The following is a 72,089-nucleotide window of genomic DNA, read 5'->3' on the forward strand; positions in this document are numbered from 1 at the left end:
GGCTTGAAATGTGGTGAGGAAGTACATATTAATATATCCATGTTCATCTTCTTAGGCAAGTCAAATTTGTAGCTAATTTCATTTAGTCAACACTGAAGGGTGCATCTATGTATATAAGTGTTTAAAGAGGGTGACAGAAAGGGAATGGAGTCAGGCTGTTCTCAGAGGCGCTGAGCAACAGGACAGGAGGCAATGGGTGGAAACTGTAACACAGGAATTTCCATTTGGACGTGAAAACTTCACTGTGCACTGGAACAGGCTGCACAAAGAAGTTGTGGAGCCGCCCTTATTGGAGAGATCCAAGACCTGTCTGGACACAATCCCACACTATGGGATGGCTCAGCTTGAACAGGGAGGTTGGACCAGATGACCGGCTGTGGTCCCTTCCAATGTGACCGATTCTGAGAGCTAGTGATTCTCTGATGCAGCCTCGCTCCCTGACGAAGCTCTCCACAGGACACAGCAGGCTGGAGCGGTGTGGGGGCAATATCCCGCGGCCCGGGACGCGCAGGGGAAGGCCGCGCACGGAGCCCACAGGCGCCGCTCCCCTGAGGGCAGCGGGGGCCGCGCCGCCCGCAAGGGGGCGCTCTGCGCCGCGCCGGGCTCGCCCCGGCGTGCGTGGGCGGAGAGGCGGAAGCGGCGGCGCGGCCATGGCGGCGGCGGGCGTGGGGCAGCAGTGGGTGCTGGTGGAGATGGTCCAGGCTTTTTACGAGGTGCGGCCGGGCAGGCGCCCCGAGCGGGGCGGCCTGAGGATGGCTTGGGGCGCAGGGAGCGGGGGGGTGCCGCCGGAGCTGCCCCGGGAACGGCGGCGGTGGGCGGGAGCTGGGTGCGGGTCGGTGCTGCGGGGTCGGGCTGCGCTCGCTGAATCGTGGGTATGTGTGAGTGCGCCACGGCTGTATATTGGAAATATACACGCACGTCTTGTTTCTAGTTTCTAGTTTTATAAAACGACATTTAGGGCGTGTAGCAGAGCATGAAGCCTTAAGGTTCGCAGGATTTTACTGGGGTCAAGGTTTGTAACTTAGAAATGTCGTTTGCAAAGGAAGAAAGGGCGTTTAAGTGTTTGGGCTTGAGTTCCCTCCTGGAAAACATCAGCTGTGCGTGTTTGTACCCAGGCTTTGTTTCGTGATGTTAAAAAGGATGTCCTGATGATAGGCGGTGTTTTTGTGTCCCTTCCTTTTTTCAAAGGGTGGTAACTTTTAAAGAATGTATGCAAGATTTGCAGTCCAAATATAGAAGTGCTTGGCTAATGGAGCAGGTAGCATGCTCTAGTGCACTGAATCTAGGATAATTGTAGGCACTGAAAAGCACAGAGACTTCAGTGGGAGTATAATGTGGGTTCTTTAGATGTCCTGTCATGCGTGTTATGTACGTATTCTTAATATGTTTAGTAAACAGAAACGTACTCTGCAATAGGTAGCATTTGTTATTTGCTGTTTAATATGCCATAGGACTCTTTACTGGATTGAAAAGCTTGCATCCAACTTGCTTTAGTTTCTGGATGTCTGGTGAGTTCTGCTTTGTTGGCAGGTCAGATACCTCCAAAAATGTTGATGTGTGGGAGCAATTCCCCTGACTTGAAGAAGGAGTGTGCTCGTTTGTATGCACTTTTAGTGTCTTAAAAATAATAGACAGGAGCCTTTCTGAAATGGAATAACTAAACTCATCATTAATCTTCACATCTACTTCAAACTAGCTGTGCTGCTAGAGCACACTGGTTTTTGTCCCCCAAGCACTGAAAGAGGATAACTTTAGCTTGCATCAACTCTGGTTTGCTTTGTGTGTTCCCAGACTTTGTGTCCACACAAGAGAGTAAAGGACATAAGGACAAAACTGTTTGAGCTCAGTTGTTTTAAACCTGATCAAAGTGCCTGGAAAACTGACTGAAGCTGCCTATAAGAACAGAATTGTCTTTCCTTGTAAATACTGGCTGTCCCTGCTGGTGGACTGTAGGTTACAGAAATGGAGATTTGTAGTGGCTTTGTATGGATCACACAGACTTTCAGGCTCTCAGGATACTTCAGCTTGTTTTGCAGGCTGCCTGTCTTCACAGGTGCTGGCTGGTGCAACCTGTATGATGTAATGGCCTTGAACAACAGACTAAATCCATTCAAACTTGAATTAATAGCTACAAGTAATAGCTGAAAAACATTCCACTTTCATATAGTTAAAATTTTTACTGATTTAGAAATATATCAGCTGATGATCAGCTTTGGGTTTTATCTGGGTCTGCTAGTAGGGACAAAATGGTTGTATTGTGTCTGCTTCAAATAGAATTCTCTCTAGACTAATTTTTGTACTTTTGTTTTCAGGCGCCAGCTTACCATCTCATTTTAGAAGGCATTCTAATACTATGGATAATCAGACTTCTTTTCTCCAAGACATATAAACTTCAAGAGCGATCTGATCTAACACTTAAGGTATGATGAAAAAGTATTTCTCTTTAGAGAAACAGTTTGTAGCAATTGATGTATTAGGTGTTGAACCAATGCTGCATTATAAATGGTCCTGCTTTTTTTTCTTAACTTCCAAGGGTAAGCTTACTTTGGACTTGGGAACTGCTTGTTGCTTAAACGTGTCAGTTTGTGCTTTTAAAGTAGCACTGTGTTTGAGAGTCGGAGAAATAAGAAAACTGATATGACAATGACTGTTAAGCTGTGAAAAGCTGTCATTAGCTCTACTCAATGGAGGGCTTTATTTTAAAAATGAAAGAGCTATGTTAAAAATGCCCACCAAGCAAAATGAACTGTAAAATTGTAGATGGTAGGAAAATGCTCAAGTTGTACATGTGGTGTCTATGAGTAATAACTCTGAGAGTTTACAGTGGGTTCCACAAAATTTGTAGTTTAGCAGCAGTTTTCTTCTTTTGCAATGTCATCCTGAGAAAATAAAAAGGCCATACTTGTGAAGACTGGAATTTCTTCTTGACTTCTGCCTGTAGACTATCACAAATGAATAAAGTTTGTTTTGAAGACGTCTCTGGACTAGTTTCAGAGTAGTGATATCCCTTATAAATAGGATAAAATACTGAAATTTCTTTATGATCCTACAGAAAGTTTGTGAAAGATGTTTATGGATATATGCAATTCCTATCTATATCATGTGTTTGCATGCTTTTTGATCTTATTCTCACTAATGATGCACATTAAGGATTTGCACTTAGTGTAATTCATCAATGAACAGGATGATGCAAGGACTGTAGGCACAAGTCTATAACTGTGAGCAAAACTGCAGGCAGTGTCCTCATTTGGAGAGCACTTATTAAATGAGCTTAGAGTGTTCTGAAGAACACTTCACCAGGTATTTATTGAGACAGCCGGCATGGCTTCACCAAGGGCAAGTCCTGCCTGACCAACCTAGTAGCCTTTCTGTGATGGAGTGAGTCCATTGGTGAACAACGGAAGGTGGACAGGTGTCATTTACCTGGATTTGTGTAAAGCCTTTGACGTGGTCCCCCTTGACATCCTTCTCTCTAAATTGGAGAGAAATGGATGTGACGGCAGGTGGATATGAGAGCGGTTCAACCGTCTCACCCAAAGGGTAGCGGCCGTTGTCTCTGAGTCACAATGGACATCAGTGACAGGTGGTGTCCCTCAGGAATCTGTACTGGCATCACTGTTATTTAATATCTCAATTAATATCTTAATTAATTTAAGATCTTAATTAATGGCTTAGATGATGGGATCAAGTGCACTCTCAGCAATTTTGCTCATGACACCAAGCTGAGTGCTGTGGCTGACACACTCGAGGGAACAAGACAAAAAGTGGGTCCATGGGAGTTTCATGAGGTTTAATAAGGCAAAGTGAAAGGTGCTGCACCTGGGTCAGAGCAACCTCTGGTATCAGCACAGGCTGGGGATGAACACAAGGGGAGCAGCCCTGTGAGAAGGGCTTGGGGGTGCTGGGGGGTGAGAGGCTGGACATGACCCAGCCATGGGCACTCCCAGCCCACAGAGCCAAACGTGTCCTGGGCTGCATCCAGAGCAGCGTGGGCAGCAGGGGAGGGAGGGGATTCTGCCCCTCTGCTCTGCTCTGCTCTGGGGAGAGCCCACCTGGAACCTGCATCCAGCTCTGGGCTCCCAGCACAGGAAGGGCATGGAACTGTTGGAGTTGGTCCAGAGGGGGCCACCAAGATGATGAGAGGGATGAAGCACCTCTATTATGAGAAAATGCTGAGAGAATTATTTGGGATTGATAGCCTGCAAAAGAGAAGGCTTAGGGATGACCTAAGTGCAGCCTTCCAGCTCCTGAAGGGACCTACAGGAAAGACAGAGGGACACTATTTACAGGAGTATGTAGTGACAGTACAAGGGGGAATGACTTCAAAGTGGCAGGTTTAGATTAGATACTAGGAAGGAATTCTTTACTGTGGGCATGGTGAGGCACTGGCACAGATTGCCCAAATAAGTGTTGGGTGCCCCCTATCCTTGGAAGATGCTTAAAGCTGAATTGCATGGGGCTCTGAGCAACCTGGTCTAATGGAAATTGTCCCTACCAATGGCAAGGATATTGGAATTAGATGGGCTTTATGACCTTTCCAACCCAAATGCTTCTACGACTGGAGGCAGGAAATGAACTAAGCAGGAATCAACAATGGCTGGTTCAGTTTTGTGCATGGAAGAGTTTGAATTGATCATGGGATACTTGAAGTTTGCCATCTGTGATAAGAATACAGAGGAGGAATGAATGCAAAGGGAGCTCCAGTGTGGTGAAACACTGAGTGCTCATATCATCTAGGAAGACATGCTGCTGCCTTAATGTAGGCCCAGATTGTCCATCCAGAAACTAGTATAGTTCATCTACTAGAGTTTTTGTGCATCAGATAGTACTAATTTCTAGTATTTTGGAGGATACTTTTTTTTGGTTTTAAGAGTCATTCTCTCTGCAGTAGAAGGCAGGAAAAGGCTCTTTGCAACTCTAGGATAATTGGTGACCCCAAAAAGATGAAACCTGTCTTTTCCTTACAAAGTAAGAAATTGGCTCATATATCTCTATATGCTTCTTGGATTTTATCGTGCAGTTGCCGGTCATCATCTTAATTCATGACTGACCATTTTGCTGAAGATGAGGAAAGAACGCAGACAAATCTCTAATAGTGCTGTGTGGGGAAGAAAATTTTTCTGTGTCTGTTTAACTGAGGGCAGTAAACAACTGGGAGACTGCACATGTAGCCAGTCTGCTACAGTGGAAGAAAGGGTTTAGAAAGGTGTCAGGAGGAAAAATGTGGAAATGGCTTAAGCTTAAATAACCTTACTTTTGCAGGATGACATTTATCCATAGTATTAGTATTAAAATTCTCTGTAAGGACAGCTGTTAACAGGCTTTGTGAAAAAAATAGAAGCATGCAAATATGTTACTGTTGTTATCATTTTGTTGAGATTTATAAAAACTTTTCTGAGGTTAAAGGGTGAAAAGGAATGTGAATACTAGTAAAATGCAACCGGGCATCAAGAATTACCTTGTATATAGTCTAGATACATTGATTCACACTGCAGATTACAGACGCAAAAAGTTACAGAGTGCTGTGACCCGTATTGGAGTGAAGGGTTTGACTGTTAGACACCACTGGCTCGTTACCTTTATCTTGATGGCAAAAAAAAAAAAATAGCATGGGTGAAATGCTCTTTGTTCTGATCCTGTGTTCAAGTTGGCTAGCCCTGAAGACAGTGCAAGTTAGAGTAGCAGACTCTATCACTGATCTTTGAAGATGGAAGTAGTGGTTGCTTTAGGAAGAACTGTATTTGGAAGGGAAAGTCTACAGGTTCAGTGAAAGTAAGCATAAATGCAGTAGTGTGAATAGTGTGAATACATCTTCTACAGTTGAAGGAATTAAGCAAACTGATATATCAGAGTCACAGAATGATTCCATTTCTTCATCTACAGTGTTTGTGAAGAGAGCTCATGTATTTTGTGTAGGGGAATAGCTGTGAACACAGAGAGAGACATGCCTTCTCCTTAAATGTAATGAAAAATCTGCACCTAATTGGTGCTAAATCTGTACTAGTCTGTGTTGTGGATTAACCCCAGTGGGCTTGAACACTGCTCACAAAGCGAAGGAAGAGTAAAAGCAAGAAAATTTGTGAGTGAATGTAGAATTATTTAATAAGCAAAGGAAAGTGTAAGAAGACAGAAAACAAGACAAGTAATGTCGCACTCACCACCTCCAGTGAGTGGACCAATATCGGACAGTACCCAAACAAAAGGTGACTAAATTCCTTAAAGCCTCTCTTCTCCTTTTTATTGCTGTGTGACATCATACAGTATGAAATCTATTTTTTATTAGTACAAACCTGATTTTGTTCTTTCACAATCTCTCAGGCATGCACCACTCTGTTCACTGTGGGAAGAGAGTGTGGACTGTGCAAAGGCTGTTCAGCAAGAAATAGAACTTTAGTCTTTTACCAACATTGTTTTGGTAAAAGACATACCAACATAGCAGCATTGTGTGAGCTGCTATGAAGGAAATTCCCACCATCACAGCCAGACCCAGTCCAGTCTGGTTCATACAATACAGGATCCCATACAGCCAGACTTCTGTGTGTGTGTGTTCATCTATGTGTAGAAGCATGCCAGCTGTTCAGCAAGGACACTGCTACTGGTTTGCTTTCTGTCTCCTTCTAGTTTGAGTCATGCTGTGGTGTCCAGTCTTTACCACACTGGAAAGAAATACCAGCTTACTCAGGTATAGCCACTGGAGACAGGCCTGCTCAGGTGGTAGAGCACACACTACTTTTGTGCTAGCCACTCATGTAATGGTACTGGAGGTTTCTTTGTGAGTTATTGTTGGGAATGCTGCCAGAGCAGAGCTGGCTCCACATAATAAATATTAAAGAATACAATTACTGCACAGCCGTCTTAGTGGTCTGTTAGGACAAGTCAGTCCTGGGGAGCAAGAAGGAAATTATATATTGTGCAACCTAGTGCACTTAGGAGTCATGCTTCTAAAATCATGAAGAAATCCACCCTGATGGTGGATTCTAGGCTCAGTTAAATATGTAGCAAGAGTACTGTGAAATCCAGTGCAGAAATCACCTTTCAACTGGCCAACTCTTATGCTTTGGTAATAGAGTTTGTAAGTATTCCTACTGCTTCTTTTAGAAAACATTATCTCCCAAATCTTTAACTAAAAAGGTGGAGTGTTTCTTTGATACTGTAAGTTCCTGATAGTTCAGTGTTTTAGGAAACATAAATAAGTCTATGGCTATACAGGGTGCTAGACATAGATTCTTATGGGCTTTCACACAAAGTAAAATATGTAGAAAGTGACAAAATGACAATGAGGACTGGAGTGGGCTGTAGAAGTTTGCATGGCAGCATTTAGCTATGTGTGAAAGGAAGGTTGCCCTACAGGTCTGTTTGTCTTTCACTCTGCAATAAATGGTGATGTTACTGAGCTTTTCTCTCAAAATCTCTGAAGTACTAACTAAGAGTCACATCTTCCCATTTGCAAATGGGAGGAATAGTTTTTTTCTTTGGTTTTAGAATTTCCACTAATAATTGCAGTAGTAGTGTGGGATGCATTTTATTTGAGTGATACTAGTGAGGAGGCTGGAAAATTGGAGACAAATGTTTAATGTGTGGCTGAGAAATACATTGACCTTGAGAGCTGTTTTGCAGGTACAGCATAGACTAATCAGATGTTGTTCTATAGGGAATAGCAGAAGTAGTCTGCTTTTGTTAAGGTTTTCAGTAATTCTGAGCTGAGACTCCCTAAGTAGGTACAATTTCTCTTATGTATGGGCATACATAAATACTTTGAAAGAAAGAAATTTCTAACTGGCACGCCCATTATTTGTGCCAGTTTATCCCATTAGGTAACATGAGTCTAGAAATACTGTGAAATTAAAGACTTATTTGAGGACCAGTAAATAAAAAGTTTTATTAATATTTTGATATTAATGTAGATTATGTATGTGTGATATCGTTTCAGAACACTAATGCTAGCTAAGAACTGTTTTCATAAACAGAATTGCTACCTTTTCTTAAGAACGTGGGTAAACAAGGCAACTTTTTTTAATAATTTGGGTTGAATGTGTTTACACCCTAATATTTTTCTTACCCAATATATATGGCAATTAAAAAGTAAAATCCACAGTAGAATGCAACCACCCAAAACCACTGTATATGTATGGGTGCATATCTGCGTGTATTTAGAAAAGCAGATTCTAGATATTTTTATGTGTAAATGTGCACAAATGAATTCAGGATTCTACTACATGTAGGATTAGGCTTCAGAGAGCCAGAAAGTTCAGAGTCCAAGGGATACTGGGGGTGGAAAAGCCATGCCTAGGAGATCACAGCAAGGTACCAACATTGTTGCCTCCACACGATTCTAATATGGGACACCCATGGAGGTGGGGACTTCAGCTTCTGCACCAAGCTTCCATTATGGTTAGGGTTCAGAGAGCCAGAAAGCCTAAAGCTAAATGTATAAAAAGGTATGTATATTGTAATTTATAAGATATAGTTATAAGCATTTTAGAGATTATATTTTCATGTTTGTTATGTATTAGCTATAAAATAAAATATATACAATTTATAATGTTATGTATATTTTATTTATTGCTTATACAAATTAAAAGTAATTATAAAAGGGCAAGAGGAAAAGTTGGGGGATGAGTTCACGTACACTGCAGTCCAAGAAAGTGGAAACAAAGTTTTGAGTTCATTCTCTTCATCAGGTGAATGTTTTCAGTGCAACAAACTAAGGAGAAATATGCAAATCAAATACATATTGAGGACATTACAATGTGAATTTAAAAGATAGTTTCACTCTATGTTTGAAAAGTTAACTTTTATTTATGATATTGGTGTGAAATTTTCTCTGTTTAGGAGGTAAAAGATAAAAGTACTCTGATGTTAGGTTGCTACATGAAAGTCTGCTTCTGCCCTGTCTTTTTGTTGAGAGGAAGATGGTTGTGTTTATCGTGAACAGTGAGAAGGGCAGGCCAGTGTAGTGAGGTATTTGGTGAATGGAAGGAGGAAAGGGTTTTCAGCGGCTAGTCAGCAGTGGTAGGTGGCTTGTTTAGATTGAGAGCAATGCTTATTTTAATCATCAATGTCTCCAGTCCCCATCTCTGCTAAGAGCTAGTGGAAACAGATGACATAAGATGTGAGTATGCAAATGTTTGTCTATGTCCATGAAAAAGCAAAATGCTGTGTAATGGATGAGGAGAACGAATGTGAGCTAGAATTAATGAAATGGTGTTGTTTGAAAGGACAATTACATTTCTCCTGTATATTCTAAGAGAATATACAGTAGAAGAGAAAAATTAGGATGTTGCTATATCTCATCTGTGGCTTGTAACCTGTGCTGTTCAGTTTGTGTGCAGCAAAGATTTTAAAGGGAAGAGTAGAAACTTCTTAAAAATGAATGTGAGTGGGGGATAGAAATACTAATTAGGAATTGCTTATTATCTTTATGTTCATAGATCTTAACTGTAATTGGAATGTGCTAATTTATTGTAGTTGCAGTGTCCATCTGTACATACTTTTTTTCTTTCTGCTAAACTCCTTGACAGAAGTATTTTAATTGAGCTTGTGTCCTCAACAGCTAAGCTGTTTGATTATATTTTGCACACTTAGCTCAAAAATTTGACTTTAATGAAAAAAGCTAAGTACATGTCTACACACTTTTAATCCTGCTTTCTTTGAAGAAAATTAATTTTATGTTGCCTGCTCTGCCTTAAAGCTGTTAAAATGTTCTGTGTTCAGGTCCCAAACAGAAGAAATACCACATAGTCCTGAAAGACCTGAAGTCTTTCTCTCTAAGGCATTTGATGTCAAATAAAGCTCTTATTTATTCTTCCGTAACTGACAGGCAGACTGCACCCACTTCTCACCTGATTTATTCTGCTGCCTAATAAAAAAAAACCCAATAAATCTCCCCTGCTAAAACCCCAAACCAAAATGAAACACAACACCAGCCAACAACCCTGTGCTCCAAAATGAATGCAAAACTCTTGATTCTACAGACACTATACATTAGGGATTTGGGGCCTTTTGACAGCTACTGCAGGAGCAGAGTGAAGGCTGCATGAACATACGTCCTGCTTTTTGATTGTCAGAGGTATTTTTGAGCTCTTTTGGAAAGGTATAAGATAATGCTGGGCAACTGCAACACAGGGTGTGTTTTCCCAATAGCATCCCAATAGTCCAGGTTGGGATTGAGACTCTTGTGGGTTCTAGTTTAGATATATATCCCGTCCTGCTTTTGCTGACTTAGTTTTCATCTGGATCTGAATGAGGCTTTTGTCTGCTTTTTTTAACTGCTTCTGCTAGCACAAGAAACAGGAAGGTTTGGATGGGAGAGGACTGCACAGTAGCAGCTGCTGGCTTGCAATGTGGTGGATTAGCACCCTTGGTGTAAAATTATGTCTTTGATTTTTTATTTTCCACCCAGACAGTGATATGGTACAGAGATGCCCACTAATGTTGCGAAGATGTAATTTTCTTTCTTGGGCTATGGTTATGGTTCCACTCTAAGATTAACCTGAATTTAGGTACTACTTTGAAAATTAATGCGACCTCAGTATTCCTCCATGGTTAGGTGTAGAATATGTGATTTAGTAGTTGTTGTTACCTTTTCTTGAGCATTTGACAGTTTTTCTCCAGTGTATCCTTCTCACATATTTGTTACTTTGCTAAATATTTTTATGCCATTATTCTTGAAACAGCACTGTTGAAGACTTGAGAATGTAAATTGAGGCAATCTATATAAAATTTTTATGTAATTCATATTCAGTTGCATAAACTGTAGAGGAGAATTTTCATATTTAACAGGTTGAATAGAACAGTATTGATTAAAATTTGGCAGGGATGTCATGTTAGTATCTCATCTCTTGGTTATAGTGTAAGATCTTTAATACACAGACACATCTAGTCTGTGTTTCTTTATATCTTATGCCCTGTCTGTTTTCATAATTGTGGGCCTCGCGTTTAAAGATTCTGAGATAATACCAATTTTAAGTGTCTCAGAAAGATGGCATGTACTAGTATACATTACTTTGAATTGTTATCAACTGCTTATTAATGCATAATATATTTTCTAGGGGAATCCCTTCTCAAACAGTATTTCTTGTCTCCTGATCAGGAAAAAGAAGAGTTGATTGAGGAATGGCAGCCAGAGCCTCTTGTACCTCCTGTGCCAAAAGATCACCCAGCTCTCAATTACAACATTGTTTCAGGGTAAATATAACCAAAATAAATTCTCTTTACTTATTTCGACTCAAATACTTGATATCTGTATTCAGCAGCATATTGCTCATTAAGCATCTCCATATCCTTAAAACCTTTAATAAATGAATTGGACTTTGAGAGAGCAGGACTGAATTTGTCTCTGAAGATGTCTTGGGTTTGTAACATTATCAAGAGTATTTACTAAGAAAATCTTTCTTAGTTTAAATGTTGTCTTTGGTTTGGTTTTTTTTTTTCCAGTATTGGGGGTGAGAAAAGGAATGTTGTATCTTTGCCTTCATTGTGGTTCTCTATTGTTTTGTATTAATTTGTTTCATATTTCCTGAAAACATAGACTTAGACCTGCAAAGGTGGATACTACTTTTTTACATAATCACTAATCACTTTAAAGAACTTAGTGTGTAGCCACTTGGCACTTTTCTTTGGTTTAACCCCAGCTAACAGCCAAACCCCATGCAGCCACTCACTTCCCCATCAGTGGGACTGGGTAGAGAATTTGAAGGGTCATGAATTGAGATGAAGAGTTTTACAGGGAAAGCAAAAGCCATGCAAACAAGCAAAGCTAAACAAGGAATTCATCCAGTGCTTCCCACGGGCAGGCAGGTGTTCATCTCCAGGACAGCAGGGAGGCCCCATCACGTATAACAGTTACTTGGGAACACAAGTGACATCACTCCAAACGTGCCCTCCTTCCTTCTTCTTTCCCCCACTTTATATACTGAGCATGTCGTGTGGATGGACCCTTTGGTCACTTTGTCCTGGCTGTGTCTCCTCCCACACTCCCATACACCTCTAACTTCCTTGCTAGCATGGCTGTATGAAAAGCAGAATAGGCCTTGGCTCTGTGTGTAAGCCCCTACTCAGCAATAACAAAGTCATCTCTATATTATCAACCCTGTGTTCAGCACAAATCCAAAACACAGCCCCATACCAGCAGTCATTGTTAAGAAAATTGACTCTACCCCAAGCCCTGCACACACTTAATGAAAAGCTGTTTTTCTTTGGACAATCAGAATAGGAAATGCTGTCTGGTAAAGCTGTTTTCTGAGGAAATTTATGGCTCAGTGTTGCTTTCATGTGTTACAAGGCTTTTAAAATGTCTGATGACTTAAACAAGAGTCACATTATTTCAGAAATTGCTTTGAAGCTTCTTTTTACAATCTTCAGATTTGCTCATCACTAGCTTTTACTTTGTAAGAATTCGTAATATCCTTCTATTTACACTAATGATTTGAAATAATTTAGTGTCATAGTGAGGTCCATTTTGATGATTTCACTACCACAGAGAAGTGCCATGGAAAAGTGATGCCTGTTTTAATTAACTGTGATGTGAACAATTCTTCTGTTATTTTTCAGAATTTTGAAACAAGCTGTACCGTAGAGCTAAAGGAAGTGTTGACTGTTTAAAAAAATAGAACAAATATATCTTTTAGAGTGATTCAGGAAATGTTTAAATTATTAGAACTTTCTAGTGCTTATAGCTAGGAAATATATTGTGACAGAATGTTAATGTGTTGTGGCTATTAAACTCAACAGTGGCTATGGGGAAAACTTGACATTTGTCTTGTAGTATTTAAGCTGCCAACTGACTACTTCCCCACAAGTTGCTCAACAGCTGTAGACTGTAGCTTTGACTGTAAAGTTAAAACATGTTCCAGAGTTAATACAGGAAGAAAAATAATTCAGATTTCATCTCAAGATGATCAAGAGCATTTCTCCTTTTTTTTACTAGTATTTTAGGGAGACTCTATCTATTGAGGTAGTCTTCTTTCAATTCTTTTCATGTCTTAATGTCTATAATGAATGATGATATACAAAAATCCTAATCATAACCCAGTTTATATTTGAAGGAGCCTTTAAAGGTTATCTCATTTCTACTGTTGCCATTTGGACATCTTCCACTAAACCAGGTTGCTCCAAGCCCCAACCGGTCTGGTCTTGAACACTTTCAGGGATGGAGCATCCACAGCCTCTCTGGGCAGCGTGTTCTACTGCCTCACAGCTCTCATTTTTCTTTAAAATACTGTGTGTTTACGGTAATATTTGGCGATTATAAAAGCTCATAAGCACTACAAAAAAATGAAGTATTTCAGTAAAAATCTTGACTTGCTGTGTGTGTAAGGCAGATTTTCTCCTCCCTCAGCAGGCTGTGCATTTTGTACCCTGCATACATATTCTCCTTTTGCATAGTCAAGTAATGTTGCCAAATGAAGAGGAAAGCCAAAACCTCAGACATGTCCTAATCATAAAAGTGATCCATCTTGAACCAGTGCTGAAGAAGGCACCCACAACAGCTTTCAGCAGTTCGGAAATTACTTACTCCTTGTGGTAGCCTTTCTCAGAACTAATCCATGCAAAATAGCTTAGTTGTATGAGATCTCACTCAGAAAATGTAAATCTGTTTTGTAGAACAATACATCTGAAAAATTTTCATGCTAATTCTTCTGCTTTAAAGTAGAAGTCACATCATCAATACCTTCATAACTTTGTTTTCTTCTGTGACTGATTTTTTCAATATATGAAACACTTAAGTGACAGGCCCAAGAATAGTGGACATGCTCTCAGTCCTTAAAAGATTTCTGAAGGAGTAGCTTGCATATTCTTTGAATATAGCTTGAAATGATATTTTAATTTACTGTTTAAGCTGGATCATTCAGTATCTCATAACTGTTGTTCCTAACTATGATACCTAATGTGCTGTTACACTAGGGGAAGGGAAATACATGCAAAGATAAAAAAAGAAATTATTCAGGGTTTTCCTTTTCCAAAGACTTACTTTTGTTGTAAGACAGGGTTTATGATGCGGTCAATATCAATGCTTTATATATCATTATATATTATATAAATTATTCACTGAAATACCCTTTTCCATTTATATTTTTGTTATTGTTTCTTTAGAAGTTGGGGTAAAATTCTGATAGAAAGGGGTGGCCAAGTTTTCATGAGGGCTCTGGCTTTATAACAGCCAAGTTATTGGTGAATATTGGTGTGTTTTCTAGGTTTGAGAGATGGAGCTGTGAGGGAAATTGTTGTAAATTTACCAAATTTGATAGTATGCTGGGAATATACTGAATCTCGGGTTAGTGACGAAATGTATATATATGTACAGGTCTGCTCTGGTGAACATCTGTGAAACGATTTCACTCATTAGGACATCCAGACTTTGGTACGGCTCATTGATGAGCTAGACAGAGGAACAGATCCAGGTATATTTTTAATGGCAGTCAGTTCCCCAAGACAGTTTGCTGCACATTTCTATCATGCTACTACTGTGCAGAAGATGCACTGCTGTAATGCAGGACAGCTCCTTTGTGGGGACACGTTCAGCATTCAAAAGATGAACGTGCACTGTGTTAGCAGAAAGCTTTGTAAAGCTGTGTAGTAAACTTTTGCAACTGTTTAGTTGAAGCAACATGTGCTGAATTTTGTCAAGTGAACAGATATAACACAAGATCATGGAGTTTTTAAAGTGAAGTTCAGGCAGTTCAGAGTTTTTCTTAACTTGCAGTGAATAGCTTGGACTTAAAAGTTATTTGCTCTGCACACCAAATCTACCCATTGAAATATTGTCAGCCACCAGATTTGGAACAGCTGTGCACAGACATTTGAAATTAGAGTGGCCCTGTTTAATTTTGATGAAGAAAATTGCCCAATGCTAGTTTTCGACACGGGAAAAGCTTGTGGAAATTACTGTGTCTGAGGAATAGCATGGAATCTCATCTGTAATATTTGACAGAAGATATAGAAGTGGGCAGACATAGGAGTTTGTATTTGGCTTAGATTTGAGACTTCTTAACGCTCCAAGTGGTTAATGGAAATTTTTTAACTTATTGTATTGATGTGTATAATTGCCAAGACAGGTTTGCTTATAGAACACAGTACACAGATATGATGCTTGTATTTAAAGGGATTAATATTTTACTTATTCCAATTTTTTTGTTTGTTTTTGTTTACGTAAATCACAATTTTTTTAGGGCAGAAATTTTTTGCCCTTTGCTTCATGTATGTTATACTCTTGTTCATTTTCTAGTAGTGTGTGTTTTCAGACTTTCTCTGTTTCCCGATTACATGATAGATAAAACCGAATTTGAAACTTGAGATGACAGCTAATACAATAGTTTCACCTGCTTACAGCTACTGCCTATATTTCAATAGCCATATCAGTAGAAGATAGGTATTCTGGGGTTGCTTTATGACAAAACCACTGATTTTGAATTAATTTTTCATTGGGAAGTAAGAGCAATGAGATATCCTTTTCATTTTTAGTACTTCTTGAATATAGATATCACTTTGCTTTTAGAAGAGAAGTTTTATGTATCTCTTCAGGGGTCATCTTTCTATGAATTAAGTTTTCAACAAGGAATCATTAAATATCTCAAGAAACTATTTACAGTTTCTTTATTAAATTACAGGAATATAGGTTTTGTTGAGTATATTTGTGTCTGGACATTGAACTTAAATACTGTTTGGCATCTGCAACAGAAGTTGTAGAAAGAGGGAATCTTGAAAAACCTGTGTGCCTTCTATTGTTGAAAACAGAACTCCTGTATTAACTGTTTGTGAAAATGACTACTCTTCATTCATAACAATAGGTCTGTAATTTTTTTTCAGTCCTCCCACCCACATAATCACTGTTAATGGCAAGGAATGCATAAACTTTGCATCATTTAACTTCCTTGGACTTTTGAATAATGAAAAAGTTAAGGTGAGTTCTTCCTTCCAGTTATTCTATTTGTGTGATTATTCCTCTTTTACTTCGTATATTATTTCTGGATAAAGAATACTGAAAGCTTGAACTTCATCAATAACATATACTGCTAAAGCAGGAAGTAAGATTATAAGTCTCCTAATGTTGTGCTAGTCAAGTTTTGTTTTTACTGAAGTTTAATCTGGTGTACTTACTGCTCACCTAGTTGATTATCAAGTTAGATTAGTATTTAATGTCCTTAAATATTAGAATGAGTGGTGCTTAAACAGTCATCTAAAGTAGTTTTGAGGTGAAATTAGTTACAGAATTCAGTACATTATTATACTTTCTGTGAAGCGGGTCATCTTACATGATACAAAAAGTCATCTCTGTACATTAGTGTCAAATTGTCAGTGTAAAGTGTATAGGAAAACTAATGTAGAAACATTTCATGTAATTTTTTCCTATCAAAGAGTGCAGCCCAGGCTTCTCTGAAGAAATATGGTGTTGGCACTTGTGGACCCAGAGGATTCTATGGTACTTTTGGTGAGTAACTTTCTTTGATCTGCCTTTAAAGATGTTCAGACTAGTTTGGTAAACCAGCCAGAATAGTCCAATATATAAGCAAAAAGTTATTCCTGTTGCTCTAAAGAACAGTTGTTCTCTAACACATATTTTACTGTAGTTGAGGATTAGCAGTGTTTATTCTTTCTGGCTTTGTTTCTTATTATTTTATCTCTTTTTTTACTCTTTCTAATGCTGGTCTTTGAAAAGAATTGCAAAGTTTATAATCTGTTCTAGTTCTGGTAACCATAGTAGAAAGAGAAAATAAACCTGTTAGAATTTGTTAATTCACAGTGACTGGAAGTGTAAATGTAAGCGCGAATTTAACTTCCTACGGGCACCACAAGGGGGCAGTCTGATTTCTGCGATAACTACTGTGACCGCTTCTCTGTAGCCAGGATGAAGTTTTCCTCTGCTGATAACCTGTGCAGGTGTTACTAAGGAAAGGGTTTTTTTGGTTCTTTTTAAGAAGTTGCAAGTTCTTAAGTAATGGGTTCTGGACATAGTTCTTCACTGGCACTTATATTTTTAAATATTGCAGGTAAAGCAAAGAGTTATACATTAATTGCTGCACAGTTACGAGCTTAAACCATCGGTGCATTTTGTGAACTTTGTAGTCTCTCCCCAGAGATGATGGAATTCAGAGGGGGTCTATACTCAAATTATTTCATAGAGTTACCTTCCTGTAGCCTTGATTTGAATTCAAGACAAGCTTGAGCTTTTCTTGGTTAGTCAGACTAGTTCCATAAGTGATCAATTAGTTGCTATGCCTAATTTGATATGGTATAAGTCTATCTATCAGAACAGGGTTGAATCTTGATATCAATCTAAGAAATTGTTCATTAGCTTAGAACCACTATTTGTTTCTAATTAGCATACTGGTGGCCCACTGATTAGTACAGAAAGAGCTTATAGGAAACTAGATTCCCTCAGTGATCACTGTTCAGCAGTGGTCTGTTGGAATTCACATAGGCCTTTCCCTTCCCTCCAAAACAGTGAAGTGCTCAAAAAACCTTGTGGAATAATAATCACCTTTTGAATCCAAGCTGATTTTAAATTTTATGAAGTCTTTTGGTTAGTTTGTTTCTATTAATTGTTTGAAGCAGATAGGTTAAATTCGATTTTTTTTCTGATAAGTGAGAGATTCTTCGGGTTGTTTCCTGCCTTTTTTGGAGGGCTAATCGTAAAACGTTAACTATAGCTTTTGCTATTCATTGGCTCCTGAATTTTTTCAGTAAGTGCTCCATTTCACAAAGCAAGGAATCTAATCTATGGCATTACTACTTCACATCAGTAGAGAAGAAGTGATATTATACTCGTCCATTTGAGGTATCATCTTTTACATAAGAAATCATGGAGGCTCCATTTTAAATGGTAGACAGACTCTTGCTCTGCTTGTTCAATCTGAAATTGTCTTCCTGTTTTCACCTAACTTTAAACATTTAGTGTGGCAGGATTATGAATCTATGAGAAGAAACATCATTGCGTCATTTTTTGTATCATTGTGTGCCTTAAACATTTCACACATTTTTTCATGTACTGGGACTTCGGTAAATGGGTCGTGTTCTGTGCAAAACTATACATAGTTTCCTCTTACATCCCTATATGGAAATTAACTGATGGTTGTTTGTTGTTACTGCTCAGATTTATCCCCTCTTTGGAGCTGATATTTCATGCAAATATTAGAGTTCTGTATTTGAAATGTAGATACTGTGTTGTAATTTATTTTGAATGGAGATTTGGTTCTTCATATCTATGCCACTTTGAAGGTAATAAACAGATTTAGTGAGTCCCTTGTAAGACATTTTTATTTTGTCTTGTATCCCTGAAATATGTGTCTGTGCCTTTATCCTGTAACGAGCATGAAATATTTGTATGTTTACATACACCTGCATATTTGTGGGTATTATCTCCCTAATTCTCATTTCTTTTCTTTTTGACTTCCATGTAAGCATACACTAAACAGGCATTAAACAGGCATTTCATAACAGTTATTAACAATATTAGCTTTATTAACATTTCATAATTGCACAGAAAGCTGTTTCAGTGTTGTCTCCCTCTGTGCAAATGTACTTCATGTGGTGTTTGCAGTTTCATTTAGGCTAAGCCTATCAAAGCGGAGTAATCAGACTAAAGCAAATCATTGCAATAAAGGACAGTCAGATAGTATTTGTATTTTATCATGATGAAACCTTAATATTGTTTTAGCACTTTTCAACCTCATGGTTAAACAAAGCATTCATACCCTTATGTAATGATAGGCCAAGTGCATGTCATTTTGAACTCATGTATTCTTGCCCTTGGCAAAATTTACTTAGGTTTGCAAAACTCTTTTCTGTAGCACAAACCTGAATATATTCGTTAACTGCCCTTCCTGACAATACTTGTTTTGCCCACTGTTTTTTGCCTAGACCTTGCTTAGGGTAATGGTGATTGTTCCTGAGTAAGGCTCAGTGAAAAGGATGCAAGTTCTGATTTTGAGCAGTGGTTGTCTTGTCGTCTTTTTCACTTAAATTGTGTAAGTGGTCCCTCAAAATATTTTTCTTCATTAGGTATCAATAGCTGACCACTCAAAAATAGTAGTTCAGTTCTTATTTCCCCTAATTTTTTATTCTCTACTGATGAGGCTTCAAAAAGAAACACTTTGGATTGAATGTTGTTTATATTCCGTATTTTAAATGCTTTGTGGCCGATGTGTTTTTTTCAAAATTTTGTTATTGGTGATCTTTGTTGGACTTTTCTTTCAATAAATCAAAAGTCATCCCACCTGTTTGGAAGCCTGATTGAAGATTGTTTATTGATTCTGAAATCCATGTAGAAATGACACAAGAAAAAGACGCAAATATTCTGGAAATGGACTATTTGCAATTTCAGTCAGAAAGAAGATGAGAATTCCAGTCAGTATCCTCCCTTCTGAAGTCTTTGGAGAGGAAAGGCTATTCTAGATATCCCTGAACATTTGGTATATCTAGTGTATCAAAATAATAGAGTGCATAAGAAAAGTTCAAAATAATGAGTGGTTAACTGTTTTCATTTAAAAGCAGTGGGAAAAACAATTTCTTTCTGGTCCATTTTTTAATGCCCAGGTAAACATTAGGAAAGGATTGCTGAGGATCTATATTTTGCGTGCTATGGATAAAATTGTTTTTGCTGTGATTGGAGGCTGTTGTTTTTGAATAAATACCCTTTCCTTTAATTAATAAATGCGTCAGACGGCTGTGTCCTTTTGGGGAAAGATTATGCTAGATATGTTTAGTGTGGCAAAATTTGGATTTATACAATATCCTTCCTTTCTGTACCCCTTTCTGTTGGTGTCTGCTCAGAAAGAGCCAACACTGATAACTATGCCCCACAGTCTATTGGAAGAATCTGTACATATAACTGATGTTGCTTTATTTGATTTTAGTTTCAGTAAACTTCCAGTAATTGCAAAAAGGAAACACTTGCCCACGAGGGGTCTTTCAAATCACACAGTAATGATCTCTGTTTGCCTTTGATCTTATTTATTTCCAGTTGACAAAAGGCATAATCATCTGTCTATTGCTAGCAGAAGCAGATAGTAGCAATAGTGTTAGAAAATGATAATAACAGTTTGTCTGATACAGGTTATTTTGCTTAGGCAGAATACTTAATGTTGTGGTTAACTTTCTGCTGCAATCCAATCACCATGTGGTATTACAATTTTTAATATTTTCATTTTTGATATGCGTCACTTTGACCAAATTGGTTTGGGAAGTGGTGTGTGTTTGATTGGGTCAATGTATCTTAAGGCTGAATAATCTCTGGTTTGGAGGTGTGACCTTTTCAATGGGCTAGAGTGTGTTCGGGAAATTGTTTATGACCTGTAGTCTGACAAGAGCAGTATTCTGTTATAATGATAGCTGTGTTTATATAGGGGAAGCATCAGCTTGGAAGGACTGATGGTTTGCCAACAGGACCTCATCAATTGCTATAAATTACATAATTTGTTTCCTGACTGTACTAACTGCACTCTCTAGTCGCAGTCTAAGAACGCTGCATCATTTTTGATGTAGTCACAATTTTAACATCTTTGGTGTAAGAACATTAGAGAAACATGTTGCATAAATATTTTCAGATCTGTCAAAACCTGTGATTAATAAGAAGTGACTTGTCAGTTTAAGTGAAGCTGGAATGGTTGCAACCAGGATTTGGGAAGTTACTTGTTTTAATACTATTCCTGCACATAAATGTTCTGTTTGCTTCAATTAGATGATCTCTAAAAGTAATGACAGATTTTTTTATGTGAAAACAAGCTAGCTATCTAATAGATTTTTGATTTTTCTCTCAAATAGATGTGCACTTAGAATTAGAAGAACGGCTAGCAAAATTCATGAGGACAGAGGAAGCTATTATATACTCATACGGATTTGCAACAATTGCCAGTGCTATCCCTGCATATTCAAAGAGAGGGGACATTGTGTTTGTGTAAGTATTGTTTTCTAATTGTTTTCTTCTTATTTTAATGATTGCTAAACATATTGTTGAAAAATATAAAATATTGCTGGTTTTGATCAAGTAGTACATTTTGTCGTACGAAGTTCAAATATTTTTTCTGTGCCAAATATTACAAATGAGTTAGTGCATTCATTGTGAAAGCTCAGATGTGGGCACTCAGCTGCAAAAGAAGCAAAATAACTTGTACATTCAAATACTAATGTAATTCTAGTAATTATTTTTCTTCTTAAATTATACAGTTACACTTGCTTTTCTCCTGTCTACTGCTGGCTTTTTACCTTTCTTCCAGAAGAGCTGGAGGTGAAAAGCCTCTCATGTCTATTTGCAACGGAGTAGTTGGATAAATATTGTTGCATAATAAAATAACAGAAGAATAGCTATGGAGAAGCAAATAAATGATTTGGCAGGTCCAGTATCTGGTACCTAAGAATAGCTAGTCATGATTTGTCTAGGGAAGCTTCAATAGCTGAGAGAAACAATGTAACAACACTCAATTTACTGCACCGAAGAGGGTTTGGATTTAGTAAGAGTTGATGGATTTTTTGTGTCCTCTAATTCTTTCAGTGCCTTAGGTCTTTAATAGCCTTCTATGACTTGCAAATGGTTAGCTTGAACATTTATCAAAAATATGAAGAAATACCAGTTTCAAATATACTAATTTCTATCAATGCATTTGGTTTTTAGACAGAGATTTTCCCCATGCATTTTTTCCCCTGGAAGCAGGGAGTAAGTGTCAATGTGGGGCTCAGCTGCCTGCTGTGGTTAAATTACAGCACAATGGTACTTTTGTACTTGCTAAAATCTCTCTTTGGTGCTCTCTTTTCTAGGTGCAAGGCTTGAAGCCTATTTGACCTCTTTACAGAAGTTCTTTCATAATTCAATAATGTTTTTGATTGTCTTTTATTATCTTCTGGATCAGTGTTTTTGAGACAAATGCCCAGATTGTGCACACACTACTCAAGGATGCCACTGTATCCTGGATTTAGTTTTCTCATACTGTTTCAGCTTCTCGTTGACAAAAGATCTAACTGTATTTGAAAGCAGTTGAAATTACTGCATTTACAGGTTTGGTTTAGTTGCCACTTATACAAGATTAATTCACCTAAGCAGCTGTGAAATTGCATACCCCAGCATAGCTGGAAATTTGCTGTTCGAGCACTTAAAAAAGTTCTTTGGATACGGAGATATTATTTCTCAAAGGACATTAAAATGGACATTTTGAGTATTTGGAGGACTATAGTAAATGTTACAGGCACATCTTTGCACTTTTTTCCTAAGACCCAGAGCAAAGAAGTGAGAGATTTCTGGGATGATTACTGGGATATTCTACGTGGTCCATGGAATGCCATGCTTAAACTGCTGTCTCATACAAGCAAAAGGATGAATGTAGATTTAAAAAAAAAACCCAAAAAACCTGCTGGCTTGATTTTAGTGTCTGTAATTGATATAAAATTGAGAAACTTTGAAATGAGTTTTCAAAATGGCAATAAAATTACAGTGCTTTAAAACGTCTAGTTTTGTCTACACCTAAGTACAAATATCTGCTGAAAAGAAAGACAAGTCCTAATAACCAGCTTTCTTTGAATAATTGCACTGTGTTTAACAAACTTAGAAGGGTTTGCTATATTTACAGAGATGAAGCTGCCTGCTTTGCTATTCAGAAGGGATTACAAGCATCTCGTAGTAACATCAAGTTATTTAAGCATAATGATATGGCTGACCTTGAACGACTGTTGAAAGAACAAGAGACTGAAGATCAAAAGGTACCATTCCTTTGAAGAAATATTTGTAGTCTTTTGTGCCACCTCCCCCACATTTTTTACTGAGTCGTGTAATTGAATGGATGTAGTGCTTAAAGGCAGTTACTTGGTTTTCCTAAGTTCTATTGAGCAGTTAATGTTGCTTATTTAATTCAGATAATTTTTTAAGAAAAGTATTTATTTATTTGCATTTGTCTTCTTAACTCTTTGAACTGAGCTCACAGGCATTAGTAGCAGAGAAATATGTTTACAGGCAGATGACTGATGTGAGATAATGTTTTTCTTTTCTTTAAAAACTATTGAAGAGGTTTTTTTTGTATCTCTGAGAAATTTATATAACTGTATTTACCTAGTAGGTCATGCAAGTTAACTATCACTTTGAATGCCACACTATAAGATCAGCACAAAAATGGCTAATCCTTTATAGAATCAATATGCTTCATTGTTTTCTCAGTCCTCCCCTATAATGCATTCAATGCTTAAGATGTTCTCTCTCATGAAAAATTTGACTCAGTTTGATAGCTTTCTTCTCATTCTGGTAGTAATGCAAGAGGATGTCCAAAAGCAATTACTAAGACCAGGATCGGAAAGTACAGATAACTCTATTAAAAGAGTTTGAAAAGGATTAACTGAGTTGCTATCATGATTGTATGGTTTGTTCGCAGAATGCTGGCAAGTCACAGACAATTTAAAGAATGCTGATTTTGTGATAAGACCTAGAAAAAAAGTAGACTGTCCATCAGTTTTACATCAGTGTAAATCACTAACTGATCTGATTAATAGCAGATCTATAGATAACATACTAGTTAATGTACCTTAATGGAAAATACATTTTGTCAGATAATCTTGACATGAGTTTTTAGATGTGGTTTTCAGACTAATTTGTGTAACACATTTGGTTTGTTAAAGCAGAGTGCTTTGAGTTAGCTACATGGTTAAAGTTTCTTACTGTAATTAGCTGAATGTGAACATATAATTGGTAAGCATGAGCTTAATACAGACCATGTGTGTATAACTAAGACATACTGACTAGAAAAGGGTAGGTCATATCATTAGAGTTGGTAAAGCCTGTAGAGCCTACTGTGATTAGTTTGGTACCTACCACATAGAGAAGTTAAATAGATGTTTCTGAATCTTTTTACAAGAACTGAAAAATGAAAGAAGTATGACTAAATATCCTTGATCAGAAAATACTAATAAGATTCAAAGTAAATAACAGAGGAATTGCAATTTAAGACAGCAAAACTGAAATTATACCAATTGAAATTTAGCAGAAACAAGTGAGAGATATTTAATGGTCTAAATTGTGTCCAGAGATCAGACAAGGACTTTGTAACATGAGTTTTATGAATACTTTTGCATTGTGTTTTACAAGGCAGTACTTGTAAGAGTTTTGTCCTGCATTGTGAATCCTGGTGCTCAAAACACTTGTTGAAATGTCTTCCAAATGCTTAGAATAATGATGAGTATAATAGGGACTAAGATTTGCGGTATTTGTTATGTAGTTACAGTGGTTGAATTTTATTCCTAAAGTTCAGATGGATTGGTTATGATTTGTTGCAAAACAAGTCCTCTTAAATCATGTGTTGAAGTCAAAAGCTTTGAAATTATTACACAATAAATAAAAGACAAAAGTTGTCCAGTGAGTAATTTCAACTTCTCTTACAGATGAAAAATACTAAGTATAAATTTAAAGTAACAGCTTATTTGAAAAAGTGGCCATTTCCTTCAGAAAAATCTTCCCTATAAAAAAATATTTAGAGATTTGCTTGTTTAGTAACCATTAATATAAACTAAAACCATATCTTTCCCTGAAGAATCCTCGCAAGGCCCGTGTAACTCGAAGGTTTATTGTAGTGGAAGGATTGTATATGAACACAGGAGACATTTGCCCTCTTCCAGAGTTGGTAAGTGGTTTTAGTTTGCCTTTTGAACCACATATAGAGTATGTGGCTAATGAAATAGTATTGTTGCCTACATGGAAAAGTTCTGTGTCAATTTTTTTGTTTACCTTCCTGCTTTCTCACATGTTCATGAAATGGCGATTTCAAACTTTACCCTTGTTTTAAAACTTCTGATTAGGATACTGATGCTATTGACACTTAAAAATAATGTCTGCCTGTGATCTTAATTTTTATACTGTAAAATATAGTGTGTTTTCAGCTACACGGTATGATACAAAGAAACCTTCACAGAAATGTCAGAAATAGTGACTTCAAGGAAAATATTTGCTATTCAGCATAAAATGGCTTTTTATGCAGGCTTTATTCTTGTAGATGACGGAAGAAATGGTGTAAGAATGCATTGTCTTGAAAGTACTTGAGAACCTATTAAAAACAAGAGGATTTTTAATAAATGAACATTTATGAAATGTGTTTTAGTATTACATGGTGGAATAATTTTGAAGGCTGTTAAAATGTCGTAATGACAGAACAGAATTCTAGGGCTGACTTTTATGCAGTATTCAGAATGCTGTCCTTGTCTTTCTTTACCTTATCTCCCCCATGCATTTTGTCACCAAATTCTGATTTGTATTCTATAAAAATTCCTTTGTTTTAGATAAAATTGAAGTATAAATACAAAGTTAGAATATTTTTGGAGGAGAGCCTTTCCTTTGGCGTCCTTGGAGCACATGGAAGAGGAATTACTGAGCACTTTGGAATAAATGTATGTACTTTTTTGTTGTGAATGAGAGATTTGTACAGAAGCAAGTTGTGCAATTGTTTCCTAATATCTGTGCCATTAACAGATACTTTTGCAATGTACAGTAAACATTTAAATATAGGGGGTTTTAAAATCTGTATATATTTAAATATATTATTTTTTTTAACAGCCCAGAGCTTTCAGGTCATGGAAGTCTTTCATGTGTTTACTTGAAATAGTTTTACTTATCTGTAGTGACAAAGATAACAAAAGAATTTTTACAATGCATAATTCTATCCTTTTTTTGGACACTCCATGAGATAATGAATACTGTCTTTTCCAGCTACTTACACTTGAATGTGTCACTCTGGTGCAGAAATATTTGAGGCCTTGGAGAAAAGAAGAAAAATCCTTGCAGTGCATAGCCATCCTATTTTGCTCTTTTGCCTTTTACTCCAGTGGGGGAAAATAAGATAAAACTTCTGGTGGTTCTTTGAAAGGTGTTATTATAGTACTTTACCAGCAGATTCAGCCAAACTATTTTTTCAAGGGTCTACTTTTCATGGTGTTTATGCAGCTGAGGACTACTTTGGAAATCCAAAATAGTATTCCTTGCAGCTCACTACCACAGTCCCCTGGGCTGGGGGGAAGGGAGAAATGCTTTTTGTTTGCCACTGTTTGAGTTGGAGCATCTTTCACTTCATTCTCACAGTGTCTGTATTCAGCTTGGAAGTGAAACAACAAATTCAGAAAATTCATTCTGTCTTCCCCTTTGTCCTGTTATTTTCACTTAACACCAAACTTGGAAAAGAAAACTTAATTTAGAAAAGGAAACAGTGTTACTGTGATACATGCCAACTGCTCTCTGATTAGCTGATAGCAGCTGATTACCTAGGTTAAATCCTTTCCATTTAATTGACTTTCACATTAAATTAATTTACAGACAAAATCTTTTGAAGCCTGGCAAAAGAAAATATTTGCAATTAACAAGTGAAATAACACAATTGGCTCTCTAATATTCAGACTATTTTAATTAGATTTATGCCTAATTTTTATCACATTCTACCTCCTAATGACTACATGGGGCTACTTATACTCTTGAAGGACACTGACACACTGACTGCATGGAGGAATTGTCACGAGCATCTAAATAATTTATTTTATCTGTTTGTGTACTTCACATTGCAATGCCTGGAAGAGAGAGATCATATGCAATTTATTTACAGATCCATAAATATCAATTTCTCAAATGTCCTTTCTGTATTGATTAAAGTGATTATTTCAGTTGTACTTTCATTTTATTATGTCATGGTTTGGTTGATCTTCTCTAATATTCATGGTAATATGAAACAAGATGTATCGTTAATAAATTAACTTATAGTCTTGATGCAATCAAAAGCATCTTTTAATAATTTGTTAATTTAACTCACAGATTGATGATATAGATCTTATTAGTGCAAACATGGAAAATTCATTGGCTTCTATTGGTGGATTTTGCTGTGGAAGATCTTTTATTATCGACCATCAGGTAAGACAGATCTCTTTATAAATAGGCTGGCACTATCATTTACTTGTATGTGAGAGTTAATTATTAACGCCCATTTGCAAGTAGGATATAGATGATTATGCTGTATTTCATTCTACACGGAAACTGGTTCCTATGAAATATTGTAGATAAATCGGGGACCTAGTTTTAAATCCTTACATGTGCCTGTAGGTGTGGAGGAGAGGTTTTTAATATGTACATGAATTAACTTTTAAAACATTGTCTACCTTATTATCAATTTTTTTTTTCCTTTTCTCCCATAGCGATTGTCTGGTCAAGGCTATTGCTTTTCTGCCTCCCTACCTCCTTTGTTAGCTGCTGCTGCTATTGAGGCTCTGAATATTATGGAGGATAATCCAGGTACTTAATTCAGGAAAATGTTATCCTTCAGTCTTTCTTCACCCCAAACTAATATCTTGTCCTTCTCCCTACTTTTTACTCCCACCTTTTTACTCTGATATCCTCTTATTTTTTTGTTAATTAATTTTACCTGCATGTTTTTTCTTAATGTTATTTCCCACTCTGTTTTTCTTCTTAAGTGTTTCCATCTCTTTCTGTCTTCTAGATGAAAATAAGCAAGTTATTTGAGGCTAAGAGGGACACAGATGGTTTTTAAAAAGCAAATAAGACATTTTTATTCTACTGTTTAGATCAGTGATATGCCTCTTTGTCTCTTCCTTAAAAACATATTCCTTCCACACAAATGAAGGAAGAGAAAGTTAAATAGAAGCAAATGATAATATATTTCCTCAGGACAGAGCAACCCTCTCCTTTCCACTTGCACTATATAATTAGGGTTTTTTTCCTTCTCTAGTTAAGCATTCAGGCAAGAATCTCAGGAAGGATCAGGGTGCAAACTGCCTTTGATTACAGGACCAGATACAGGGTATTTCTCTAAAGGTAGCAGACAGAAGATTCTGCTCTGGGAGTCAACTAGAAAGGCCCTTAAAGATCGTCTAGTTCCAACACCCTTGCCATTGGCAGGGATACCTAGACCAGGAGCTCCATCCAACCTGGCCTCAAAGAACCTTTTTGCTGACCTGGAATTGAGGCCAGACCACAGCAGTGCCAAATCCCAGCCACTAGAACACCTAGTGGGAAAGAAGTTTTTTGGGTTTGGGGTTTTTTTTAAGGAATTGGAGAGAAGCACATGAGGACAAAATTGGCCAAATTATGAAATTGTGTGAATTTGGTTTTAACCTTCGTTTGTATCAACAGATTGGAGGACATTTGCAGAGATAAACTATTTAATTTGTGACAAATAAATAAAATTTACTTGGTAGACCATGTTCAGTTGTCTGAAGTGAAATAGAATGAAGAAAAAAATTAAGAGTAAGTTAAAGGACTGTTAGGTGTACTGGAAGGTTAGCCTTCACCAAGGAAAAGAGCCACAGTTTGAAAATCCAGGAGTCAGTTTTCTCTTTAAGAATGGCCATGAATTGGGAAAAGCCTCAATGAGCAGAATCTGCGTGGCAATAGATATTTATGGATATTTATAAATTGGACCTGCCATTTCAATCCCATTACAAAGTGTTTGTGTCATCCCTTCCATGTGGTCATGAACAGCAGCAGCTCCATATGCAGCTGGAGTAATGAGATAAAGGGAAGTAGTGCATTTGTCAGGACTTAAAAGCTTGTCATTTCCTGGCAGAAATAGGAATCAGGAACATTAAGAAGAGTAGTAAAGAGACTTACTAAGTTCAGCGGATATACATACTTAGTTTGGTTCCAAATGCTATATTTGAAATCTTCGAGAAATGTAAAGTATTAACAGGAAATCTAAGCGTTTTCTTTTTCCGTTTTGTTTTGGGTTTTTTGTGATTTTTGTTTGTTTGTTTTTTGTTTTGTTTTTTGTTGTTGTTGTTGTTTGTGTATAGACATTTTTCAGACTCTCCGGGCTAAATGTGAACGGATTCACAAAGCTTTACAGGGGTAAGTGCGGGGTTTGGGGCTTTTTGGCTTTTATTTGGCTATGCCTTTATAATGTGAGCTTTAAAGAAATATTCTTCTTGCCCAAATCTGTTTCTGGTTTTACAGATGCTTAGACTGGGATACACTCAATTGTATATGTATTAAAGGAGAAAAAATATTCTTTCCCAACTGTCCCTGTTGTGCTACTAAAAAGAGTCCAATACCTTCCTCAATATCTTAAGGCTATTGAGGAAGGCTGCAGTCTCTTATACATTAAAATTGTTAGGAGAGTGTGATAGCTCTCAATGACACAAAGTATTGATAAGCATTTTGAAAATTAAATAAACAAATAAAAGCATTTGGGATGAAGCTAAGCAGATACTTTTTCAGAGAACTCAATGCACCTTTCAATCACTTTGAATACAATACTGTTCCTACATATTTGATTGAATGCTAAAATGTAATAAATTACCTATTGTTCTGGAGGTACAGAGAAAATGGCTAGAATTTATCTGAAAAATAAGGTTTAAAATTTCCTAATACTTTCATGTTTTAAATGATGGCTATACTCACTAAGCTTTTTTATCTGTCAGGTTTTGATACTAAAAAGATGGCAGAAATTTCTGTGATATTGAACGGCCATTTAACATGCAGTAATATTGCAATTGTGTTTTACAATTCTTCTTCCTCAACAATTTTGTGTTACATATTACAGAAAGTAATAACTTTCAAAAACACTCACACAAATCTCTAATGCACAATAAATTATATTAGCTTCTTTGGAATGATACTACCATAAAATAAGCCTGATCTTCTTAAAATATGTATTAGGCAAGCTTATCAAAGTCCAGAAATCAAAATGACACCTGATAGTTGATATGCATTTATGTGACCTGTTAATTTTGGGGACCAGAGGTCTTGCTTGGATATTGAATACAGATTTTTGGATGGGAATAGATCAATCCTAAATATGTGTGATGTGTCAGGACAATGACAATCAAATGTCAGTCATTCAGTCAAATTCTAGAAACCCAGTTAACAACTGTTCCTATGTACAGATAAGGGAACAATTATAGTCCTATAACTACATTTAGAGAACCTTCTGACTGACAGATGATGCTGTAAAGAATTTCTACAAGAAATAATATAAAATCATAAATCGTGACAAATCTTGCAAAACCCTCAGAAGAACATTTGTTCTTCTTTATATCTGAAGTGATAAAAAGGTGACTTGACCCAGCTAGCTGGGTTTTTATCAGCAAATTACAGACCTAACAGACATTTCTCTTACATCTTCATAAGTACTCTTAAAGAATTTCTGAGTTATTGATCCTTTTTGCAAAAGGATGAGTAACTATTGTTATACAAACTTACTGAAACTCCTTAGAAAAACATTTGCTTGATAACTTGATCTTTATGTAATGCAAGCTGAAATGCACATATGTTTTTTCTACATTAGTATCAGTAAAGTGAAATATCCATCTTTTATCAGCACCTAGAAAGGAGAAAAGCTTATCTAGAATTTCAATATGTCTTCAAGTAAGATGCACATCAAAGACTTTTTATTTGTTTTAGGATTTCTGGTTTAAAAGTAGTGGGAGAATCTTTTTCTCCAGCATTGCACTTACAGTTGAAGGAGAGCTGTGGATCTCGAGAAAATGATATGAAGTTACTCAAAAGAGTTGTGGATTATGTAAGTGTCACCATAGTAATTAAAATATATCAATGCCTTTGAATGTTAATAATGAAGAAAGGGTAGGGAGGCTTGTTGGGTGATTTGTTGAAAGATCTTGCAGGAATGCTGCAAGAAACTTAGTTTCTGTGCTGATTATATGGCTTTGTTAAAGATCACCTTCTAACCATTTCTTGCCTGCCTACAATTAGGTCTCTAGCTCTGGATAAAATATATATATATCTTAGACTACTTACTTCAGGAAATAGTTATTTCCTGTTATCTATTTTAATGCTCAAATCTGCATATAAACTGCTGCATAAACTGTTGTATAAACTTTTATTTTAATAAGAGGAGTGTTCTGGAGGTGCATTTTAACCATTTAAGGTCAACTTTTGCTTCTTAGTCCATGAATTTGCTTTTTTTATGTGTGAACAATCTCATATTCTATATATAGCATTTTTCCCTTCCTCAATACACATTGGTTATTTTTGTCCCACATGAAGAAGTGAGGGTGGATATATCTTTATATATCAGGTGGCAGGTAAACAAGGCTACACAACAAAAATAAATTCTGAAGTTAACTTCCTTGAAAATATGCTTAAGTAGAATTTAAATGCCTGATAAATCTGGTATGTTTGCCTGGTACATTGCCTGAAAACTAAAGACACTGCATCATAAACTGTTTTATGTATTAAAACTGTATTGAAATTAAGAGATGATTTTACACAACCTTCACAACCTCCATTTGGGAAATAACTTGCATTTATCTTGACACCAGATTAATAGAAGTTAGTTATATGTATTTAGTGATCAAAAGGATATGCTATCAGAAATTCCCAGGTTGACTTGCTTGACTTGCTGTATTTTTTTATTTGTAGTGCATGAATAGTGGTATTGCATTAACACAGGCTCGCTATTTGGAGAAAGAAGAAAAATGTCTTCCTCCACCCAGGTTAGCAGAAAAAAAATGTGTTACATGATTTTTTTTTTTTTTTTGGCTATGGCCATATCTTTTCCATACAACGATAGAGTTCTGTTCAATAGAGTGGATTGAATAGTTGGTTCTTGGAAAAATGGGAGAGGCTCCAGTCTTGAGGTATATTTTCAGTGACTGTTACAGGATGCTAGTACCATGAAATAACTGTGTCAAAACTACCTGTATCTTGGGGATCAGCATGTAGCCTGTTAGCAAGCACGTTTCCATGAGGAAAATTGCTCTTACTCTGTAGGTAAAAAAGATAACAGATCTCTGCAGTGTGTATGGTGGGGTGGCAGAGTGGGGGCAAAAAGTAGTCTGATCACATCTATTTAGTCATATGTCTTGTTCCTGGTTGAATTTGAATTCATAGTAATTTCCCTACAGATAGTGATCTTAATGTGTTGAAATTAGTACAATACAATTCTAAGCAGAAGACTAGGAATAAAGTTTACTCTCTGTGTTCTGGTTTTCTTTTTCTAGTATTCGAGTAGTGATAACAGTGGAACAAACAGAACAAGAACTGGACAAAGCTGCATCACTTCTTAAGGAAGCTGCACAGTCTGTGTTGAATTAGACTGCCATTTTTGGATTCCTCTTTCCCCACATTATCAGGATAAGTGTTTTACACTGTACAGTGACTTCCACATTCTTCCACTGATGGCATTGAAAGCTGACTAACAAAATTGTTCTAGAGTGATACAAATGCAGTGAGGGGAAGAATGCTGAATTTTTGAGTTAGTGAATGACAGTGTTGTTCCGGTTCAAACTCTACCATTTACTCACATTACCTAAAATGGGATATCACTACTGAATTCATTACTCTTTCATAAGTTAGTATAAAAAGTTTTAAATTTATTTCCTCAAAACCTTAAATGTTCTCAAAAATGTGTATAAATATTCAGTTTCACCCCAAACCATGTAAAATGTGTTTTCTCTCCATTTTCTCAGAATGTGGGAACTTCAAATAAATTTCAATTATCCCTCCCCACCTTCCAAATGAAAATACACTGTTCCTAATATTACCAAAAGGATAACACATTAAGATATAATTTTGTGCTATATTATGTCATTTATTATTGAATTATAGGAGGGAGGACCTTCAATTCTTTTTGTTTATATATCTTTCGCTAACCATTTTTGGCAGCCAGGTTTTAAGAAAGCCTGGCCAGAGAGTAAATTAATATCAAATACTATTTAATTTTTGCATTCCATATGTAATTATATGCATGTTTGATATTATGGGTGAGGTTTTTCGTACTATTATCTTTAAAATATCTAAATTGAAATGTCTGAATTGTGAAACTGCTGTAATTCCATTATAGTATATTCAGATTAGGAAGCTTTGTACCAATCTTGAAAAGGAATAATAGGCAACATGGAAAATGAACCAAGATTTTGAAACAGCAACTAAATACTAGCTTAGTCAAACTACTTTTAAGCACAAAAATGATGTGTGCTCTGTTTTATCTGTAAACATCTATGTCTTAGAAGGGAAGACTTGCAGATAGCTACTAAGAGTTTAGATGGTACAAATACTACTTAAACACAGGTCAATCTGTGCACATACAATTCCCAAGTAACTTGAAAGTAATGTTTGGAGGTGCTGTCAGGAGTTTAAGTAAGCACAGATGGACATTACATATATGGACACTTTACTTCAATAGGAAACTGGTAAGGAAGTACATATCTTTTTATAAAACAGAAAATACAGCTTTTTATTTCACAATTTTGCTTTAAGAACACCTGTCTGAAATTTTTGTATTCTGCCTAATATGTGTTGAGTTGTTTTGTACTTATGTGCCTTTTTGGTTGCTACTACAAGGATTATATAGGACTATTTTTGAGAAACATCATTGTTAAATATAATCATGTTTGATTCAGATTTTTACTTACAAAATTGGATTTTGTAGCATGGTCGACCCATATATTGTTAAATATTCTACATTAGGTAAGCATAGTCTATGCTGCCTCCAGTTCACAGAGACTGTTTCTATGCTGGTTTTCAAAACTTTTCATCTGTGTATGTTCAGATAGAATACCTAGAGTTATGTTGGGGTGCTTCTGTGATTGTTGTTTGACATTGGAAATAGTCAAATCATTATCTGTGTAATGTAGTAAAAGAAATCCCAGTGTGAAAGAGAATCCCTCTTTCAATGACATTTATGTTTTCTCTCTTAACCATGAATAAAAGCCAGTGAGAAGCCAACAATTTAGAAGAGAAAAAAATACGCAGAATGAGACTGACTTCCATTTTACAGACTGGAACTGAAGGGCAGAATAGTCATATTGAAGACCCTTAGAGACTGAAAGAAATGGAAATTAAATGTTATGGCTCTACTTTGAGCTTTTGAGCCATTTTTGGCTGGATAATTGAAACCTGCAAATTCAAGTGAAGTCAAGCCTTTGATGTATAAATTTAGAACAAATGAGGTGCTTTGATTCCACTGTAGCATACTAAATGGTTTTGGAGTTAAGATAAGCCTGAGAAGGTAAGCAAATAACCATTGGCATTGAAATCCTAAGTTGCAGAATCTGTATTTAATTCTCTCATTTTATTTTAGGTTGTCTGCAAATGGCATAGAATTTTTGTTGTGCTTGGAGAACTAACAAAAATTTTAGATACATGGATTTGTGTTGTTATTTTTGTTCTTGGTTTGTTGGGTTTTTTTGCTTTAAATGAAGTGATGACAAGGTAGAAGCAGAGTGAAATTTCTAACAATTTCAAATCTGTAACTAAGTAGTTCTGATGAAAAAAAAGTTTTAAAATGTTGCTAAGAAATGCCATAATCTGATTCATTTGACAAACACATACCCACCATTAAAACATTGGTAAAAATACCTTTGTTCTTTTTTATTGTTTACCAGTATGTAGGAAAGAAGCATTTAGATCACAGTAAAGTGAATACCTTGTGGTTAATAGCAGCTGAAGTGCTCTTGTAATATATATTTTACTGACAGGTTATATGCATGGTCTCTGTAAGAAATTAAGACACTTATGAAATGTAACTGGTGGAGAGGGAAATCCCTGTTCAATTTAAGCATATCTGGCTCCTCTTCACTTTGACTTTTTTGATAAATATCTCTGTCATGGCAAGCAGATGAAGAAATGGGTGGCTCTGGGGAAAAATGTTGATTGGGGTTAGGGAGACAGCAGGTGATTCTGATTAAACTTCTGACATTTGAAAAATCAGAAGCCTGTTAAGGTGCTTAACTGCCCAGTGCTCTTGGCTGATAAATATATTAACAAATCTGTGTTAGTTGCTTTGTAGTTACATTTGGATGAATTGGTATTTTTCCATCCATTTCTTCAGATGTGGGCATGAGACTGGAGTTCAGTGTAAACCTATTAAGTAGGATACTGTGAGATGAATCAAACAGAAGGACTTTATCCCAAACTTCAAAGTATCTTTTGAAAATAAATTTTGTTTCAATTAATTTATGTATTTCACTTTGCCACATACTTGGAACAGAGTTTCAGCTAAGTGGATAATAAATCCAGTATTTTAAATAGTGAAGAAAAAGAAATGTTGTTAATTTTTTTTAAATAGACTATTAATATCTGATAGTTGAGAAGGAGGGCATTTTCACTGTAAAATGTTGGTCATTTATTGAAATTGTCTTGATGAAACCAATTTTTACAATATATGAGGACTGGGGTGGACTGAAAGAATTTATACTTTCAAAATATTTTATCTTGAAGAAACATGTCTACATGATATATATTCATATTTAAAAAAAAAAGATTTATTTTCCTTAAATATTTGAAAATAATTGATTGCTATTTGTGTAGTTTCATGGTTTTTATAGAAAAAACTACAGATGCCTTTTCTGTTTATTATAGTAATCATTATTTTTGGATAGGAGGTGAAATGCATAAGGAGAGTATTAAGAAAGAAAGAGACATATGGCTGAATAACTTTGATTTTATTTTTTTTCACTTTTGTAATATGAACCCAGTCAATGCACAGAATGGTGTACTGTCTCCTTTCTGTCGCTCCATCTGGACCTTATTATTTTAAACAGGCTTGTGGAGTGTTGGCATTCACTGATCTATGAAGTTGCTACCACAAAAGTGTCTTGCATCTTAAGATGACTAGAGAAGTGCACATGTAAATGTACAGAGCTGTAAATGCTGCTTAAGCAGAGGAAATATTTACAACTAACACAAAGCATTTGTACATTAAACTGTTTCAGTGTCCTAATAAAAGGAAATGTCTGGATAACATTTCTTCTAGTGTTTTTATGTTCTTTGGCAGTTTTCATGGTAATAAGGTAACAGGCTTACTCCGTCTCGCTGTTGATAGATTTTTCAGATTTTGGTTTCCTGTCCATTAGGTACTAGGTAGTTGCAAAATATGCGTAGTAGAAGTCACAGAAGCCTCTCCATACTAAATCTGCTGAAGAGTACCTATCAGGGAAGGACAGTTTATACATGTCCAATTTGTAATACTTTGGTAGCACACACTTGCTGAAAACTGCTATTGCAACCTAGACACTGGTTGCAATAAAGTTTTGTTGTGACTCAGTATAGAATTTCTGGTGTATCAACAAACTTGAGTTAGGATGACATATGCCCCAACTTTGAGACACTTTCACAGAATAAAATACTGCCCTTTTGCCTACCATATTTTATGGATAACATTTCTCTATTTTCCTCTGCTATTAGAGGTGTTACCACTTAGCTCAGTATGCTGTTTGTATAATGGAGTTGTATTTTCTAGCAGAGGATTCTAAGCTGGCAGAAACCAGTATAAGTATTGGAGTCAAAGGAACAGCTTAAGTGGAATTGGAAATATGTAATCCACTGTTTAACTTACATTTTATGTAGGCCAGAAATAAGTGATTGTTTCACTCTAATCAGCATTTGTCAGACTGTGCTCCTGTTCCAGTATCCATAATTCAAGGAGGATAAGGACAGATTGCAGAAGGTCCAAAGGAGGACCATAAAGATGACCAAAGGACTGGGGAACATGCCCCGTGAAGAAAGAAAAGCTGGAGGACAATTTTCCAGTTCTTGCACAGTGTGTACAAAGATGGCAGAAGCTCTCTTCACAAAAAGCCACATGAAGAATGGAAGGGCAATAGAATCATAAAATGGGTTGGATTGAAAAGGACCTTGAAGGTAATTTTAGTACTAACTGTCATAAACAGGGATGCCTTCAGCTAAACCAGGCTGCACTAGCCCCCATCCATCCTGGCACAGGAACAGTGCCAGGGATGGAGCATCCACAGATTACATGGGCAGTATAACAAAATAGAATCATTAAGGTTGGAAAAGGACTTCTGAGATCAAGTACATTCTTTGGCAAAACACCACCATGTCAGCTAGACCATGACATTAAGAGCCACATCCAGTCATTTCTTGAACGCCTTCAGGGATGGTGACTCCACCACCTCCCTGAGCAGTCTGTTCCAATGTTTGGCAACCCTTTTCATGAAGAGGTTCTTGCTGATAGCCAACCTGAACCTCGTCTGCTGCAGCTCTTCACCAACTTGGCAAACTAATGAGCAAAGAAAGATGCTTTTCCTCTTGTCTTACAGATGGACCCCGTGAACCCCCAGCAGACCTGGTTTCTCAAGGTGAGTCACATGGAACCTGAAATGTACAAGTTGCATGGGGAAAGGTTTCATCTTTTATGGTGAGGAGAATAGTCAATTACTGGAAAACCACCTCGTCATGTGTTATGGGAGATTTTCAAGATGTGGGTGGACAGGATGCTGGATAATTTCATCTAGGCTTCCCTTCTCAGAAAAGGTTGGACCTGATGATCTTTTGAGGCCACTTCCAGCGTGGCCTGTTCTGGGATTCTGTGCTATGACTGTAATTCTGATTCTGATTCCTGTTCTGTGACACTCAGAACAGGAAGTGGAAATAATTTTTCACACTTGGTCTAATTAAAATTGGATTTTGATTGGAGCAAGCCTTTTGTTGATTACCAGTGTCACAGTAGGTGTTGAGAGAGTGCATGAGCAAGACAGTAAGTACAAGTTAAGCTGGTGACTGAGAGGATAAAAAAAGGTAATGGAATACCAGCACTTCCTGACAATCTGAGTGGTGACTTTGAATTCCTCTCATAATTTTTAGTGGTTTGGACTCTTTCTGTTCTTTCATATGAGGCAAAGAAATAGCTGTTCTCAACAGATAATTGATGAAAGATCAAAGATTTTTTTGTTGTTGTTTTAACTTTGTCCAGGATTTTATTTTTTAACAAATTAGCCTCAGTTCTGTGTATCATGTTTGTACTGAGTTAAGATTTGCCTTAGTGTCAATAGTGAATTCACATTCACTTTAGTTACAGATCTAAACAGGCAACAATACTCCTTTACCTTTGTATGCAACCTCTAGGCTTGAAGCATGGGAGTATTTAAGTGGCCTTTAAAGCAGCTGATAGTGCGGAGTACTCGGTGATAATGAAATTCCTATCTATGATAGTTCTGATCAAATATTTTTTTGGTGAAAGACTATAGGTCTATTTTCTCCATCTTTAGATTTTCAAAGATAGGCTATATACAAAGAGTCACTGCTAAACAGTAATCAACATTTGCAAGAATAAATCTCCTGACTTCCTTGTGGATAAAAGAACTTGGCATGATAATTTTACTAAAATTTGCTTATTAAAATTCTTTAATAAACACATTTTAAATACATAGCCTACTCAACTTTAAAAACTGCTTAACCTTGATTGCTATTTTGAGAATAAAAATTTTAAAATGTTTAAGGATTTTAAAATATTAGAACTTTTAAACAGACTGCTTTCTTGTTTCTTTAAGCTTTTGCTATTTCCTTCATTTTTGTTTTCCAGTCATCTTCCTGCTTTTTTGCCTTCATTTTTCAGGACAGACTAAATGCATTGCTAGATGCTTGAAAATTACCCAAGTAGTGAGTGTTTGCTTTAATATAATTGTACAAATTAATTTGATGTATTTGATGATGCCAATGAAATTATAGTGACCTGTTTCTATGGTGCTGGTGAATGCTAAGTGTAAGTTGAGGTCTGTGGAAACAAATACTCAAGGTGTCAATGATCACCTCTAGGTACAGAATATTTAAATATTTTTCCCATTTTTGAAAACATAGAGTTTAAGTGTGGGTAGAATATCACAGCTGCATTGTCAGTTATGCTGGAATTACAGGTCAAAAATGTAAACATTTTTTGAATACTGTGAGGTGAATATGGTGGAAGATAGTGTTTTCTACAAAGGTGGAATTTGCTAGTATTTGAGGAGCCTTCAATTTGAACACAAGGCACAAGTGCTCATTAGATGCTGGTTAAGAGAGTAGTAAGTTAACTGCAAGGCGCTGCATTAGAGCTGCAGCAGATTTTGTCTGCAGAATTGCAATTCTGTCTCTAGTCCTTTCTCCAGAATTGTTGCTCACCCATTGCTGGTCCCTTCAAAGTCTAGGAAGTAACAATGTACATTGTAGAATGGTGAGCTTGTACTGCAAATTGTCACATAATCAGAAGCTGTCTGCAGGATAAAATAGTGTCTTACCTTACAGCAAAATTAGATGCAGCTGCATCACAAAGAAACCAGCAAATTAGTGAAGTTATATATATGTTTTGCAACCTGGGGGAAGAATTTGGTGTATGATATCAAGGGGAATTAAGTATTCATATATCTTTCTATAAATACATTTTCTATGCTGGGCTGATAAAAGAGACCACAGAATCACAGAATACCCTGAGTTGGACGATACCCACAAAGTCCAACTCCTTGACCTGCACAGGATAGCCCCAAGAATTACACCATATGTCTGAGAGCATTGCCCAAATATTTTTTGAGCTCTGGTCAGGCTGGTGTTGTGGCCACTTCCTTTTGGATCCTGTTGACCAGCCACCCTCTCAGGGAAGACCCTTTTCCTAATACCTAGCCTAAACCTCCCCTGATACAATTTCAGGCCATTCAGGTCCTGTCACCAGTCACCACAGAGAAGAGATCAGTGCCTTCCCCAGCTCTTCCACTTACAGGTCTCCTCTCAGCCTCCCCTTCTCCAGGCTGAACAGACCAAGGGACTCAGCTGCTCTTTGTATGGCTTCTGATCTAGATTCTTCACCTTCTCCATTACTCTCCTGTGGACACTCTTTAATAGCTTTGTATTCTTTTTACATTGTGACCCCCAAAACTGCCTCCAGCACTCAAGGTGAGGCTGAGCAGAGCAGAGCAGGACAATCCCCTCCCTTGCCCAGCTGGTGATGCTGTGCCTGATGCCCCACAGGACACAACTGGCCCTCCTGGCTGCAAGTTGACTTACATTCAACTTGCCCTCAACAAGTACTCCTAGGTGCCTTTCTGTGGCATTCCTTTCCAGCATCCTGTTCTCCAGTTTGTACATCAAGGGTTGACCTCTCCCTGGAGCAGAATCCAGGACCTTTTCTTGTTAAATGCCATACAGCTGATGATTGCTCAGTCCTCTGATTCGACAAGGTCTCTGCAGGGTCTCTCTGCCTTCATGGGAGTCGGCAGCTCCTCACAGTGGCAGAGTTGGTGTACCTTTGAATCCTGGATGCAAGCTGTTCATGGAGATATAGAAGAGAGCTGGGCCTAAGGTGGAACCTTGAGAAACGCCAGAAGCAACCAGTCACCAGCCTGGTGTAACCCCACAAAAGCCGGTGAAACGGCTAGACAAAAAACTTCTCCATAACCTCCTAACAGTTTTGACCAGAGATAAAAGTTGGTATCAAATGGCAGGGTTTGAACAAGTTTCGGCCACTTCAAGCCTTAAAATGGAAAAACCCCAAAAGTTAGTGCATGTGTACTGCTTTAGCCAAAGAGATTCTTTTTGCAGCCAGCAGGGCAGAAGAAATATTTAGCGACCTAACTCATGGATGAAGGAGTTTCTGTTGTAACAGGTGATAAAATGGCAGCAAAGCACTTGCCTTACTGTGTGACTCTTCTTGAGCAGCATGAAATTTGCACAATGCCCAAGCTATTTAATATTTTAATATCTTACTTGGTGACTGAGGGGACCAACTGACACAGCCCTTTACTTTCTGTGAGCAAGAGTAGTCTCAGAAGAATCTTAGAAGTGTTGTGTGTTTGTCTATCACCTCTTAAAGGGAGTATAGATGGATTTGAGGAGACAACTGGAAGAAGAGGACATAATGTACCCATGAGGACAGGCTACGTGAATTCACACAGAAGTAATTAAATTAACAAGCTTGGTTTTTTGGCTGCTGAATGATTATGTTGATGGTGTTTCCCATTTGTTCACACTCAAATGTCTAAGCAATATACTCAGCAGCTAGTATAGATATTTTGGTCAGTTGAATTTATTTTTATAAATCCTGCCTCTACTTGAAATGTCTCAGCTACATAGAGGTGATTGGCATGGAAATATATATATTATTACTTGAGGGGCAGTTGTTTTCCTCTCTAAAGCACAGCCTATTAGGAAGAGCGCTCTGCAGCAGAAAGAGTATCTTTTTTGTGTTAAAGGAAAATATTCCACTGCGTGTGTTAAGTAAAAATAAATAGAAATGCATATTAATTTTCTTTGTGATATGAGAGAGAAAAATTACCTTTTTCCCCTCTTACTGCATCTCGGGTTTTTTTATACCAGCAAAGATTTATCATGTGAATGACACCCCATGCAAATATATGTTTAGTATTGAAGCAAATGCAGTTAAACACCTGCAACTGCTTTTTTGAAGACACACGTCTTCAAAAGACATATGTGTATTTTGTTTATGGATCTGCAGAAAGAAGCACAGTCTTGTGTATTATCAACAGATAAAATATGTGATATTTAATTTGTGACATTGAACCTACATCAGGGATGTAGGTTTACCAGAGAAGTCTCTATCGAGTGGTTGCACTGATCTAGCAGGCTGTCAGTTCAGTCATATAGGGGAAGAGAAATTTTAAAGCTTGTAATGAGATCACATGTTATTTTCTTTGTATTTACAATCAGTTAAAATAATAGGTATTGTGTTTCAATTTTGAAAATGTACATGTCTACTTAATATTAGCTTAAATTTTGTGTTAAAGCTTATTTTAAAGTACTAATATAGACCAAGTTTATCATTAGCATGGGAGAATCTTTAAAACAGAATATAAGGGAGTATTCTAACATTCTGAAAGAGTTTGACTTTGCTGGTTTTTTATGTGTAAGTACATTATATTTGATAAATGAAATAATTTTACTCATGTTTGTGTCATTATCTTTAAAATTTAGATAGTGGATGGGTTTCTATCTAACACAGGGGTACTGCTATCCAGAGTTTGTGAAGAGTCATATGATTCTTTGTGGCAGAACTTCATGAAACTAGTAATTTGCAGAATGATTTTTAATTAGACAGAAATATTTTGTTCATTTTCGGTGATAGCCAAGTAAATACTCTGGCACCAGTTCTATAGAGAGCAACTGAATTAGGAGGTATGCCAGGGAAGTTTGGTGCACTGTGTAATATGTAGAATCCCTGCTTCATGGAAGTGACAGTATTGGTTTCCAGTGTAGCCCCAGTTTCATTGGTTTTGTGCATTTTTTATTACTGCTGATACTCACCCCATAAGGGAGGTAAACTGATTATCTCATTGTGTGCCTATTTACTATGTTTGATCTGTCTGTACACCCTTTAGGTAAACCACATACAAACTTAACACTGTAGGATTAGAGCATTTTTTAGTATTCTAATCCATAAACTGTAGCTAAGACTAATTGTGCTGAGCACTGATGTTGCATTTTACCACCAGAGTACAAGTGTGTCTAATTCTGACTGGGAGGTGTGAGCCCTCTTGGCCAACTGAACAATGCTGAATCTCTCAAAGTTTATCCAGCCTACTTGTTTCCTTTTCCTTGGATTTTGGTCCTTTATAATTATCATCCTCAGTTAGAATAGCTTTTCACTCCTGTAAACAAGACAAGACTTACTTTTATGACATTTGTCAAAAGATCCTGAGAGACTCAAAGGATAGGAACAAAATGGTGTTGAATATTTTGTGCAGTCCTGTTGTTATTAACTGCTGCAGTGGTTGGCTTGAAAACTGTAGTATGGGAGGCAACTGTAGTATAACAGCTAGATCAAGAAAGCAATTCTTTTACCCTCAGGCAGGTGGTTGTGTCTTTGACCCAATATAGCTTCTTTAATCATTGGGCTACACAGCAGATCTGAGAAGGCTCCAGATGGAGACTGAACCTACGACCCCCTGACATAAAAACATCTATGATACCAATTACACCATCTGTTGGTCATAAAACCACATTCTCTATCTTTTCTTGGCTCTTGTGTCATACAAAAGCTGAAGGGTGATATTTGGAGCTGTTTGAGTTTATCTATGCAATTTAATGCAGAACACATTTTTTCACAGAGAGGGAGAACAAAGCACAATAGCACTAAAGTTCAATTTACATTCTCAGTCAGTGAAAACAAAAATGAAAATAAAAAACAGTTGTTTGAGCCATTATTTATACCCAAACTATGGCTTCAATTGTAGTATTTTCACAGTTCTTGTGATTTAAAAAAACCTAAAGAATAACTTCTACCACCATTGTCCCAGCTTCTGAGGGCCCTGATTTGAAACAAGATCTGTAATTGTAAATAGGAAATTATGGCAGGATTGAGGAATATGCAGATCACACTATTAGCCAATATGTGCCTAATAGTATGCTTAGGGATTTGTGTTGGGTGGTAGTGTTTAGAAATGTGTATTATCTGAGTGTGGAGTACTGGAAAGTGGGAAATATAACCAGTACCCACATACCACTTCACATACCCTCAGAATCCCACTGGATGTAAGTCCTCTCTGAACTTTATGCTCTGGCTCATCAAACTGTTATTCTGAAACACTTTAGGGACTTTGAAATGGAATTTCAATTTTTTTCCTTTTATCGATACAATAGTTAGCTCTAGGTGATTTATTGTAGCCATCAGAATAAGAAGTGAGGTACTGAAATACAAGGCGTCATGTATTAGGGGTAAAACTGATGTCATAGGTCCATCAAAGCAAGGAAACGAGAGGAAGTTTGTTACTGGTGCAAAATGGGTAACTGTGATGAGGTAGGATTAACATCTTTAGAAAGAATAGAAAGCTAATGCCAGAAATACATGGCCTATGCATTCTGGTACCATGTCTGACAGATGGTTCTGTGCTTTGTGGTCAGTGAAGTCCCTACAACATTGCTCTTTAAGAAACTTTGTGCTCTAATACCATCATTTATCTGTCTAACACAACAAGAAATGTTTGCTATATTACACCAGTAGTCTAGCTACACAGTAGGCAGGGAAAATAATTCTTAAAAGAAAGCCCAAAATCCCCACACCTGGCCAGTCCTTTTATGTTATGGAAGCTGGCTTCCGATGATGATAATGAAGCAGAGAATAAAGCAGTTGACTTTACTGTTGCTACATTGTTGTTTTCTTATTATTGCACCATCATTACTTTTTACTAAACCATTACTTTTTCTTTAAGAAATAATATAGAATACATATAAATGGAAGGGAAAGAGTTGAGAATTGGAACTAACAAGTTTCTGTAGAATCTTTGCCATTGGTTAAGCTGACAAAAATATTTGAGCTTTCTATTTGGAGGTATTCTTTTTGTGGATGTCTCCATAGGGATATATCACATCTTGGCAAATAGAATTTGCTGTGTTGAAGCCAAAAGGAAGAGGTGAAAAAGTGACAAAAGCACAATTCAGATATACTTTTTTTCTGCCATCAGAAAAATTTGGCATCCTGTCATCAGAACCTTTATCCTTGGTTAGAATTAACATGTCTCTTAAAAGTTATTTTCATGATTTGTGATAGAATCTGTACTTGATGGTGACATGTAATGATATGAAACAAAAATAATGATGATTGTCATTAGTTCAGACTCAACTTCATTGTATTCATCTTCATAAACAAACTTTGATTCTTCACTGTTTGTTTATGTCAGTGAAAAACACTTTTCTGGTATTTTACTGTTTGAATTTAGCATTTCAATGTGGTCACAGAGTGATTTTGTATGTTATATATATATATTAACAATAAGATCCATCTTGCTGTTTTTATAAAAATTATCTTGGAAAGGATCTCAAGAGGCCCTGTAATCTGTTTTGAAGCTGAATCAAGTACATTGTCAGTAAAATTCAGGCTTAATCTGATACTAAAATACTTCTGCTGAACGTAGTTAATCAAAGACTAACCATACTGGATCCAGGTCTATCTGCCTAGGAACTTATCAGTTTGTTGTCTACAGCAGATTAAGGAACACCTATAAGAAAGATGACTTTAACCTCATCTTAAGAATATCCTTTCTGCTTCCTAAAATAATATTCTTAAATAATCTTAATCTTAAATCTTTAATAATCTTAAATGTGCAAAACACCATTTTTATTAGTCAAATCCTCAGTGCTGGTCTCATTTCCTTTAATTAATATCGCTATAAATAATGCAAAATATGCTTTACTCTCTCAAATACCCTTCTTGGAGTTTTGTGTGTAGATGAAGACCAGTTTTCTGAATCACAGATTGAATGTCAAAGTAGTATGCATTTTAATATCCTGATCAGAGATGCAGGAGTTTTTTTCTATTATTGTCACAATTTCTCTAAAATGTTGACCACTGTTTCCATGGATTCTTCATCTCTAAAAAGTCGTTAACACAGCTTCTTTAATTTTGTCTTGTACATAGTCATGTTTTCATAAGACTTTGAAAACCTCTCGACCAATAAGTTACGTAGTATAAAATATTTATTATGACACAGATATCTATTTTCGAGTCCTGTGTCAGCTGCGTAATTTATAGTACTTCTTTAGATCTCTTTTGGAAAGAACTGTTTCATCTGAACTCCTTCATAACTTCTGATAGAGCTATCTAAATATCAAATTAGAGCAACATTGATAGTAAAACTTTAAATAAATTTCAATATTGCAGATTGTGGTGGTTATCCTTATCAGTGTATGTATTTTAGAGAGAAGAATTTCTCATAAGGTTTAAGAAGACCAAATAAAGGTAGATGGAATAAAGATGTTAGAATGACGTTGTGTGAATGTCAATGTAAATATAGATTTCACAGTGGAAAATACTGAAAAATTACCTGATAAACAGATATATGTTGGAAACTATTTTGCTAATTGGCTGTGCATTTTTCTCTAAGTTTAGTGCTGTCAGATTGCACCAAGTATTCCTATATATGGTAGTTGTAAAAAATGTAAACTGCAGTATTTAATCCCTTTGTTGGAAGGTACGCATGTTTTTGTTTATATGAATTTGGTTGTATTACTTTTGTTAGGCGTGTCTGATTAAAATTTGCTAAGAAGGTTGTAGAATAGTTCCCATGTGGATACTAAGTTTCTTTTTATAACATTTCAGATTTTATTGTTTCCATAAGTTTTCAACTTTATTCAAACATTTGTTTCAAGTCTTCCCAACAAATTTTAGTTATGATTGTTCAAATCTTCTTTGTAATATATTGCATCAGATTTTAAAGCAAATGCTGACAGCAGCAGTATTTATGCCCTGCATACCAAGCAGATACCACATGGTTTGAATAACGGGCACCCCTGCTGAGTGTGGATGAAATCAAAATCTTTCATAGTCATGTAAAATGCCCTGATAGAAATCTCTCTTTAAATGTGCCTTCTTATTTAAAGATTAATTCTTTTATCTTGACACTGATGCAAGTATGTGATTCCCACAAATGCTAATGAAACCTGAAAAAGTTGTAGGCTTCAAGTAATTCCAGAAGTCACCCCAACCTTATATATCACTAAATAAACAAAATAAACTCTATGGAGTTTATTGTAGGTAATAGGAAGGCTAACTTTAAAGCCTTAAACATCACTGTTCTTTGGCTGTTATCAATGCTAAAGACAGGAGTTTTTTGGTTAGGTTTTGCCCCAGAATTCTTAACACCAGTTGCTTCTTTTGTTTAATTTAAAATATTGACGTTGCAACTAAAAGTAAACAGAAAAAGTTAAATTTCAAAGAGTAGGGATAACTCAGTCATATTGTAGATGAGGAAAATATTTGTGTTCCAACTATTTTTTATGGGAATTTTATGGGAATACAATAGCAGAATTTTATAAAATTCCAAATGTAAACAGAAACTGGTTGTAGAACAAATACATGCAGAACTTTGTTTTAAGTTATCTTCTCTTTACTGCACTGTTAATGCTGTCTTCTTCCTTTTGATTTAATGGCATTGTTTCCTAAGAATTTCAACAAAAAGGGAAAAAATGTGGGTTTAGGATACTGGTGGTTAGTTGCATTAGAAGGTATTGTAAGATTCTTTATTGCAATAATATACACATCAGTATAAGAATATGTCTCTGATACATCATTAATAAATACCCAGTATATGGTCTGTGTGTTCTAGGACACATTCATCAATGAGGTTAATACAGGAAAGCTGTCAATTTCATACCCATCTCCACTGGCTGCAGTTTTGCTAAAAATACTGAAGCTACACACATACATACACACATTTCACAGTGTATGTATGTGTGGAGAAATATTGAGAAATATTTTTTACAGTGGAAAAAATGTTACTCATTATTCCTTCCACCAGATATATTTATTTAGTTGTTTTTATTTCAATTGCCATGTGTGGCTCAGAGGCCCTCAGCTCCACTGAGTTTCTTTTCAGTATGAGCAGCCCTGTAAGTCACAAAAGAACAAAACCTTCCACTTCCTCTCCTAGCCTTTCACAAGTGTATATATGTATATGCTGTCTTTCCCTACTTCCTGTTGAATTAAAAGCTGTGCAAGGGTAGAAATGAAGAGGTTAAGTAGATCACCTTCATATGTTTTATGTTACGTACTAGAGCAAACTTTCTGCCAAATCAGTCTACGCCTTCTTGCCTGATTTAGCTGCTATTAAATACCAAGTACTTCAGAACAAACCACACAGAGAACTAATATTACCCTCCATTGTCTTTTGCCTTTCCTATTATCCACAACTTGCAGGCAACAGAAAAAATGCTGTTCAGATTCTTCACATTTATTTTTGACATTCTCAGAGGGCTTCAGTTCAGAGTTGGAAATGATCTGTCCTGTTTCTCCACTTGGTATTTTTCTTAGTGGGGTTGATTCCCACACTGCTGGGTAGCTGCTGAGAGCCTGACAGAAGATAGTGGTGCACAGGGTCTAATTTTTGCTGGGCCAGCATTGCCTAATGTTAGCTGTTGCACAAGGCAGAAAGACTGGCACATGCTGGGGACTTGTAGATGAACTCCTCTCCACAAAAATTACAGTGGAGTCTCATAAATATCATCAAGTCTATGCAATAGCTCAGAGCATCTGAGTCTAATTTAGCTGTGCTATTTAATATAATTACAGATTTGTTGCAAGAAGTTGGCTGCTGCTGCTATGGTTGGTTGGGAAAGAAAGATATTAAGAAGTGTTCATTTGAGAGGCTTTCTGATAGGCAGATAGACATTTGCTTAGCACAGCTGCTGATGTGGGGCAAGTAAGACAAGCCTCTATCAAAATCTATGATATAGGAATTTCTGAACAACATAGCAATTCAACTAAGTTTTCTCTCCTTCTTGATCTTGGTCAAATTACAGCTGTTGGGGACAGCTCAGTAGTGAGTGAACTGATTAATTCATCCTTGCCTGTTTGCATAAATTGGGGATGTTGACTGATGCCAGATGAGAGGTACTGATCCCTGTAAGCAGAGCCTCAGATTAGGCAGAAACTCAGTTTCATAACTGGGACTTGAATCCCAAAATATATTCTCACAAGTCCTGAAGTGAAATAGAACATGGTGTCATCAAAGTATCAGACCAGCTACAAAAATATTGATTCCCTAATAAAAGGTGAAAAATTTACTAAAATTTCTTTTCCTCTGCCTCTTGTATATGGAGATAAGACCTTTGCACTCAGGAGAGATCTGCCCTTAGGTTGAGGCAATTGCCTATCCCCCTTGGTAAGTCAGACTGAGTTTGCAACTAAATGTAAGACAAAACATGAATCATTTTTCTAACTATGACTTGTTGTGTCTTTTTTGTGAATGAAGGATACAGAATGTAAAAGAGATGATGATAAGATCATGAAGGAAAAATATATTTAGATAAAATTTCTCTGCTTTTACACAGAAGAGTTGGGACAATTAGATATTAAAAATTCACTTCAAGGAAAACAAAGCAGTTCTAAAAGCAGGCCAGAAAAGGAACAAACTTCTTTTTGAAGCTGTTTAGCAACTAACTATTCAGATTGCTCCAATGCCAGTAAAAGGAATGAGAAGAGGTAGACAGCCTCTTTAAGTAAACAGAAATACCTCACTTCACTGTTTTGTTTTGATGGATTTTTTCTTGTAAAGTCTTATATATTTATGGGATTGGTGCACAGACGAAAAAGAAGGAAAAGATACTATATAGAAGGTAGTAACACTGCAAAATCAAACTGATTTGAGAGAAAATTAAGACACAATTAAACCTTTCAATTAGATATAATGAAAAAAGTGAATTTTAAAATACTTTTACTTGTTAGCACTATACTTCTTTTAACAGAAGTGAACCTCAACAATTCATGTAAGAGCTGGGAATGCAATGTTTGGTTTTGTTCCAGGTGATTTACTTTACAAATCTCTCTGAGGAGAAAAGTTGCCTTTAAAATGTTTTAAAAGTACAATCCAGTATAATCACATATGCTTTAGTGTACTTCAGTGCAAAGTCTTTACTGTCTATATTATTAACTAGTTGTGTGTGTGTGAAGCAGTTTTATTCCAACTTGTAAATCTATTTGAGCCCAAGTCACTCATAGGTTCCTATTCTTTAGGCATAAGGTTCTGTGAACACTGTGGAATACATTATTAGCATATGGTATCCCAAATATTTTAATATTCATCAATATACTGAATGTTCTCTCCACATGTTTTGGAGTTCACACTGTCAGTAAAAGAAGGGGAAAATGTTGCAGACTTCTTCGTCAGGGTCGGTGGCCAAAGAGAAAAGCCTGGGCGATGCGTACTGAGAGCCAGCAGCACTCACCTGCTCTGTGCCACAGCAGCACAGAAGGGCCTGTAGCTGTATGCGTGTTCCTGCTCCTGTTTGTGGGCTGTCTTCAAAGTTCTTCCTGTGGCTGCTCTTGCTGCCTTATGTGTGCATGCAGTTGGCACTCCCAAGTCTGGGGGAGAAGAGTGAAGGTTTCTGTTTCACCATATGGGTGATCCCTACTGCAATACTGTAGTGTGTTTAGCTTGCCTCTGCTAGACTGCTTGTTGTCTATTTGGGGGCCTTTTCAGACTCCAAAGGCAGAGGACTTGCAAGAAACTTCATGTCTGTAATATAAGAAAAAATAAATTGCCATGACTGCTTCTGGTTTCCTTACAAATTTTAGCTCTTTCTCAAGTATATCCATCTGTCTATGGGCCTGAACCTCCATGTTCCAATCCTGAAGATTTACTGTTCCCTAGCTAAGACTGTTGGAATCCATAAAGTTAGAGTTAGACATAAAGTTAGACTACCTTTAAAAAGTAAAACAATAACAAAAAACCCAAAACCCAAACCAAAACAAAATGAAAAAACCCACAAACAAACAAGAAAAACCCTCACAAAAAACCCCAAGACCCAAAAAAACCACCAAAAAACAAACAACAAAATGCCCCCAAAACCAGACCACACTGAATTAAAAAAACAAAACAAAACAAAACAAACAAACAAAAAAATTCCTCATCTTTTATTATTTTCTCTCTACCAACTTCCTCCATAACTGTCTTTTAGAAACTGACAGGCACATCCAGGCTCTCCAAAGAATATTCTCCATAGTCAATGCCCCTTGGATGCAGACTTAAATTCTTGGTTCAATTCAGGTTTTTGACACCTTCACATCTGTCTGGATGATTTTTCAAAAAGAAATAATATAAGCTTTGTAATGACTTGCAAACATCTGATGTATTTTTAAATTGAACTCTATTTTTATCCTACAGGGTGTATAAATCTTTGGTGTAGGATCCACTGACATGGTTGTGTCTGTCTCACTGACACAATGATGTATTTTTGCTCTTGCCTTGTAAACTGCAGCACTTAGCATTTTGTCCCAGTACTTTGGGCTTGGGTGGTACATTTATAGTTCTTTATGAACTCTGGAAGTAACTAAGGGTGTCAAGAATGAATAGTCAGCCTTTTTTACTTTGCAGTCAGTCAAATGTCTGATGGTTGGTGTTCCAATCTGACAGCCAGGACTTGCCTTGGAGTTTAAGTAAGTTAAATAGCTACAATTTTAATTGTTCCCATGCTATTTACAACACTGTAACATGCTAGTGACATGGGATGGCTGACATAAACGACTAAAATAAATACACACAAGTAATTCGGTACAACTAACAAGATGATAATGAAAACTGCATGGTAAAAGAACCTCGGTTTTATTTTTTTGAGCATAAGACTAAATGCCAAGATCACCCTTTACTGTAATCGTAACAATTTCAAGGAGTACTTGAATACTAAATTAAATCAAATCAGAAACTCATGTTCTTGTTTAATTTATATAATGAAAACCTAAGTCCCAGTTCCCTATTCAGACTTTTATCTTCAATAAGTTATTCTGTAATTGTTTCATGCATCAGAATAATGGATACAGAAGAGAGATGCGGCTTTTTCCCCTTTCAGTTTTTATGACTAGAGAGATTTGAAGGGTGCATGAGTCTGAATACACGGCAGGATGCTCAAACCATTGGGTGAGTGTGATTTTACAAGTTAGGGCAATTGGCTCTGTTTTTGAGAGTGTTGTCTGCATCCTGACTTATGAATCAAATGAAACACTTTGTTTATTGTTTCCTGTGGTTCTAGGCATGAGAAATATCCTTGGTGATCTTCTTTTAATAAGAGTGTTGATGGTATGAATGCTTGCAGATTTGTTTGTTCTGGTGGGTTGGCTCCTGTAGCAGTACTACTTGACATGTTTGTGTATGTTGACCTGGAAACAAAAGCAAAGACATGGTTCCTAAGAAATGGGTGAAATACCTTTCTCCTGCTAGAAATGGGTTTTACCTTCTGAGGTAAAAATAATTCCTTCAAGTTTTTTATTCTCACCCTTTTAATACACACACATAAATCTCTCAAAATCATGTATATTGAAAGCATAAGAAGCAATGGTCTAAAAATGTAGATCAAAACCTGATTTTTTTTTTTTGTAGGAAAATATTTTCTAATGAGTGTTTTTAAATTGTGTTTTATTTTAATATTTACACTATTTTTGTTTTATTTAATATTTCAAATATTTAATTATTTTAACCTATTTAATAGGTTTGGTTCATTAAAAAAAAAAAACCAAACAACAAACTACAGAAATAGGCAGGTAGACTCTAAACACGCAGTTCTTTATTTGAATAGCTGCTCCAAACTATTTTCTTTTTGTTTCACTAAATGTAACATTTATTAGGCGACCAACAGTCTCATCGAATTCCTACATAATGCACAGTGTCTGAACAATCCAGCTCAGCTTTCCCTTGTGCCTTCTCACTTCCATCCCAAACTCTCCAGTTTGTTTGTTTGCATACCATGACAGACTCCAGTAAGTGGAGTAGTATGTGTCCCACTCTTCTGCACAGTGTACTGTGACCAAGTCATTCCCTCAGGATCTAGACGTCAAGAAAGGTCAAGAACCCAGCTCTCCACAGGCTGTGTTGGTTATTTGCTGGGCTGATACATAACACTGAGCACAATCACCTCAGTTCTCTTCCAAAATATGCTCTTCAGAAGACAGTGACCAAAATTGTATGTGTGGTCAGAATCAGGCACAGTTAGCCACGAATCTCAGGTGCTGTAGCAGGAAAGTTTCTGGATCTCTGTGGAAGTGATCGCTCGATTGCTGCAGCTGGGGCAGTTCTGAACATGTATAACTGATCACACAAGGAATGTTTACACCTAACAGGATTCAGCTAAGAAGAAATATTCAAGACTAAACAGGTGCATTTTCGCATTACAAATTTGGACTTTAGTGTATGAATCCTGTGTTTTATGACCAAATCCTTTTTTCAGTTTTGGCCAATCTATGTAATGTATTTTAATATTGGAGAATAAAGCCCAAGAATTGATCCTGAAAATGTGAAACATGTAGGCAATGTATTCTGTGCTGCTTTCATCACAGGAATAAAAGGATCAGGGGAGGAATTAATTTTTTTGCTAAAGATAGTGTACCAATTAAAGTTTATCAAAGCTTGCAGGATGACTATAGACACACTGAGACCTTCAAGTTAGAACAACATTTCTTTCTTTAAAGTCACTTTTTTTAATATCTGTCATGAAAGCAGACAAAAACAGCATAGGGAATCCACTCAAATTCTGTCAGGGATTCCCCAAGGAAGGTCGTGCTGAATTCCAGCTTTGCCCATTGCTTTTAACTGCTCCTATCAGGCACATACCATATGGTCATGCAAACAAATACGTGCACAGCTTTTTTTTCCTCAGCTAGTGACAAAACAGTTTGAGGCCATATGCTGCACAACACATGTGATCTCTCTAATGGCTTATGCGAATTGGGGGAACCAGCTCAGAACGTGCAGTTGTTCCACACGTCTGTCTGTGCTGTACATGTTTTTCTGCAATACAGAGTGAGAATTTGTGCTGTGGTTTCTTCACTGTAATGACTTTACTTGCAATGTGAAATATGAATAGCAGTTTTTGTGGTTAGTGACAAAATAATTTGTGGGACTGAAGATGACTTAAATTCTCAGTAGCTAACTTGGGCAAGTCATTTAATGTTCATGAAACAACCAGTTTCCCCTCCAAAGTCAGAAAAATTATTCACAACCAAAGTTTGTACCATATGCTAATTTATTCCCAAATGCAAAAAGTGGGTCTATATCCTATCTATATCCTAGTTATTTTGTGAGATCTTTCAGACCCTAAGAGAGAGAGAAAAAAAATTATTTATTGTAATGATTATGCAAAATGTAGACAAATTTATGCAGACATTTTTATTTCCTATTAGGCTGGAAGGCAAGTAACACAGCTGTACAATCATAAATTTTAGAGGAATATAGAGTTTGAATTTGTACTTTCCGCAAGTAATTGTTGCAGTTTTTTAACCACCTAAACTTTGTTTTAAAAGTCGTAGCACTGTCTCTGCTTTAGTTTCTTGGGGACACTTCTTCACATTGATTTCATTTACCAATGTGCAACCAAATTTTTTTGTTAATGCAAAGCTAAGAGGTGTTTTTAATAGAAGAAGGTGCAGAAGGAACTGATATTGATGAATTGAGCTACAAAAAAGGGGGGGTGGGGTGGATTAGTGAGGTCAGGATTTTGATGCAGGTCTCTGCTGTTAGTTATACACTGGAAAGTATAAAGAAAGAGGGAAGTAGATTTTCTAACACATCACAGTATACCTATAACTGGCCAGGCACTGTAAATCACTGGTATGCATCAATCTTTTCACCACAGAAAGGAAATTAAAAGTGCTGTAGTAGAAAAAGCATCTCCAGCACTGTGTCGACCTCAAGCCACTCATCATCAGAAAGATTAAATCAGACTCCCAAAATTTTTGAGGAGTGAGGGGATATTCAGTGTGGCAGGAAAAAGGATTAGGGTGATCAGGGAACACATAACTGATCATTTCAAAGGAAATTAAAAGATTTAGGTTCTTTAGTGTAACAACATAAAGGTTGAGGCGTGAATCTGTCATTTTATGTCATAGAGAGGGGAAGTGGGAAGGGTAGTAGTGGCACAAGAGAGAAGGAATATAAACTCATCTGAATATACACAGTCTGGAATCAAAGAAGCAAAGTCTGGAACAGCCTTTAATCCAAGGAATGGAGTTTATAAAAAGGATCATCACTACTTTTCCCTTAGGTTTCATAAGTTTATGAAAGGGATTTTAAAATGTGTTGTTGTGATGGCAAGGGGCTGAATCAGTCAGTCCCTACATTCCTGCCAAAGAGGGATCAAGACCTCCCTTTGTCATTCTTAGGTGCCAGAAGAATTTTCAAGATGGAACTGGAAACTTGAGAGGAAAGAAGCCGAGTGCAAAAGAAGGAGGAAAGAATATGTTGTAAAGTTTGCCTTTGTTTGCATTAAGAAGCAAATGTAATGGAAAATTAATTTCACTAAAATTATTGTGAATTTAGAGCTTGATTTGAAGAAGAACTTCAAGGGATTTGTGTGTATTCAGCATTACTCAGCATCAGATCTTTAGAAATGAAATCTAAAACAATAGAAATGTATTTGCAGTGAAGACATCTAATTAAATATGCTGTTAAATTATAACTTTTAAAATGCAGAAATGAATTGGCTGAACTGCATCCTTGGAGATCATATGAGGAGTTAAAAGAAGCCTGCCGACAGTTCTGCATTATCTTCGAATACCGATTTCCTTGAACTGCAGACGCAAACCAGGACAACTCCTTCTTCCCTCCTTCCCCCCATCACTAAAACATCAGCTCGAAAAGCTTACTTAAATTGTGCTCAGAATGCTCTTATTTCTGGTAGTAAATAACTTGGAGACATTTTGAAACTTTTTGAGAATATTTGGAGATATTCTGAAACTATTTTGAAACTGTCAGCAGAATCTTTTCTGCCTGCTGAAGACAGAAAGCAAACTTTACTTCTGACACCCCATCATGAGAGAACCCGTAGAGCACAAAGAAGACCCCGGCCGGCCGCACTGGTTCCTGCTTCTCCGAGTACGTGCGGCGGGGCTGACGCCCCTGGGCGCTCTGGGGGCCGGAGAAACCGTGTTCAATCCACTGTCTTTAACGCAGCAGGGGCGCAAAACCTCTTCACTTGCGCAGCGAGGGGGAAGAAGGCAAAGGAGAAAAGCCGTAGCGGTTTTGGCCGATGTGCCTTTCGCCCGCTCCTTTTTGTTTTACTGGGGATTTTTGCGAGGAAGGTTGCAGGCTCCTGAGGCCTCTGGGAGCAGGACTCGGCTTTCAGAGGGGGCCCAGCTCCTGCTGGCTCCTGGTGACCGTCGAGTGCGGAGGGAAAAGTGTGCGGGGACTCGCCCGGGGCCGGGCTGCCTCCGGCAGAGGGTGCCGGAGCGATGGGACTGTCCCGGGCCCGTCCGCCCCCCGGCGCCGCTCCCCTCCCCTGCGCCGAGTCCCGGGTGACGTTCGGATGCTGGGGAAGGAGGAGGCGGAGGAGGAGGCGGAGGAGGAGGGGAAAGGAGCGCGGCTTCCTCCGCCCCCAGTCGGGTACGGTCCGTTAGCGGGAGCGCAGGGCCGCGGCGGCGGAGCCGGGACGAGTTTGCGGCATCGGCAGCGGACCCCAGGGCGCCCGGCGGCGCTGCTCCCGCGGCTCCGGCAGGATCTGTGCCGGGCGGGCAGCATGGACCCCGCGGCGGCGGCGGGACGGCGGGAGGCGGCGGGCCGCCTCCTGCTCCTGCTGGCGGCCGCCTCGCTCCTGAGCCTCCGCGCCGCAGGTAAGGAGCGGCACCCTGGCTGCAGGGGAGGATGCTTCTGCTCTTCGAGTTGGGGTGTACGGGGAGAGGGGAGGCCGGGAAAGCTCCTCCTGTTCCTAGGAGAATTGCGCGTATCCATTTGGGACCAGCGGACCCGCCAGCATCCCCAGGTGGTGATTCATGTTGGCTACTTTCCTTCCTTTCTTACCTTTTTGCTTTTCTTTTACTCCCCCCGCCCCCCTTATTTTATTGTCTTCCTTACTTTCTCGCTTTCTTCCGCCATCCTTTTTTTCTTCTTTTTTTTTCCCCTTTTTTTTTTTTTTTTTTTTTTTTTTTTTTTTTTTTTTTCCCTCAGTTCTTCTTGGCACAATGGAAACCTGATGTTGTGTTCTTTACGAGGGGGCGGGGGTTGGCAGGAGGCGAGGGCAGCTACAGTTTTTACCCCGAGCGCATCACCGCGCCCCTGCCCCGCTCGGGGGAAAGGCGCTCCGTGCCTCTTTTCGGCCGGCTCAGCGCTCCGAGGCTGGTTGGTCGCCACTGAGGGGGGGCAGGGGGGAGGGAGAAAGAAGGAGAAAACAAAGGAAAGTTCGGGATATTGTTATTGCCGAGGGCGGATAGCAATGAGCCCTTCACTCTGCCCACCTTCCAGCCCTCTCCTCGGAATGGTTATAATAACGCGTTATTATTTGGGACGTTGAGTGTTGCCAGAATCTCAGCGGGAACCGGGAGGGGATTAAAGTTGAGTGGGCGAGGGGGCAGCCGCCGCGCTTGCATCTCATGGAGGCTCGGCGGGGTTTCTTTCTGTGTGTTTTTGGGCTTTAGAGGGTCCCATTTTCTCTGTGTACCTGGCCGACCCTCAGGGACTGAGGAGGTCAGACTCTGGGCTCAGGAAACACTGGGACGCGCGGTTCAGTGAGCTCCGCGGTAGTTTTTAGGGCTGAATAAGCTGTCCCTGTTAACATCTGACCTTGCGCCGTGGCAGCAGCGGTGCGGGTGCTGAGTAGATGCCAGTTTGTCCGGCATCTCCGAGGGTAGCGCCGTGATTTAGAGGCCTTAAGGGAACGTGTGGGGTTGGAGAGCCACGATGGTGTAAGACAGTTCCTGTAAAAGAAGCCGCATAAACTTTTTTTTTTTTTTCAAATTTTTCCCTCCTCCACTCGCGCCTAAGTTGTGTGGGGCTTTCAGAGCAGGAAAGGGGAGGCTTAACGTTTTCGTTTTCTCTGGGATGTGAAATGCACCGTCGAGGTAGGAGCTGCCGGATCCAGCTCTTTGATCTTTCACGAAGCCATTCTCTGGAAAATTGCCCTCTCCCCCTCTGCAGCAGATAAACTTTACTCTCCAAGTCCTTCCCGGGAGTCTCTGCCCACTGAGGCACTGAGGAAGCAGAGGACAAGGCTGCACCAAGGCTTTCCATGCCAGGTCTGCAGCCCTTCCCGCTCTGTCCTCGCCGGGCAGCGCGGAGCTCGGCGGGTCAGCAGTGCCTTCCTCCCCCGCCTTTCCTGGCTTTGACTGAATTGCACCGACGTGCTGGAGGAGACCGATGATGTCTTTAAGGAAAAACAGTGATGCTGCAGATTAGAGGGGACTTGTTAATCAATTGCACGTTTGAAAGAGCTTTTCTTCCCTTTGTTGCTTTCGCTAATCCATTTAACTCTCCCCGGGAGGTGACAGATGCCTATATTTCCTGTTATTCAGCTCCGGGGACCGAGGTCCTGCCATTTGTTGCTTTGCCATGAAGGGAGAGGGTCAGCAGAAAGCTAGAGGTCTGGGAGCTTTCCGGGGCGAGAGCAGGAGGCGGGCATGTTACAGCTCGCGGATTTGGGGTCAGTTCCCGTCGCCTTTATTTTTCCTAGAGCCTTTATTGCTCCCTTTGAAGAGGCTGCCCCGCTGCTGTGCCCCTTCTGCGGGCTCCGGGGCTCCGGGGGATCCCCCGGGGCCGCAGCGAGGATGGCCGTCATCCTCCGGCGGCTGTGAGAGCACATGCCGGACTGTCTGTCCCCGTCCCCGCTCCGTCCCCTTCTCCCCGAGCAGCTCGCTCTGTTTCCCGAATGCAGCGGCAGGGAGGTGTGCACAAGCGTCCCGTGAGCTTCTTTCCTTCCCTCCTTCCTTCCTTCTCCTGCCCCCCGCTGCCGCTCCAGAGCACGGTACGGCTGCCGCTTGGCGGCCGGGCTCTCCCCGCTGTCCCGGAGCCTGCCCAGGGCTCCCCGGCGGCGGAGGGGCTCCCGGGAGAGCGGGGCAGCGCACCTTCCTCCTTCCTTGTGCGCGATGGGCTGCCCCGGGCCGTGAGTGTGCTGCCATGCGCTCAGGAGACGTGTCCGGTTTCAGCCTTCTCGGAGGCAATATGAAATCATAAATTACCATTAAAAGAGTATTTGGGGTTTTATAATTTTCTTTTGAGCGCTACCTCACAAACAGGCCTGTGATAATCGTCTCAGCCGCCTGTGGAAAGTGTGGATTCACTCTACTCGATGGGCATGAAGTTTGAGACTCCATTTTCTTTGAATAAGCAGCGCATGGGTTGAGAGCCCATAATCACAGCAATAAATTCTTGTGTACTTCTATTGTTGAGGGGTATTCTTCTGTTTAATTAGATTTGCTTAATGGTAAACAGAGTATTTGTTAATCTACATTTCACTTAAAGGTTTATTTTTGACAATGTTATTTCAGCCTTTTCAGTGCTCACTTTTAGAATATGGCCAGGTGAGAGGCAACGTTGAAAATGGTGACGCACAATGGACCCGGCTTACAGACTTTTGCCCCCTTGCCATCGAATAGGAAAGGATGTTTAATCAACTGGAAGTTAATGCTCATGTGACTTGAGAAATATGCAGAATGGAGCGTTTTAAAAAAAAACAACCAAAACACCAAAACTCTGTCAGCAGAATGTCTAGGAATGAAAACGTAATGGTAACTCATGCCTATGATTTTGAGAGCCCTGAAGTTTGTAAACTTCTACCTAACTTCATAAAGGAGAAAAACCCTCTAATTTCAAACATTTGTACAATGTTTATGGAGAAATTAATCCAAGTATGGATTACTTCTGAATGCCTTTAAATGCTGAAGTGGAAAAATGTTGTAAAATACTTAAATCTTTAAAGTTGCGTAAGATTCAGCCATAGCCTCATCCCGACTTTAATGCAAGAGATTCAGCTCTGGAAACTGTACACAAATCATCTGATAAAAGTCAGTCCATCTTTGAGTACAAGGAGTTTGCAGATGGCTTTTAATGAATTATATTGACCGCATTAACTATTTTTAGGTCAAATCTCAATCAAACTTTTCTAGCATTAATTAAGTTGTTAGTTTAGTGATGAAGTTTATCTCTGAGTCAAGAGTTGGCACTGATTTTTTTTCCCCCACTGAGTGTCTCAATTAAATTAAGCATTTGTACTGGAACTGCACTTTTCCCCTTAATGTCTTTGTTGCTGTAAACAGCACATAAAAGCAAGATGCTGGAAGAAAAGGACAAGATGAGAGACAAGGCAAATTAATCCTATTTACTGAGTTTTGAGTTGTTTGCAGAAAAGCTGATCTTTTTTCTAAACTCACTGCACTTTGTCTAAGGTGTGAATAGCTTGCAGGCATTGGCATGGAAATATGTTTCACCACTAATTAGGAAACTGACAGTCTTAGTCCACCAGTCAGTGAGAAGGAAGAGTAAAAGGAAGGAATGGTAAGAAATACTGGGTTTTATTTGATAGCTGTGAGAATCTTCTGTATAGAAGACTTGTGGAGCTCTTTTCATAGCTTATTCTCAGAGTCTTAAATTCACATTTTAGATTCAATAAAAATATCTTTTAGTAGCACTCAGCATCTCAAGCTTTTAATCATACTTCTGATTGAGATAATTTATTTTAAAGGTCTCTTTGTGCTTATTTTTTTAACATTGCAGACGAAGAAAAAATATTAAGCAAACTTTTTTTCATTTTTTAAAAAATGGTTCTTTGTATAGATGTTCTCTGTTGCCTTGTGTGGTTGAAGGAAGAAGGAAGAAATGCTACTTACAGTATTCCATCTAATTTATAGCATCTGTCACTATGTTCTCTGTGCAAAGAATGGTTTGCTATTTAAGTTTGTTTATTCATTGTGAGGCTGTTGCTTTATAAAGGAAGTTGTCATTAGGCTCAGCATGTCTGGAAAGCATGCAAGCACTCAAGTCTTCTAATCCAGTGACTACAAAGTAGTTAACGCTTCAAAGAGAAGGAACGACAGGATTTTGTTGCACTGAAAGAAGATGCATTGTTTGTTAATCCTACTTTTAGTTGTTACTCTACTAAAGACTGCTACAGCCTCACTAGTAATCATTTGAGACAAACATGGATTTTACTTGAATTACTGTCTTTTCTCTTGGTTTCGTCTAAATGTAAGTAGTGACATGTCCCGTACCAGCTTTTTGCATTTACTTTTCCTGGGCCTTTGCCATACACCAATATTCACGTGCAGCATCCTGCTAGATAGTTTTGCTGATGTTTTCCACAGACTTGACTTGCAAACAAGCTTTTTCTCCTGACATCTGTTTGTCCTACTTGGCCAGTTTGGGAAAGGACTTCCTCTTCCAAGTGATGCCAGCTGGTGATCTTTTTTTAAAAACTAAAAATGTCTGTACGTGACTTTCCAGGCCATAAAGTATATACTTTTCAAAAAGTCAAAAGGTGATCTCTTAGCTATGAATTGTGACGTTGTCTTCTGGATGGCAATGGGCAAAAGCTTTCATTTAAGAACACTAACAAATCTGCATTGTACTGAGAACAAGAAATCACACTAGAAATACATTTCACTAAGTAGTGCACTGATGCTGTGATGGGCATAAGTAAATTAATTCCACCAGCGTTGAAGACCCTGGTGAGTATCGTACAGACAGTTCCATCCTTCTGAGCAGGTGTTAAATCAGTCTGTGTGTATCTCCTGGAGCCATTGGGCACATGCATCGGTGGTAGTGTGTGCTGTTCATGAAGCACAGAGAACATACTCCTCTGTGCTGATGGAATTAGCTCTCATTATATTGGTGCCTTCTGGTTTTCTGCAATGTGTGCCTGTGTTTGATGGTGAAGAAGGGTGCTATAGTAGCTGAGGGAGAGGAAGGGTATCACAGTATTACTGTTCTGTAGAAAGTTTTTAAAGAATGAGTGTGCCTGTCCCTCTGAGTCTAGAGCAGAGTTCACTGACATCTCCTAAAGAGAAGGCTGTGTGGTTGGTGAGGGTACAGTTTCAGGGACACCTGAAGCTCTTGGTTTATTTAGCTAAATCAGCAAGCTGGCTCCACTGCAAAGTAGCCATAGAGAAGTGGAAGAACACGTGGACGGAGAATTAGCACAAGAGATAAGGCACTTCCTTCTTCCGCTGTAATTATTTTTGTTGAAGCAACCGAAAGATGTTTTGTCTGGGTACAGCTTGCAGAAACAGCAAAATGAAATTACTGGGGAACTGTTGAGGGTCACAGTTTGCCAGAGTTTGGTTTGCAAGTGTGAGTAACTGAATCAGGAAATTAGATTGGATCCCTGATTTGCCATTTTTTTCCCTGAGTAATCCATCAATATCTTGTGGGAGACACATCTAATGGACCTTTTGGATTTGAAATTTCTACTCAAGGTGTGATTTTAAGACAACAACAAATAGAATCAGTAACCTTTCTTGACCGAAAAGCACCATGTGTATATTGCAATACCTATGAAACCTCTACTGAACTTAAATTTCTGTCTTGTACTTTCTTTGTTAGACTTCCTTTTGTATGAATGGCATAAACATTTAATTCTGTAACTTCTGGTTATTTGTCTTCATCCCTTGCCACTTGTCTTCATCAGAACTGCTCTAGAGTGTTAATTTAACAGTTCATCTGGTAAGTATATTTTCAAGTAGCTTCTATAAATTATTTTCCTTGATTTTCACACTTTAACACCTTAACATTATTTTTTTTCCCTGTGGTATTGTCTGTGTAAGAAGAATAGCTTGACTGGTTGTATAAAGAAGAGGTAAATTTTGTAACAGTTCTAAAATTCTGAAGGCTTACTTTTCAAAACAATCTACAAAATTGTCTAGTTGAATCATTCATGAAACTAACAATGGATTGTTCTTACCAGAGCAGTAACACAGTCACATATTCAGTTATTGTGTAGATAGAGAACAGAAAATGTACCACAAAAGACAGGAGGAATTTTATTAATGCATCTTTAAGTATAAAAATTATGGTTTGAAAATAGTAAACTTGATTTCTACTGGTCAGAAACACTCTCCTAAGTCAAATGAATAAAGAAGAAGCCAAAAACCACAGAGTTCTACTAAAGGCAGGCTAGTGAGAGTGGCAGGCTGCTGCACACATGGGGGAGATTGGTTTCTTCCGTGTCTACAACAGAATAGATGAATGTCATATCTTTAACTTGGTTGTAGAGGAGACACAAAAGAGTTTTTTGAAGAACAGAGTTCAGGGACAGAGCTAAGCAGCCTAGGGAAATCCTAGAAGCAGGCTAACTCAAGGCACACGCACCTCAGGTGCTGGAGCCATATTTCACAGGAACACCTTAACATTGCACATTGAGGGACAGGAGGTCTGAGATGCAGCAGTGCCACCTCAGATTGGATGAAGATGTTGTGGGACCTTGCTTGTCTGTTCTTCTTCTCTTTGGAAGCAGAAAAAAGGTCTGATTGTATAAGAACAAAATGTCTCTGGAGGAAAAAAGCCAAGAAGAACTGTCCTAGAAACATTAATTCAATTTGCTTGGATATGAATGAGAAATTATTCATATGAGTGTATCAAAAGTATTGTTGACTAGAGCAAGATCTGAAAATGAGAAAAGGGAAAAAAAAAGAAATATGGTATTACTTGGCAGTCTTGGACTGCAGCAGCTAAGTAACTTTAAAGTAAGTTCTGTCAATCTCTTGTATGAACCAATAATAAATAAAACTGCTTGAAAGCTTAAGATGCCCTAACAATGTATAAAATTTTCTGTGTCATTCATCATCTGAAAGTTTAGGAAGAAATTACTGGATGTAAAGAGAATGAGATTTTTTATATATATTTTTTACATGAGATTTTTTATATATTAAAGCAAGAGAACACATATTCTGGATGATAAGTAAACAGATGGTTTTGCTGTGCTTGTTTCTAGTTTGGAAAAGTGACACAGCAGAACTGTGTTATAGAAAAAACCCAATAACACTAGACCTACTAATGTTGCAGCAGTGTTTCTATATATATAATAAAATTTATCCCTTCTTAAAAATCCAAAAGTATAAATAGGCAAGTGAAGGCTGTAGACGGAGAACCCAAATATAATATCATATGTACTCTTTTATTTCAAGCAAGAACAGTTCTGTTCTGGTTCTAAATATGTGTTGGTTTCCACATTTTACTCACAAAGTAGAGAAGCATTTTAAAAATAAAATATCCTTTTGACATGTGCTGCCCTGATGCATATTTGTCAAATAATACAAAACCTTGGAAACTGCATATCAGAGAGCTGACTGGACAAAAATTTGCCCTGCAGGATCCATCCCAGTTCTGGCCCGGCTCCCTGAATTGGCTTCCCCTCAGTCCCATGCATCCCATATCCACCAGCATTGGTTTGGAGAAGAGATGATGGATGGCTGGGAGGGAGAGCACATGGCAGCCCTGGCAGAGCAGCTTAAATTGCCGTGGAACTTCATTCTCAGAGACAGAAATTGGATATACAAAAGTATCAACATTACTGTGGGAGCTAGAAATTTTAGAGACAGTTCCACAATATTATTGTAATTGATGGCTGCCTAAGATATGGATTGTGCAGAGTGAAGCTGAACCGGTGGGGTTGAAGTTAGAGAATTCTCACCTATCTCAAAAATCTAGTCTGCAAACAGGTGTTTGATTAGTTGTCAGATTCTCACCACAAACCGCCTTGGCCGTTTGTCTTTGTGTTAGAACTCCTGAATCTTCAGCAGTTGTTGCTTAAGCTGCATTTTAGGAGTCCACTGAGTTTTTCATTGCATTATAGATAAGAATAGATGAGCTTTGAAATTAAAAGTCGTAATAAAACAATAGAGTTTTTTCAGTACAAGAAAGAAGGAAATGGACAGAATCTAAGTTTTGTGAAAATTTGAAAGACCTATTAAATCTTCTTGAATATTCTGTAAGTTGAAAATGCCAAGAATCTTGTAGCATCTATCTGTAATTGGTTCTTTAAGTCTTACAACTCCTGTACAGAAATACAGATCATGCTTCTTTTGAGTAGATGTGAAACATTTCTTTCAGCAAGATGAAAAGAAAAAAAGGGGAGGAGTCTATGGCAGAAAAAACAGAGAATTCCATTCATATAAGAATTTTCTTTACTGGGGCGTGGGAAATTAAAATAATTTATGATACTCTAGGAACTTGATAGTTGAAGGATGAGCTTAAACATAAAAAAATGTTCTAAAAATTGTAGTTACAGTAGTGGTTAATGATGACTCCTTCCATGGTAGACCAGAATACCTTACAAAGGGAAAAGTGGTAGTAGTAGATAAAATTGCAAGCTTGAATAAGAGCTGAACCAAACCTACATGAGAAAAATGTATCTGCTGTTGTTTAAATTTTAAAAATAACAGGACTTCATAGCTCTGCCTGGAAACAATTTAATACAACAAATTGGGGTTTTTTTAAAAGTATTTCCAGCCTGACCAGAAGCAGTACTTAATAAATACTTTGAAAGGGTGAGTCTGTTCTTTGGACTTGGTTTTGCAAACTCAGTGAATTTGGATGTTTATATCTGAAATTACAGATAGTAATCCAACCCATTTTTTCTAAAGCTGATCTCCCATATATCTTTTTCTCTCTGAGTCAGTGTAGAAATAGGATTCAGAAATCCATTCTTTAATGGAGGTAGTAGAGAAACTGTTACAAAGTTCATGATACTGCGGTTTTCAAAGCAACAGAAAAAAACCCCACCGTGGTTCTTTCGAAGTTTATGTGTAGAGAACTTTTGGATAATGCTGCTCTTGAGAAAAACACACTTATTTTGCTCGTGTTTTATTTAAGAACATATCACATGTAGAAAATGTTTTGAAGAGGATCATGCTAGTCAAATGCAAGGGCGTACAGAATTAGGAAAGACAGGTTTCAGAAGTTACACTGGTCTGTAATCCAAAAGCCAAATTTAAAGTCAGGATCAACTTTGATTCTGGAACTTGAGGATGATGTATTCTGCAGGAAAGAACTGCAGAAACAAAGGTGTTGATTTATAGCATATTTTCAGAATTACAAAACCCGGGAAATGTTATCTCACATTTACTGAATACTTACTATGTTCACAGAGGCAATTATTAGAAAATCTTAGTTCAATGTGAAACCAAAGAGTAAACAATATGCAGTTTTCTTCCTGCAGTCAAGGCCTTATTGATCAGTGCAATACTTGTAATGTCATCTTTACTGGTACTAAATCATATTGGTGTGGGATTTATCATTTCTAGAAGTAGAGAAAAATCAAAACTCAATACTGTGGCATTAGGCTCTGTGGAAATTTTTGTAGTGCCTTTACATCTGTTATATTTTCTAGGAAGATCAATGTCTTCTGTAACCACAGTATGAAATAGGGGGAAATAGGATCTAGAAGGACTTTGAGAGGTTGGATTATTTATTCTTCAAGACAGAGTCAACTGTAGCTGGCATGACCTGTTCTCCAGAGGTGACAAGAGCAGAGAATTCAGTGACTTCCACAGGCAGGCATGCAGGCTTGTGATTACTTACACTTGTTTGCAGTCCAAGTGCATTACTTCCTGTAACAATTTATTCCTCTCCTTTTTGCAATTGCAGTTGATTTTATTTTTCTGATTTCTGAAATAGTTCCTCAAACTTTTACAGAAATTCTTCCCAAAAATCATCTTGTCTCCCTGTAGATATCTCTCTCAATATTCTCTTCACCACTACTGTGTTCTCAGCCTTTCCTCTTGCATCATATTTTCTGAATCTTATGGTTGTGCTCATTCTTCTCTATTGGACCTTCTCCAAAATGTCTTTCTTGAAGTGTGCTAACCAAAACTGGTATGTTCTAGCTCATGCTGTACCAAGACCAGCTGAAGGAAGATGATTGTTTCCTATATTTACTGGATGACGTTTTATTTCCCAGATTAAAGCATGACTGTTTTGTGGCAGGGTGGCCTTGCTCAAGCTCTGATCCACTCCAGATCTTTCACAAAGAATTGTTGCCAAGTCCCTGTTTGGTACCAGTGAAATGGTTTAAGCAGGAAACTTTCTGCCTGTCTTCACTCTACTGCCTGTCTTTAGTCCCACCCTCTCCATACCATTTTTTTTTTTTGCTGATATTTGATTCCATTTACTAAGACCAGAATGTTGGCAGCACATAACAGCTTGGTGTTGCCTATGGGATTCAGTAAGGCAGATATCCATAGCACTGAAACTTGCAACTCTCCATTGTTTCATTAACCACAGAGACTTAACTCCAATGGTTTTCTAAGAGCTGTCATTTGCCTTTGTATAAAATTTCATTTTTCACCTGTGAGAATGCCATAGGTAACAGCTCCCTCCCCACTAGCACCTTCAGGCTATCATTCCATAGAGGATAATAGATGTCATATTATGATCTTCAGGAGCTAAACTTCCAGCAGCAGAAGCTCTTGTAACATGTGTAAGTCTTCTTCTGTGGTTTCTTCTTAAATAACTTGGCTTTTTGTAACTTTCATTTCTATAACTCTGGTAATGTACATTTTCATGTTGTACCAGATTAATCAGTTTGAAAGGCAGAGAGTTCATACCTGCCTATTTTGAGAAACTGATTTTTTTTTCAAAGCCCATAGAAAATTTTGCAAATGACAGTTTTCTCTCTCTCACTCTTAAAATCATGCCTGCATCAATGTAATGGACTAAAATTGTACCCCTTAATGTCATACAGGGTCATGTATTCCTACTTCTTTTACTCTTCAAAGCCCCCTGTTGAGTAGTTGCATGTTGCAAGACCAAGGCAATTAACTAAAACTACTCTAGCTTTGAAAACATATGATATAAATTCATTTTTAAGCATTAATACTTACATGAAATAAGTTATGGGTTTAAAATTCTGGAACTGATGTAAGAATAAATAGATGTAGTTGTCATTGTCTCTACAGGGTTCTCCTCATTTCCTCTGCATCATCCAGTCCTCTTCCTTCATCTTATTTTTCTGTTCCTTGATTTAATAATTTTCTCTATAGCATGTTTCCTTCTGACATTTGGGTGTGTTGTTGTTTGACTGTTTTCTTTCTGACTCCCATTAAATAACACTTTAGATCTTAGGAATTCACAGATGTGCTATGGTTGCCTACTAAGTGCTTCAGTCATCCACAGTGGCTGTTCCTGGCTGTCTGGGAAAAAAAGTCCCTGGTCAGCAGGTAGGAAAAATGCCTCCAAAGAGATGATTTTCTGTGACTGAACGATTAGCATGCTCCTTTGTAACTCTTGTTGCTTGAGAAGCTGCTGGTATCAGCACCTGTACTTAATTTAACATGAAATAGAAGACTAAAGTTAGGAAAGAGTGGTATGGGAACAGGTGGTGTGGATGGACATGTCTGAGCAGAGTGTCTGGACTGTGATCCAGTTTATGAGGAAAATAAGTGTGTGTGGGGTATAGAAATGGAGTTAGGGTTGTAAGAATGTGTGCCAGCAAATTTAGGGGAGTTTAATGTGCTCCTGAGTGTGGAGTGGCAGGGAATTGGAAACTTTAGCTGTGGCACCACCACCATGGCTGCAGTGCCGTCTTTGGGAAAGTCCTACCTTATACTGTGGTTACTTTTTTCTTTTTCAGGACATACAGTGCAACAATGGCTATGTCTTTCACCCTGCTTGTATAGCAAGCTTTGCTTATAAAAAAAGAAGGGAAGTGAAGTTGGGCCTGCTGTGATGGCCAGGCTGTATTTCAAGTACCATCTTGAATTTGAAACAAAGTGAATAGAGATGTGAAGGAAGATTTTCTCATCAGGTTCTGGCCCTTTGGGAACCTTAATAGTGTAGATAAAACAATGGACTCTGTCTATTTAGGAAAAAAAACATGCTTTGTTTTTCTGCATGTCAAAACCATAGTTTTGAAATAGTGAAAATCATTCCATACTTTATTGTTGTACATGTCTAATGTATAAAACTGTTTGTGGTCCCCCCCACCCTTGCTGCTTTTCCTAGTTCAGATTTGATTTCCCTTTACCCTTGTATTTTTTTTTCTGCCCCCTTCCTTTATTTTCCCCCTTTTCCTTTATTCCCTCCTCCTTTCTTTTCTTTCCTCCCCTTTCCTTTCTTTTTCCCATTTTCTTTTTCTTTCTTCCTCTCTTTCTTTCTCTTTCTTTCTTTCTTTCTTTTTCTTTCTTTCTTTCTTTCTTTCTTTCTTTCTTTCTTTCTTTCTTTCTTTCTTTCTTTCTTTCTTTCTTTCTTTCTTTCTTTCTTTCTTTCTTTCTTTCTTTCTTTCTTTCTTTCTTTCTTTCTTTCTTTTTCTTTTCTTTTCTTTTCTTTTCTTTTCTTTTCTTTTCTTTTCTTTTCTTTTCTTTTCTTTTCTTTTCTTTTCTTTTCTTTTCTTTTCTTTTCTTTTCTTTTCTTTTCTTTTCTTTTCTTTTCTTTTCTTTTCTTTCCTGATGAAACCACTCTCTGGTAATTCTGAGTCAGCTGGGTCAGTTCTGGGCTTTTCTGTGCAGAGACTGCCAAGATTTTAGAAAATATGTAGTGGTTTAGGGATTTAGTTATATGTCCAAAAGGGACAAGATTTGAGACCTCCAAATGTCTTTAATTTAAAACCATAATTTGGAAAGGATCTTTCCTGAGTCCCAAGAGAAAAAAGCCAATACTTTCATTTATACAATTAGTCATCATTCTCTTCACCATTAGGGTTATCCTCCCTCCTGAAAAGGCTACAGTTTGTTTTGCTGCCTTAACAAAAATGAGTTCAGTTGATTTAATGTTCTGTTTCATGATGAAGTGTCTTATCTAGGTCATAGTTTAGCTGTTAACAAGATATTTATGAAGTGGTAAGAATTCTCTGCTCTGTGGTGAATTTAGTCTCTAGAGTGGGGCAAAATGCTATTTAACTAGCAAATAAAGCAGTTCAACTTCAAATTATGTCAAAGTTGACTGCAACAATTTTAATCTTTTAGTAACCTCCTAAATATGTAGAATGTCTGGAAGTGCTCAAAACCTCAGTAATTTGACCTCTGCTGTAGAAAAAGCATTTCATATGAATTAATATTGTAAGTAGCTATCCAAGGCAGGGATTTTTTTTTTTATTTAGAAACCAAGTTAATACTTTTATAGTATGTGCAGACTAAAACACAGCTAAAGACTAAGAACATATTCCTGAGCTCACTTTTTTTGGTACCCAAGACTTATTTTACTGGCTTATCAATTACTGGGCTAAATCCTTGTAAGTATTTGAAGCTGGTATTTGTGATACTTGCTTGGGATTGTTTTGTCTGCCATGTAGCAATGTTGTCAGCAGATATTTCTTTAATTTCTGCATAGTTTTTATTGGTGTTTAACATAATTACACCCATAGTGGTGAAGGCAGTAGAAGTATGAGTTTTCTATGTTTCCCAGACATACAGTAAATAGGGACTTTTTAAAAGGAATTCTGTATGAACCACTGCTTCACCATAAAACATTTTGAGAGCAACATTGTTTGATATTTCATTTATGTCTATTGAAGCAGCAGTGGCATGTTTCTGTGTCTCTTATGTTTGCTAATATAATTGTATGTGAGCCCTTCTCTCTTCAGCTGTGTATCAGCAGTTTTTGAAATACATATAGACTAGCACTTATGTGATAAGTGAATAATTAGTGACTTACATCACTAATTCATTGACGATGTTTCATTAGCTCTAGAGTGCCACCTCAACTCTGTGGAAATAGTTCTGATTGAATTCCCAGAAACTTAATTTTCCTTTTATTTAATTTACATGAACAGCCATTTCTATGGAGTCCCTATTTCTGGCTTCATCTAGACAGGCAGATTTGGTAGAGTGTAACATGGAATAGAATAGTTGCTTTAATCTCCTTTCTTTATGTTTTCATTTGTATAATTATACATATGAATGAAAATAAGTCTTCATGAAGATTTGATTTCCTGACTAATGTGTATTTTTGCATTAAGATGGTTTATAGTTCAGTGTAAGTTTATGTTGAACTGGACAACAGTGGGTGAACCTGAACCATCTAAAGACAAACTTGACTATGACTCCATGAGACTGCTCAGTTAAGGAAGAATGTGAGCCATGAGTTGTTCATACCTAAGATCCCACAAAAATGTTTGTGCAAAAATCTATAGACTGTTCTTCCATTTCTCCTCCAAGCAGCTGTCTGCTGGGATGAAAGATCTTTAAAAGATTTGGTTTCATGAGCATATTTTCCATTTTGTTTTACTTCTAAAGCAGTTGTCTTCCAGAAGGATGAAGACACTCATTTGTCTCTCAGGTAGTGGCATTATAAATTGCATAAGGAGCAGTGCTGTCCTAGAAGCAGTGTCTACCTTTTCTATAAGATGGATAATTAAACTTTATTAATTAAGGTAGCATTTTTACCTTTTTCAAAAAGGTAATAATGAGTTTGTAAGAGTAAGTTTGTAAATTTGTAAGTTTCTTTCTCTGTAAGAAACCATATTCTCTTGTGAACATGAAGTGGGGTTTTTTTAACCTGAATAAAAGATTTAAAAAAATAAAATGTCAGACCTAAATTATCATAGTATACCTTTAAAAAATTTGAACTGAAAAACATTTCACTTGCCAGATATGCATTTTTGTGTTACTTCTGCACCCATTAGTGTTCAGCATCTAAAACGGAACGAGGAGTCTGATTTCACTGACAGAGTCATAGCTGTTGGTGGTGTCTTGTTTTGTAGAGTCAGTAACACCTTCTGAAACTCCTGTTGCCACAGCCAACAAAATAATGAAGGCTATTTAGTTTTAAAATTATAGGAGAAACTGAGATAGTCTTGTTTATGAGAAAAATAGGGCAGAAGGAAGTGTGAGGTGTGCTGAGAGCAGATAAGTTTCAGTGAAAGCAGGAGTTTCTGTACAGCATGTCCATGCACATGTGGCACCAGACGTGATTGTGCATTTGCCAGTAATACGGTGTTTAATGGAGAACTTGCAAAAGTTTGTGAAGAGAAAATGAAAGATCAAAATGCTAAAATAAAAGCAGTATGTCAGACTAGTTGGTTTGGATTCAAGTAGTTGAGTAACTAGCTTGCTTACATTTTTATCCAAGGAAATATAAAATTTAAGCTCTTACTGAATTTACATATCCTGGAATACCCTACTGCATTTAAGTAACTTTGATTAATTTCTGTGGTTCATTCAAAATGATTACTTGTTCAAAGGAGGGAACAGATAACACAGCATAAAATGGCAAAAACCTAGCAGCATTTTATGAACAAGTAGGGTCATGAACAAGTTATTACCAATCAAAAGTGTAAAGAGACATGTAAGTATGTTTCTACAACAGAAAGTATAGAAAAAACTAATATTGAAACTAAAATTTCATAATTGGATGGAATGTTCTAAAGTGACTGAATCTCGCATCATCTCTTACTAAAAAGGGTTTATTAAAAGATAGGAAAATGTACATGAACAGTTGAATAATTGACTTATGGAATCATTGTGACTTATGTTTTTAGTATATGATTAGAGAAAATTAGTATTTTTCTAATTTGTATCAGTGAATAGAAAGTTAAAATATTATAAAATAAAAGATTTTGTCTACTAGGTTTCCATTAGTAATTATTCTATATGCCATCATTCACTCAAGCAGGTAGCAAGCTTTTAAAGTGTTTTTGTGAAGGACAGACTTCCAGGCTTCAGAAGACACAGACATTTTTGTAGACAGAGGAGAGGGGATTTGGTCTGAAGGAAGAAATTGAAATAGTGAAATAGTGAGAGTTTTATTGGGACCAGAAAGCTGAAACCTCATCCAGACGCTGCTGCTGTAGAAAGAACTTACCATAACTGTGTATAGGGTTTTTTGGGTTTGTTCATGGTAAATTTTTTTTCAGGGGGGGGGTGTCGGTTTATTTTTTGTTTTTGTTTTGTTTGTTCATTTGGGTGTTTTTTGGTTTTGTTTTGTTTTTTGTTTTTTGTTTTAGTTAGGTTTAGTTTGGTTTTTTTTTTCCATTTTATTTTACAGGAGAAACTGCGCATCTTCAATGGCAGTGGTGGAACAGTTAATTTTCTCAAAGTGAATTTTAAGATACTGCTGACCACAGGAGTACCAAACACTGCCATGGCACTTTGTCCACTTTTTCCCCCCTCATTCTTTATCCTTTTTTATGAGATTGTAGAATGCAAAGGCTGATGCTGGCTATAAGGCTACACTTTACAAAAAGTGTCATGCTCATCCTCAGGTCTTATAAAATGGCAGGATTCTTTTGCAGTGAAGCTACAGTGAGGGTATTATTAAATAATTTAGACTGTCTTAGACTT

The 72,089-nt window shown here is 37.5% G+C and overlaps 1 protein-coding gene across 1 annotated transcript; it reads left to right on the plus strand.

The window, feature by feature from the left end:
- The first annotated feature begins 637 nt into the window (after nucleotides 1–637).
- On the plus strand, nucleotides 638–35,662 carry SPTLC1 (serine palmitoyltransferase long chain base subunit 1). The gene is made up of 15 exons (XM_058044259.1): nucleotides 638–713; nucleotides 2,313–2,420; nucleotides 11,093–11,187; nucleotides 15,808–15,901; nucleotides 16,357–16,429; nucleotides 20,761–20,893; nucleotides 22,557–22,686; nucleotides 24,501–24,590; nucleotides 25,243–25,350; nucleotides 26,759–26,854; nucleotides 27,136–27,232; nucleotides 28,750–28,804; nucleotides 30,359–30,476; nucleotides 31,337–31,410; nucleotides 31,918–35,662. Exons 1-15 carry the CDS (start codon nucleotides 651–653, stop codon nucleotides 32,009–32,011), a joined length of 1,428 nt encoding a protein of 475 aa, XP_057900242.1. The 5' UTR covers nucleotides 638–650; the 3' UTR covers nucleotides 32,012–35,662.
- Nucleotides 35,663–72,089: the final 36,427 nt, after the last annotated feature.

Source organism: Melospiza georgiana, chromosome Z (assembly GCF_028018845.1).
Source record: "Melospiza georgiana isolate bMelGeo1 chromosome Z, bMelGeo1.pri, whole genome shotgun sequence".
Classification (NCBI taxonomy): domain Eukaryota; kingdom Metazoa; phylum Chordata; class Aves; order Passeriformes; family Passerellidae; genus Melospiza; species Melospiza georgiana.

Excerpts from the sequence above, each read along its gene's own strand:
- SPTLC1 (XM_058044259.1), top strand. The coding sequence starts at position 651 with ATGGCGGCGGCGGGCGTGGGGCAGCAGTGGGTGCTGGTGGAGATGGTC. Across the intron at positions 714-2,312 it reads TGGTCCAGGCTTTTTACGAG|GCGCCAGCTTACCATCTCAT; the intron begins GTGCGGCCGGGC and ends TTTTGTTTTCAG. Across the intron at positions 28,805-30,358 it reads ATTCACAAAGCTTTACAGGG|GATTTCTGGTTTAAAAGTAG; the intron begins GTAAGTGCGGGG and ends TATTTGTTTTAG.